Raw genomic sequence first — 72,089 nt, 5'->3', positions numbered from 1 at the left:
GACAAATACTTAGCAGACATGATCATCTAATACTGTCAAATGTAGGTTGAAAGGGAATGGGTAATTCATATTTATACACAACAGGGAACATTGCTTCATTGTAAGGGCTTAGCCTAAATGACCAAACTAAGTATCTCAGCATGACTGAAAATATGACTTATCCATAATGAGGGCAGATGTTGGACCATTCTTCTCCTAGAAATCTCCTCTCTACTAACAAACATATATTAGAACTGTATAGACCTACTAAAAGAGCCAGGCACTGCCTCTACTTCCATGCCATAGGTAAATTCTGGAATGTCCTACCTCCAGATATCACTACTCTTGAATCCTTTATGACCTTCAGATTTAGACTGAAAGGCCACTACCTGAACTCCCATATCAGTCTTTGTTCCAAAACTGACTACTACACTTATCTGTCTCCCTACCCCTACCCCCTTCTCCTCCCTCTTCATATATGTCCCTTAACTATCATTAGGCTACTGTTCTATAGTCTATCCTTCCAGAACTACAATCTAGCTTTGTCCTATCCTTCATTGTGTCCACTTTCTTCTTACACAACCCTCATCATTCATCTCTCCCTCATGTTGTATAACCTTTTTTCACATTAACCTCCCCATCATATCTTTCACAACAACCTTCTCTCACATTAACCTCCCCATCATATCTTTCACTACAACCTTCTCTCATATGTCAAAAACTTGCCTATTAACTCTATCTCCCTTACGTCTTCACTATTTCTAGTATCTTTTCCTCTCCCTCATATCTTATACTTACCTCTATCTCTTCTACTTCATAGTCAGTAAACTCTAGTCTACAACTTATCTGCCTGCAATTTTATGTCAAAAACTAAACAGACTTTTTCTGACAGATGCTGTATTTTGTACCATATACTCTAATTTTACATATGTTAAACCACCTTAGACCTAATATATGTTATGTATCAGCAATATTGTAACAATTACTGTATATAAAATTGCTTGTATCCTTCTGGATATGTATGTTAATGTATTTTATAATTTTTAACATTGTATAATCTCTGAATGCCTAGACTTGTACTACTGGAGCTTTTCTCCCTGGGCTTCTGCTGAAACTGGGTTCCTGACCCAGTTGGACTTTCCCAGTTACCAAATATCAATAAATAGATAAATAAATAATTTATACGTGCCACAACAAAAATTAGAAACATTACAGTATTGCAGAGATAAAGGCAATACTTGGTCATCTATTAAAAGCAACCATCCCCTTAACTCTGCAGTAGCATAACCTCAGAGTTTGTACCTTTAATAACAGAGCAGTGTTGGGAGGTGCACTCCACACACCAGGGGCTCAAGACTGTGTAGCGTCCTGCAAAAATAAAAGTATTTCTGCAATCCAAATATGCCCCAATGTGAAGGACTGTGTGCCAACACTCCAGAACACTAAACATATGAACTATGGGATAGTGCTACTGCAGATCTCCAGATTAGGTGAATATTTGCATTTGCTGTCAAACAGATATAATGTTTCTACATTATGATGTCCAGTATCAGCTACAGTCTCAACTATGACCTTAGCAGTGCATATTGATTTTTATAAAATGTCATTATTTTAAAAATAAGAATCTTACTATTTAAAAATAATTGCATTGAATAATACAGACTTCATTCTTGCATGATCTGTGTGCTCTGATGAGGTTCAGCCAGAATTTTCTAGTGAGGCACAGTTCAGGTACATGTCCATGTATGATATTGCATTTAAAGTACATTGAAGTACATCAAATTCAACTCTTAGAAGGTTCTGTCAAGTGAGTTTATTATTTAATTACAAAAAATGTTGCCCACTTTTTGATGATGAGAATAAATAAACAGATGGTGCCTATTTATTCAAGAATGTTCAGGATTCACACTGGTCTTTCTTTCAGTGCAGTTACTGAATTTATTTTTGGGATATCAGACTTGACTCCCCCACATGGAATGCAGTACACTTAAATGGGATGTAAAACCTACCCATTGCATGATATGAATTCTTCATTCCTTGAAAGATAATTAACTGGGAATATAAATTATAACAACTGTGAGTGCCATTTATTTTATTTTAACCATGCCAGTGATAAGCACAATGTGGCTAATACACATAGACTCTATAAACATATAAACATGGGAAGGATATGTGTGTGTGCATGTGTGTGTGTGTGTGCGTGCGTGCGTGCGTGTGTGTGTGTGTGTGTGTGTGTGTGTGTGTGTGTGTGTGTGTGTGTGTGTGTGTGTGTGTGCGTGTGTGTGTGTCTGTATGTGTGTGTATAATCCCAGTGATGGAGGCCGATATTGCCCACTTTAGGCATTATTATTTCAGTTTTTGAAAAAAAAATGAAGGCTGGAACAACCATTTATAGTTGTCTTAGCAGTAGTGAACACTCCATCATCATTGTATAGATTGTATAGATGTCTATTGTACTCATCTGTGCTTATCACAGTAAAGTAAGCAAGAGGGCCCAATTCTACAGGTACAGGACCTTCTTACCCTTAGAAAATGTATTTCCCTATAATTCCAGCAACACAGAGTGTAGCCAAATACCAGCATCTGTTTGTCTTTTTACTGAGTTTTTAATGCATCGTTTTATCATTTTTAAATGCCTGATTTTTATTTGTTTGTTAGTTTGTTTCCTGCTCTGTTTGAGGAAAAATTACCCTTCTCAGTTTTGTGAATTATGTCTGGGGCAGATTATGTTGTGCAGTAGTTGTAGATTATGTTCTTTTTTCTATTTTATTTTGTTCTCCTTATTAATTAATATAATCCCAAAAACTGCAAATCATAATGAAACACAGCTAAAACCATATGAATTTACTAATTTCATAAAAGAGTAACTGCACTCAGATCTGCAGTAGCACTATCCCATATTTAAATGTTGGTGTGCCTTGTCCGACTATATTTTTTCTGTTTAAAATGTCTTTAATAAAAACATGTCTTTAAAACCTTTAAAATGTAGCTCATAAAAAATATAAAAAATGGTTAAATGAAAAATGCAGATATTTATAGTTTTGTGTGCATGTGTGTGTGTGCATGTGCGTGCGTGTGTGTGTGCGTGCATGTGCGTGCGTGTGCGTGCATGTGCGTGCATGTGTGCGTGCATGTGCTTGCGTGCGTGTGTGTGCGTGCGTGTGTGTGTGTGTGTGTGTGTGTGTGTGTGTGTGTGTGTGTGTGTGTGTGTATTTAGGAAATTTGAATGCTTTATGATGGAAAAAGAAAATGTATCTCCCCCCTTTTATTCCTTTTACTGTTTTCCTGCAGTAAATCATCCAAGCATTTAATGTGTTCCTTCTTATTGTGAAACTTTGACTGGACTTCATAGACAAGTCGCAGGAAATGCAGCATGCACTTGTAACAGAATTGACAGTGTGCAGGCTGGTGCAGGCTTGTAGAGATTCATAGCCCCATGTTAAGCACCAGTGCAGTGTGTCTAAATACATAACTGAAACTATATGCAAATGAGTTCAAATGACATGTGAATGAAGTGAGATAGAAAAATAAGGCCCTAATGATATTAAAATGCATGCAAGGTGAAAGCAGAACTCATATTCATCCAGAGAAAATTGCACAGTTGTGTGCACCTGAATATAGCCAGCAGAAATAGTTGGCTTACAGTCACAAAGGTTTGTGAACAAGAAGGACTACTATTTTATGAACTGCTGGGTTGTATGTGTGATGCAAATGGGATCATAACCTATGTGCTACACAGCATGCAGGCAATCGTGATGTGCATGGGTTCATAATCAATGCACCCACACAGCACCAAGGCAGTTGTTATGTGCATGGGATCATAACCAATGTTCCCACACAGCATCCATGCATTTGTGACATGCAAGGGATCATAACCAATGTACTTGCACATCACCAAAGGGGATCATAACCAATGTGCTGACGTGCATGGGTTCATAATCAATGCACCCACACAGCACCAAGGCAGTTGTTATGTGCATGGGATCATAACCAATGTGCCCACACAGCATCCATGCATTTGTGACATGCAAGGGATCATAACCAATGTACTTGCATATCACCAAAGGGGATCATAACCAATGTGCCGACATGGCATCCAGGCAGTTGTGATGTGCAAAGGATCATAACCAATGTACCCACACATCACCCAAGCAGTTGTAATCTGCATGAGATTATAACCAAAATCCCTGCACAGCACCCAGGCAGTTGTGACATGTATATGATCATAAACAAGGTTCCTGAACCTTTGCATGATTTACATATCAAACACATATCTCTGCTATATCATTGCTTTCTGCATACTGAAAATCCTTAGAGGCATCTAGCTGGTAAGTGCATGTACTGTGGCTAATGTTAAAGTATGCTGTTACATCTCTACTGTGTTATTATGTGTTAAATTATACAACATATATACATATGGTAAACAAAGGTTGGTCCACACAAAACTAAATAACTAAAAAGTAAATGGAATAATGACCACCAAGGCTAAAAAAATCTTGTTTTTATTAGTTGGTAAGTGCTTTTGTGCTATGCACTTCTTCAGACCATTCTACTAACAATAAAATCAGCATCTTAAATAGACCTCTTAATCAATACAATTATTGCATTTAATTAAACAATCAAAATCCATAGCAACTTTTATTAACTAATAACATAAGTTATGTAACTTCAAAGCAGGTTTCAAGGGAACACTATCATTAAGACCAAAAGCCTTTATCAGCTTGCAAAGTGACAATCCATTTTAGTTCATTCTTTTTTTGTGTTATATATCACACTACCTCCCCTGATATTCCTGTATGTCAGTTGCAGTACCATAAACTCAAATGCATGACCAATATGAGTTTGTATATGTTTGTCTAATGCATTGCTACTCACATTCCTTATTATGTCCCCTAAATGTTCAAAAAATCCTTTCTTTTAAACTCCTGTTAGTCCTTCCAATGTAAAAACTGGAACACTTGTTACAAGTTGCTAAATAAACAAGGTTCCTGCTTTTGCAATCTGTATACAATCTCATATCATACTTAATTTTAGTACTGGGCTGTATATGTTTTTTTTAATTTGAAATGATACTGCAAGCTTTATAGTTCTGACACAGGTAAGTCCCTGCTCTGTTGGAAATTAATTGCTGTCTTAGATCCCTACTACTTTTTACATAACAAAGAAGTTGCTTCAATGATGGTTTATTTTTAAAAATAAATGTAGGTTTTGGCCTTCTGGGAAACCAAGAATATTTTGGAGAATGTAACCATTAAGGACAGTATTGTTTATTATAGAAGATTTGTAGACTATTTATTTTTATTATGGCAAGGGAATGAAGAATAATTAAATAGTTTTGTAGACAGATTAAATAATATCACAGATTTTTTTTAAATTTACTGTTAAATATTCACATAAAAATCCACTACCAAACATTAGCGGACCGGAGTTCCGCTGTGGCGACCCCTAGCCGGGATAAGCCGAAAGACACAACATTCACATTTTATTATAGAATTTCTTGACATGCAGATCTATAAGAACAACAAGGGTATTTTTGATATGCAAGTATATAGAAAAATCTTGTTGGGAAACTAATAAACTACACCGCACAAGGATGCATCCTAATTTTATATATAGTAACGTATTAAAATGCCAGTTTCTGAGAACATCTTAATTGCGTACAAACTCTACAGAATTAGAAGGATCTTTTAATTTGTTTAGTACAGAATTTAAAGTTAGGGATTATAAATGTGAAGACATTAATAAGGCTATCCAACTAATGAAAATTTTAAGAGACACTGCTGGAAAACTATATTTCTTGTATGGAGAACAACATTTTAAATGTAAAGAACAAATTTTTAACAAAGTTAGGATTAACCTTACATACTCAAGTAATATAAATTCTGTTTCTAATATAAAAAGAAACTGGCCAATTTTATTAACAGATGATGGAGTTAAGCATTTAGTAGGAGAAAACCTACATTTATTTTTAAAAATAAACCACACACACACACACACACACACACACACACTTAAATACTTTCACTCTACATCTAATACAGCTCAGAGAAATACAAAAAGTAAAAATCTGTGTTGCCTTTTCTCTGAGATGGTGTGATCTCAGTATAAAGTTTTTGGTTATACTAAAGAAAAATTATTTAGTAATTCTTTAATCATATAATATCAAAAGTTAGATTTGGGGCTAATAGTGCAAGGTTTGGCTAAACTGGTTCACAATCATCACAATAAACATTATCACTTAAGCAAATGCAGAAAATGCATGCTTTAATTTTGTTTAAATAAATTCTAAGGTATTATATTTACAGACAGTAAAGAGATGTGTCTCTAAAGAAATATGTTAGCCTATGGGCATTTAGAGACAACTGCCACTAGGAATGTTTGGGGTTATTGGGGTTATTAAAGAGTAGCAGAGGATCATTGGGAAAACTGTGCAGATGTTTGTAAAGCATGAAAGATGAACAAATTGGTTCTCAGAGAGAGAGTAGCTGATGCATGTAATAGATTTCTAAATTATATTAAAGCAGGCACTAGTTAAGATATTTTTAAGAAATAAATTGCCGGTAATTATTATGCAGATGACTGTTTTTGATATATACTAACAGGTTAAAAGGGCATTACTGCCCATGCCTGAAATATTTATATGTATATATATATATATTGCAGTACCTATTAGCAATACTTTTCAAGTAAATGTCTGTTGATAACAAATGTGTTACTTATGCTATAGTGCATGTGCTATAAAAGGGGACTCACTGCATTATGTTACAGAAAGTTTAATTGAAATATATATCTAAATAACGAAAAAATTTAATTTAATTTTTATCTTTGTGAAGGATACATCTGTTGTAGAGAAACATTTACTCATACTAATAACTTATTTCAAGAAACTTTTTTCTTGATAATTGCATTCACGAGGAAAACATAAACATAGTGTTTGAGGAACTCATATTCACTAACATGAGTTTAGCTAATACGTAGCGGAACTGCTATTGTCATCTATAAAGTTCTCTTCCTTGATTTCTTCCCTCTGCATACCTTCTAGTCCCTGTTATCACTTTCCTCTAAAAACTGAAGAATTTGGCACTACCACACTGCCACATTATACAAACCCCAGTCTGCTTCCAGACTTGCTCCAGCTGCTTGAATTATAATGCTTTCAGACAGCAGAAACTTAACATTGTTCTGCTTAGAAAGCCCATCTCAGATACCTGTGCTAGTTCAGTGCCAATGCTTCCAGCTGCACCACTAATTCTACATATTTCACACACCTATTTTTCTAACTTTTACTCTTTCTCTTCACTTTTAAAATGTCATTATATAGATACTCACCACCCACTAAAATATTTACAAATGCTATATATCTGTTTTGTATGCTGTCTGTAAATGTTATAAACAAACTTAAATATTCTTCTACGTGTCTTTTGCTTTTGGTCTGGCTCATGGTTGTAAATGGTGCTTGGACCTGCTCACCAACCCTGTTAAAAATAATAAATCAATAAACAAAATTAAATAAATTAAAATAAAAAGCACATTTGTGGGTTCTGCATATTACTGATACTGTCCAGACATGTGTTTTCTAGATAAAAGCAAAATAAATTACATTCATACCTACTGGTTAATGTAGCCATGGAGCAGTGCAATTTAACATTTATCAGATCTTTGTTTAACGTGGAAAAGGTGTAAAATGAAATTTGTTCCTAATTTCTGTGGAATTTTCAGTTGCTCTCAATGATTGATTGATTGATTGATTTATATTTATTTGTTTGTTTATTTTCATTTGTTTGTTGTTTATCTATTTGCCAGGTACTAGGACTCATTTATAGCCATAACCAGTTATTATAACATTTTCAGAAAAGATTGAATCAAATGAAGGAAGAGAAGAGACAGCACAATTTTATTACATGCAAGTGAAACTACAACTGTCATTATACTCAAAAATGTAATTCTCTAACTTAGGTAAAGCTAGTGGAGTAGTGATGCACGTACACTGGGCCCTTTAGTTATTCTGTGCAACAGCTAAGTGCATTTCCAGCAGACATTCTAAAAGTTGTATAGCAATGATAAGAGTGTTTAAAATATTGACCTTACTGATAATGGAACAATCCAGATTCTAAGTCCAGAGACAGAGAAAACATTATGTCTGCATTTAAGAGCATCATCTGGCATCCAGAATATAAAACCAGTAGAGCTTGAGGAGCTTTACATTTTCTCCAAGATTTTTAGATGCTAGAAATGTATTCAGTGAAGGGCAGTGTCCCTCGTGAAGCAGTTTAAATATTAGTCTGCCACTAATATAAACTGATCTTAAAGTAATGAGTAGCTAACCTGCCTTTTCTGGTGGCTTGCAGTGGTGTTCCTGCTTTGGTAAATAATAACAAATAATGTTTCCTCCCACTTTCCAAAGACATGCAGTAGGTGGATTGGACACTCTAAATTGACCACAGGGGTGAGTGTGCATGTGAGCACGTAGACTGATACAACTACTGTAGCAGTGCCTGCCACCCGGAAGTGTAAACCTTGGCTCTAGATGATTGTCACTGTTGAAGTGACACCCCAACCCCATGTGCAAAAATGGGAAAAGGCTCTGGGGATGGATGGATGGATGGATGGATGGATGGATGGATGGATGGATGGAATGTGAATTAATACCATGGATTTCCCCTAGTTACTTGTGTATGTGCATTACTGAGTCTATGGCAGGATATTGTAAACTGCTAGCGTTTAATCTTCTGCAATGTCATATTTGTGTTTTTGTAAATGCTGGAGTTTGGTCAACCTACCATTCACGGTAGTTCAAAAAATATCACTGATTCAGTAAGAGTGGCATCTAGTGGTACAAGTGGCCATGTGCCAGTGCCACCACAGATCATTGTATTGGACCTTATAGTTCATGAGCAGGCCTCTTTCTCCTTAAAGCAGCAGTGTCCTATAGACAGCCCTACTTATATCGACCTATATGAATTCATGGCCTTGATTACTAGCTCAGGTGACCATGTCATCAGCAAATATGATGATTGTTATGACATTACATGTAAATGAAATGAAATGTATGAATAAAGTAAAAACTTAGAGAACCACTGACTGACTCTTGGAGCACTCCAGTTTTAGAGGGTAAAGACTTACAGATGAATTGTGAAAGAGCAGATAGCAACTAACTACAAACCGAGTGGATAACAGAAACCATGAAACCATATAGCTTCAATTCACTGAAGACCCTACTATGGACAACAGAATCAAAGATAATGACAACTAGCTGATTAAAGACCATTACTTTGTATCCCTTGTTTGTAAAAGAGGACAATGTAGAAGGAGTACAAAACGCTGAATGAAATTTAATGCTGGTATTCAGAGTTAAGACCAAAAGTTTCCATGGGTCCTTTATGTGTGTATGCTGAAAAGGACCATTTTTAGGGATTCTGGAAATTGGTAAAAGGAGGAAAACATGCCTGTATAATTCAAATTGACCTTTATCCTCTTTTTTGGTAATTATAAGATTATTGTCAGCTTCCAAAGTTTGTGTAAAGTGTCAGACATTAAGAAAGTATTACTTGCATTAAATAAATGGCAATGAAGGTGTCACAGACTATAGTAAAATATGGATATAGCCATCTGAGACTGGTCTCCCATCTGCCATGTGTATATATGGGAGTGCTACAGAATCCTGAAAGCCCAAAATCCTGAGACCAAAATCTCGAAAGTTCAAAATACTGAAAACTCAAAATACTGAAAACACACAGGCTACCAACACTTCTATATTCCAGCACAAGTACATACATAAACAAATAAAACTCAAACCATATTACTCTTCTCCAAATATAAGCAGAGGGGCAACCCCCCCCCCACACCCCCTGCTGCTTAAATATTTCAACTCCAAGATTGCACTTAGTGTAGTGAAGTGCAATCTCGGAAGTGATATATTTAAATAGCGGGGAGAAGGTGCAGCCCCCCCCCCCCACATGGGGGATGCAGGGGGGGTTGCCCCCCCTGCATATAGTTAAAGGGTAATAGGTTTATGTATGTACTTGTGCTAGAATATAGTAAGTGTTGGTATCCTGTGTGTTTTCAGTATTTTGAACTTTCGAGATTTTGGTCTCAGGATTTTGGTCTTCGGGATTTTGGGCTTTCAGGATTGTATAGCACTCCCATATATATATATATATACCTTTTGGTCACTTATGCACATCTGATAGTTGCAATGATTGTAAATTCATTGGGAAAAAGCAAACATCTTTTTATTTGATTTTTATTTTTTTATTTTTGTTAGAGAAATACAAATACTACTTCTGAGAGACAGCTATCATTTCCCTGTTTTACTTAAGTTCTGTGACACTTTGTGCCTTGGGCTTGGCAAAAAAAAAAAAATTCTTGAAAGAACAGTCTGGGATTACCCAACAAACTCCCAATTCGTGTAAAACAGGGATGCTCAATGACCCTATTTAAGTGCAACTTAGATAACTGGATGGGAGACCGTAAATTTATTCTGGGGGTGTCACCTATGTCCATCTTGGATAAGCACAGTCGGTGCTGATCATAGACTCTCACTACAAATATAGACCATACAACTTAGTCAATAAGGGAACATAGCTAGGCTTATAAAGGCCATAGGACCAATAGCCTAGTAATTTCCTATCACTACAAATATAGACCATACAACTTAGTCAATAAGGGAACATAGCTAGGCTTATAAAGGCCATAGGACCAATAGCCTAGTAATTTCCTATGAACCTGACATGTGACTATTTTTGCTTAAGGAATTGGTTTGTACTTAGCACTGTTTGTATTTTCCAAGCATTTCAAGCCATCAAATTGTTTTTGCATGCATCTATTTTTTTAATCAATGTTATACTTTTCCACAGATTATTTCTGAGCTGCATATGTTTTTTAAGGTCAGGAGTTAGTGTGACAGTTGCCATCTTTCCTGGTTTTAGTGTGATAGTATTTCTCTAACAGAGGTAGTAGCATGTTTAGCAGAGTTTCGTGAGCTATATTCTTTTGAGACAAAATGTTGAACCAGTCTATAACTGACAGCTAAATAAGAAACGATGAGACATAGGATTGTTTCAGAACTCTGAAGGAAAACAGATATTCCGCATATCCCTCGTCTTGGCTAGCAAAGTAGTTATTTTATTTTATTTTATCCTTTGTTGACCAGGTTAGTCTTACTGGTCTAGTGGCATGTGACTTCTTTTCAGGGGAAATTTTACCAGTGCTTTGGAGACATACCTCCAACCTCTTAGAACAAGAAATCTGGACAAAGCCTAAAATAAAGGGGGATAAATCTCCAAAAATAGGAACAGAGTTTAAATATTGCTTTTATAAACTTAGAAAGTTGTTAAATTGACAGGATTTGTGTTAGCATGCATTTTCTGTAGGATATGAAGTCTGAAACTCAAATGTATGTCATTATTTAGTGACTTCAATCCTCAGTGATTTCCCAGAAAACCACAACTTTTATGAGGAACAAACCAAAAATATGATGCAAAAATATGGACAGTTATGGGGTATGATAAGTGCTGTGGGACCTTTTACATTCACCTGAGCTACCATCACCTCAAGCCGAGGTCCTTGGTTTAACATCTCAACTGAAGGACAACAAACTCAGGAGTACAGCACCCACCCCCCATGTTGCACTGCATTCTCAACAATCCAGCTATTTGTTTATTTGATGTGGGAATAAAACCCACACAAACTTCTGCATTAAATGCAAGTGTGCTACCTGTTATAATAAAGTAACAATCGTTAACGTTTGCTGGTTCAACAAATGAAACATTGGACTTTTGTGGATAATTGATATGGCATCTACTCAATAATTTCTGAGTATTAGTGCATTAGGTCTAGTTACACTTGATATGTTTTAGGTGAGCTGTGAATTACATTAGACGTTAAGTATATTTATCTTCAGAATTGACTGTCATGTTGTGTCAAAATCCCACTGTTGCAAGCACATTTTTTTTATGTAGGAAGGACAGCAAAGAGATGTTTGAGACTAGGGTAGTTTGGGGTACATACTGCACAATTACAACAATTAGCTTAATAATGTTAGATGCAATGCATTCACATACGGGCTAATTCAGATGACTAGCTGCAGAAATAGAAGGAGTAGGATATACTGATTATGATTATTCTGAGCACCAAAACCTTGTAAATATTGATATATATCTTCTCTGCATTTCTCCGCTAATATCATTTTTAGAAGTAGCAGAATCACAGTTGCAATACTTGCATGTCTGATAGGGCGTTACCCATGTCAGACAAGTTAGCAGTTATAATATTTCAGACATTTTCACATTGCTAGGTGCAAGTGTGTGTGGTTGTGGGAGGGGTGCATATACACGAGTGTGAGGGACCTGCAACTGCAAATCTTGCATTTCAACGGAAATAGTAGTGCCACATCTTCAGATGCCTAAATTGGATTTTTTTATAGAAATGAGAGATTTTGCAGGACAAATCATAACCACAGCCAGAAGTAAGGATCGGACTTCGCTTTTTTGTCAAAATAAAAGATGATACATGTAGAATATGGGTTGTTTCTGTTGTTTCATATAATACTAAGGTGTTTCACGTACTGTTTCATGCAGCTGTTAGAAGAAACTTAGGGAATATTTTTTTCCTAAAAATCTCTGTACCGTTATTTTTAATTCCCACCCCCCAGGAGGCAGCTGCACAAATAGGCACTGTTCTGAAGGCGGCAACCTTAAAGGAGAGCTCCACCCAAAAATCAAGTTTTTCTTTCCAAAAAGTGTTAATCCAATATTAAACACTTCACATGCAGAAAAAAAGACTATTAATTATGTTTGCCTTTCATTTGTCTCGTCTTCAGAATAATTACATTAGGTCACTTATCCCAACTACAAAGTCATTAAGAAAACAATACCTCTTAAACAATGACATTAAATGTGCCTTATCAGTTATAGACTGCCAGCTTAGATATTTTTTAACTTTCTTAGTATTTGATTTTGCATGTCTTTTTTCTACACTATTTCTGTAAAAAATGCACGTTTCTTCTGCTGTTTTGTCAAAGCATTTTTGCATCCTATAGTTGTTTTGTTGAGACAAGACGTGAGTTGAGGAAAGATTAACATCAAAAACTTTAATTCTAGCTACAGCATTTAAACTTGTGAATGCAACACAAACCGTCTTAGCCCAAACAACACCTATTAATCACAAGGGTCAGACTTCTAACACTTGAACACTGAACAACAGTTACTTTGAAAAGAGCAATTAGCTCAGTAACGTTTTCAAGTCTATCGCAGCAATGAGATGGCCACTAATGAAAACAAAAGGAAGCATATTAATTAAAAATGCGGATTGATGCTGACATTGAAAAGCTGGCAGTCACAGCAATGTTGTAAACTAGTGAGATAAAACCTCCCTCCTCATAAAGATTTATTTCTGTCCCGCTTAACATGACATCAGGAAGGTGAAGGCATTGACTGTAAAACAAATTCATGCTACCAGTGGCAACCTCCTTCAGATCATTTTGGAGTATAACAAATTTGAAAATAATAGATTCATAGATTCATACTAGGCTAACTACCCTTGTGGGCCACTTTAAGCCTAGCCAATTGTCCAATGTGAGAATCAAACCCTGCACCTTGTGTTTGTAAGGTAAACACCTTAACCATTACTTTGATACAGAGATATTAGTAAAGCAGAATTTCAAGATTTGCAAAAACGTGTTTTTTTGTTTTTTTTTTTAAATGTTGCGGCGCGGTTCTCCTTCAAACAAATGGCTCAGATCAACTACTTAGTGGTTATGATATTTTGGATGTGTGTGTGTGTGTGTGTGTGTGTGTGTGTGTGTGTGTGTGCGCGCGCGTGTGTCATCCATTTAAACATTTTTAAATCTTTGTATTATTTGCACCTTAAGAATATGTTCATTGAAGATACAGTTGTAAATAACTGTCGGTGAAAACTGCGGAACAATGGTTCCCCCTCCTGTTGAATTTCTCTTTGTCACTTTTTCACCTCCAGGTAATGCTTATTGAAAGCCTGTGTCCTGCGATACGCTGGCAACCGTGCCTACAATGGGTTTTAATACCGTGAAGCATAAACATTTTAATTTCTGCTGTGACTAGCCGGGCACCGTTAACGAGTCGGTAAACATGAACTTGACAAAAAATGTAAAATAAGCTCCCTTCCACGACATATACATTTACAATACACGAGTAAAGGAGTTATCTGCCAAAAGAAAGGAACCACTGACAGCGCACACTTCACCGCACCATCTGTTGTATGGTAAACAGTGATCGGACGGGATTGTTCTTTGTCCAGTAGGTTATCAGAAAATTGATGGATGGAATCTGGTTTTGTTATTTCTGTCCAGTTTAGTTTACTCCCTCCCCACAGGTTGCTTACTTAATGTACTAGTCTTCCTGATGGTGAAGTTAGCCCCATACACACGCATTTTTGTGTCACTATTTAAGACAGAGGCAAAACGCTACAGTAATATATCATATTGAAAAATTTATTGACTGTGCCTGAAAGGAGTCTGGAAAATATCAGTTCTGTTACTTGGTTGCCCAGAAAATTATTTGAGGTCAGGTTATTATACTTTTCATTTTAAACTCTAGTATGTAGGCCAACTAGGCGGCCGCCTAGGGTGCCGCTCTAGCAGGGGCGCTTTTTCAGTATTTATTTAATGTAGGTAGACCAGGATGGGGGCACTGGGTGGTGTGGTGGGGGGCACTGTGGAGCCCTTTTGCCTAGGGCACCAGTTGACCTAAGGCCGCTCCGAGACAATACCAAACTTGGAATTGATTTCCACTTAAATAATCATGATCGTGCATTTTTTTCTTTGCATCAGCATTTTTACCTTTCTGTAATGTTTGTATACAAACAGTGACAGCGGGCTTCGTCAGTTACCTTATCCCCATTTTTTAAACTAGATCCCGCCCATTTGTTAGTCCAATCAGCTCCCCTCTGAATCTGATGCAATATCTCTAGTACAAGTACACTGCACACAGACCATTGAAACAGAATCACAATTGAGTACCATCGGTGTCGGATCGGGGAGCATTTGTTTACATAACAAATCATTTATTATCTGTATTTATTTTTGATAGCTATACTTATATATAAATATATATATATTGTTGAAGCCTTGCCGTTTTATTTTTGTAGGCTGCTTATTTATCAAATAATATTACTATTTAAGTATTCTGTGCTGCTTCCGTCTTTTGGGTTTATAACCTGAAATTAGCATTTGAGAAAGCCGGTTTGAAATTTGGATTCTTAAGAAAAGGCACTATTCGTCATAAAACGAAGGTAATGTTTAAATAAAATTAAATGTGTTACATTGAAAGAACTGAATGTTGGACATTTGGTGTTAAGTTTATCGTATCATATGTCTGATAAACTGATGTATTGCTGGACATTAATTGTTTTGCTGTTGCCGGAAGGATTCCGGCATATTTTCGTGATGTGTTGGACCTGAAAGTGTGGATTTGCCAGATAGGATGCTAGTATCTTATAGGTGACCCATGGTGTGAACAACTTACAGGCATAAAACATGACTGAAAAAAATATTCTAAATGAACCGTTGTCTCGGTCGTTTTATTTTGGAACTTTGGGATTTATTGACAGCAGTTTTACGCTGTACTTATTTTATAATCGTGGACTGTCTGGCTGTGTGTTGTATTTCATCTTAATTGTAACAGAGGAACCAATATTAGACTCCGGAAATGAAGTCTGCTTGCTGCTAAAGCGACGGCTGATGCAACCTTGAGGACGACTTACAGCAGACAGTATACATTCCATGCTTCCGACATTGAGGCACACCTGTCAACTGAGATACTCTATGGGATTTGTACATTTGGTCTACAATCTTTCATCAGTAATATTAACACAATTCCTAATTTTCTCTCTCTCTCTCCCTCTATATATATATTATATACACTCACATTCATTCAGAAGCAGGTGAAGAGGCGCAGCCCTTCCAAAGCTTTAATTAACACAATGAATGCAGAGACACAACACAGATTAGCAAACATTGTATTCTAAGTGATTTGACTAGTCCACGTTTTTGTCTATGATACCGTTTAGAAAATGTGTATAGTGGGCTATTACATATTTTACTGAAACAATAGATTTGGTGTCAAGCAGTCCACGTTAAAGTGACGTTTGTCTGTGCTGTACATACCCGCCTTTGTGTGTGCCCGTGTGCGTTTATATCATAACGGTGGAAATGACACTCGCTGACATACCATGCTCCACTTCAAAGAATAAGAAATCTGGACAAAGCCTAAAATAGTGGAGGACAAATGGCCAAAAATAGAGGCAGATGTTAAATATTGTTGTTACACACTTGGAAGGTTGCTAGGATAGCAGCATTTGTGTTAGCATGCATTTTCTAAATCTAAAGGATATTAATTACTTCAATCCTTAGCGATTTGGCAGAAAATCACAAATTGTTGAAGAACAGACCAAAAAACGAGACAAAATCTGAACTGTTGAGGTATGGTCATTGATTGAGATCACAAATAAATTCGTCGTCATGGTTAAAACTGGTAAGGCATGTCTGTATGTTGATATGTGTTAGTCTGTTTTAATCCTTGCTGCTGAATTGTATTTATTTTTGTTAACCGAGTGGCCTGCTTCGGGGACCATTTTCAGACATTCGGGCCCTTACGGCAGCAAAGGGTACGCATAGATTATCGGCTGCAAGTGATTTTAGCATCAAAGACAACGCCAGAAACAGTCGATGACTAAGTAATAATCCTCACAGGCTCTTAAATGTTATGTTAATGTCAACAGCTGATAACAAAAGTTATATTAGCATTTATGGGGAAAGTGTTTTAACTTTTAATTTTTGTAGCCACCTTTTCAAATGCCGTGGGACATTTTTGGTACAAAAGTCAGATTTTGCAGGTCAAACCATACCCGCGGCCAGTACAAAGGACAGAACTTCATTTTTTTTGCCTACATAAAAGCTTATTCTTGTCACATTTTTGTTGGTTATTCTGTTTCTTATAACATTTACGTGTTTCAGATACAGAATAACTGTTTTATCCAACTATTACATAAAATATAGGAAATATTTTTATCCTAAAATCTCAGCACATTTGCCACTACATTTTTTTGCAGGGCACAACAGCCCAAAGAGGGAGTGTCCCTCACAAAGTGGGACAGGTTGTAACCCTACCTGCAGATCTCTTGGCTTTATAATTTTGAGGTAAGAGCACATTCACCCAGACTTCCACTGATGAAATACCGCCCAGCGAATGTCCAAACCGTTAATAGATTACCTGAAAATGAAACATGTCTAAGTTTGATGTACTGTTTGTAAATAGAAGTCGGCTGCTGGAAAAAAAGGCACCAAATTACATTTAGCCCAGTCTGAAAGTAGACATAGTAGCTTAGCTAGGTAATTCCTTTATTCATTTAAACCTTGATACGTTCACTGCTGCCTATTGGGGTAGGGCAACAAAGCGGCCAAGAGCTGTGGAAAAGTACTGAGCTCCTCCTTTCCTCGTGAAAAATGCGCACATGGCCAGTGCGTCATTGTTGGTAAATGTTCCCATCCCCCACACCCACTGTCCTGTTCTGCTGGTACTTTTCCATTTATCTCGCTGCTCTTGGGTTGTCAGGGTGACAGCTGACTCTGCTTGGGCGGACACGTGACCTGCCCGCTTGCTGCAGTGATGGTGCCGCAGAACCGCGCCAATCCGCTTTCTTCGTGCCAATTGCAGTGTTTTGCCTTCATCTTTGTGGCTCAGTTAACGCATTGTTAGTTTTTTTGTTTTGACTTAAGCTGTAATTATTTTTTACATTTATAAGAAATACCGTGCCTGTCAACAGTCCCTGATTTTGAGTCAAAATTTAGCTCTGCCCCCCTTAATCCCCTTAAAATCTTGTGAATTTTTGAGACTTATGAACTTCTTTTATTGCAAAAAATGTTTAATGGTTTACTTTCATTCGCCTTTTCTGTTAACGTCTGAAATTAATAGTACTACTATTTTAAAGTTGTCCCTGATTTTTTTCTGACATTTTCCTTGATCCTGTTGAGATTTGGCCCTGATTGGTTGCGAGCTATGTAGATGTTACATAAAGCAAATGTTACATGAAGACAACTGTCAATTAGATACAGTTAGTGAAACATTTCTCTGGTTTTGTGCTTGATGTTTTAGTGTCTAAGGACTGCACAGTTTGCGTCAAGAGGGATTCTAGGACAGATCCGAACCTACTTTACTTAAATCGGGAATTAAAAGGATCATGACCAAAACAGAAATGAGCAGACTTAATGTTACCCCAGATGATGACACCGCAAGCAATAATAGCAACGAGTATACGGATTTTAACAGAAAGGCGCCTATTAACAGGTGAGGGGAGTCGTGGAGCAACCATTTTTTAGGAACAGTACTGTGTGGACATAATATTGCCCCAGTGCCCAACTCGTGTTTGTTGTAACATGAACGTAGTTATGAAATTGTAGCTGGTGTATTCTTGCTTCTTTTGCTTATCCTTTGTTGTTTCATGTTTACTTTTAATTTGCCCTTTACAGCCCCTATGGAGGCATGGATCCAGAAATTCAAAATTTCTTACCGGACCACATGTTGGCAAAGAAAAAATATGAAACTGACTATGTAAGTGTGCAGACCACTCTGTGGAGTAGTATTTCATGGAGCATTGTTTTCTGCTATCACATCATTTCAATGATAATATTAATATATGCTTTTTATTTCCGTGCAGCAGTCTGAAGGGAATACGTCATTTGGAATGTCTGCGTTTAACCTGAGTAATGCTATTATGGGTAGTGGTATCCTTGGACTATCCTTTGCCATGGCCAATACTGGAATTATTACTTTTGTGTAAGTATAACATTCTCACAGCAAATAAGTCTGGTAATGGTAAATACTATAACTCAGCAATAACCCAGTAGTCAAACAGAATTTAATTTTGCATACATGCATTTGGAAATATTTTCATTTAGGCAGTCTCTAATGTTTATTGGAGTACAGTTCTAAAGTTACTTTATAAGAGAATTGAAGAGGTGGGACAAAGTCGTGCTGAGGTGAGGGCGGGCAATTGTGAAGTGCAGCATCCTGTCAAAAAATGGTGTGCCTGCATTTCTTTGTCATTATCAGACTGTAGTATGAGTTTGGTGCCTACAGCCATTCAGAACGTTGTCTCCCTGTTACAAAAGTGAGCATCTAGGGGAAATAATACCACACACACTGAGCTACAATGGAATGACAACAGTTGTCTGCAGTATTTTTGTGTCATATGCAAGTAAGCCCTCTCATCATTCAGGTATGAATTTCTAAGGAACTTCTACAAGTGGTTTCTGTTTGCTGCTTTGCAAGATTGTTGCTAGTTTTATTTTCTGATGTAGCAGTCTGCTGCGGACACCTGCTTTTCTTTTTCTTTTGCCATCACATTATTAGGTGTTCCTGTATAGAGGGGCATAGGTTAATCAACCTTGCACTTGCAGTTGTGCTCTTAACTTGTCCATTTTATATTATATGCAGTTAACAGCTGTAGTTCTTTGTTTTGTCTTGGGGTAGCAAGACCAGACAGTAACATTTTTGGGTTTTACACGGTTTTCAGAAAATTTCTCACAGTGTACACTTGGAGTTGGGGGGTGCTGCAGACCATAAATGCGTGTCTACCCTATTTTTTGACAAAGGACCATTCTGAGCTGGTTTGTGATGCTTTGATTACTGATGTTTGCAGATGACATTGTGATATGTAGTGAGAGTAGGGACCAGGTTGAGGAGACCCTGGAGAGGTGGAGATATGCTTTAGAGAGGAGAGGAATGAAGGTCAGCAGGGCTAAAACAGAATATATGTGTGTAAATGTGAGGGAGGGTAGAGGAATGGTGAGGATGCAGGGAGTAGAGTTGGTAAAGGTGGATGAGTTTAAGTACTTGGGATCAACAGTTGAGAGTAATGGTGAGTGTGGAAGAGAGGTGAAAAACAGAGTACAGGCAGGGTGGAATAGGTGGAGAAGAGTGTCAGGAGTGATTTGTGACAGGCGGGTACCAGTAAGAGTGAAAGGGAATGTCAGCAAGAGGGTAGTGAGACCAACTATGTTATATGGGTTGGAGACGGTGGCATTGACAAAAAGGCAGGAGTCAGAGCTGGATGTGGCAGAGTTGAAGATGTTAAGATTTGCACTGGGTGTGACTAGGATGGACAGGGTTAGGAATCAGTATATCAGCGGGTCAGCTCAGGTTGGACAGTTTGGAGACAAAGCAAGAGAGGCGAGATTGCGTTGGTTTGGACATGTGCTGAGGAGGGATGCTGGGTATATTGGGAAAAGAATGCTAAGGATGGAGCTGCCAGGTAAGAGGAAAAGAGGAATGCCTAAGAGAAGGTTTATGGATGTGGTGAAAGAGGACATGCAGGCGGTCGGTGTGAAAGAGCATGACGCAGAGAACATGAAGAAATGGAAACAGAAGATCCGCTGTTGCGACCCCTAACGGGAACAGCCAAAAGAAGATGATGATGATTAGGTGGACAGACTCAAAACATGTTTCTGTAACCGATGTAGGAAGACATCAGTGCAAGGGTGGTGCTTTATTTTGTCGAGTACACAAAACTTAATAGCATAATTTGTAATGGTACTTTTTACTTTAGTCAGGGGAAGGAGGCGTAGACATTGCAGCTCATTTTCACCTGTGATGAGAATATGTTTAATGTAGCTCAGGTAAGGCAGCGTTAGGGTGGTAGTAATAATAAGTGTAATTGAATTTTTGGCTGTCTAGACAGTGTTCATATCAGAATCTTATTCTACTTCTGATCTGATCATTACCTAGTATGGGGCTTAGAAGATTAGTTTTTGTTTTAAGTGCTTGAAACTTATATATGTGGTAATTCAACTATTAAGCTTTTTATTCAAAAAGTGCTGACGAAAGTAGTTAAATAGTCAACGCTGTTGTCTGTCAGATAAACATGGCTTATCGAGGAGCAGAGGTTATTTATTTTTTTGTAGTAAAACTAGTATATTAACTTTCACTGAAATCTGCATATAGTAAAATATGTATACTTAAACGGTAAACAAAATGGCACACCAGGAATCTGCATACTAAACCTCCCATTGCACTAAGCACTGTAGAAAGAACATTTAGTAAACTTGCATCATTAGAATGTTTTTCTTCTCCTGGTCTCAGGTAATATGCATTGGCAGGACCGGATTAGGGAAAAAGCACTTCTAAACTACTTAACTTTTACTATTCAGTGTAGTTTTCTTTTATAACCCACAGCTAGGTCTTAAAAAGGTCCATTAGGACGAGTACACTACCTGATAAGTATATAAAATGCTGCTATATTTGCATGTGCTTTGTTCCACTTTGTTGTGTATTGCAGACAGCTGTTAACATTGGATTGTTCTGCCGCAGGACAGGGCCAGAAAGGGTCAAAGGAGCCCACTTAACACGTTAGCAGATAACAGATAAACAAATACATCAAATAATTTATTTTTTGTGAACAGAAGATGTCTCATTTTACAAAACATTGGTAAGCATGACAGGTGGAAATCAGCTGTTCAGAGCAGCCATTTAGTCAGAATTTTGCATTTTGTACTCATAGAGCCCCCCCCGAATCTAAAAAATAATTGCACATTTCTGTCTGGATGCTGCCCTTACGAGTTACATATGAGTTTCATTTGCTTCCTTACATAAAACCATTTGGAAATGTTTTTCAAATGAGTAGGTTTGTTTCTAACAAGCTCTGTGCATGTCTTTGCTGTAAAGGTTGAACAGGTCTCCTCATCTTTTGGTCTTTGTAATCCATTCATTTTTCTGACACAAACTCAGGAAAATGAAGACCAGAGCACTGCTTGCATACAGATTTGTGTTTGCACAAGGGAATGCTTAAGTACTAGAAGGCTGCATGCATGCTTCTTTGTAGTTGTATAGTTGGGTTGTATAGTCTTTCATTCAGCTTTCTAAGCTGTGTTTTTATACAATGTTATTTTTATTTTCTGTACTACTTTGTGTTCCTGGTCTTAAAAGACCCAAATACCTACCCATGAATTATAAATAAGTTAATTACCATGTTCTTTTCTATATAATATTCTTAGAAAAGAATTAGAGTAACTTGGCCGGTTTTATATTATATTTCTGCTAGTTTTTATGTTTATTTGTGCTTGTTTCTTTACGCTTTGATTGCCGTGATGTCCAGCTGGGCTGTAGTCCATGTTCTGTGGAGGTTTGGGGGTGGAGGAGCCCCAGTACAAAAATCCAAATTAGTTTAAAAAATCATAATGCACAGTTAGTTGTACTTATAGCATAAGCTGTTGTCCCCTCTGAACCATTGAAGTTTGAAATAAAAAGCCAGTTCCAAAGATGTCAAGTCTGAAAGATCAAACATTTTGTAAAAATAAACAAGCACACAATATTTCATAGTATTTAACTTTTAGTTTGTGTACCTATAATGGTGTGCACTAGGCTCTGACATTTCTTTACAGTCATGGTTCACACACTGTGATGAAAAGAAAACCAGAGAAACTGACTGGCTAGCTTTCAAAACTCAACCAAACACAGAAACCTAATATTTGTGTTCAGTTTGCTGCCTTAATGCATTCTCCTTGCATAGGTTGTACATATCCCCACCTTCTCCTTCTGTTATAGTGTAGTATAAGTTTTTGAGGCCATGTTACCGCTCACTCAGCTTGTCTTATTCCCAGTTATCAGATACTGCATTTTGACTAATCAGGAAGTTAGCACTTTAGTCTTGATGAATGCATAACTGTGTTAGCAAAGATTATTTGTGTTTCATCAGAAGCTTATCCTGTAACAAAAACAACTGATGAAAGGTAACATAGTGTGTTCTTTGTGTGAAACCTTTAGTATCCCATTTGTATTTCAGAAATGCATATCTGATTGTAATTTATTTTACCATGTAAAAGTCTGAGAGCAAATAAACAAATGGGTCTTAATGAAAGATTTTCTTTTGGCCTTGTTTCTAAATATTTAGTGGTAGATTTATTAAGCATTGTGCTAATTTTTTCTTGAATAAACGTATTAAACTGCGTGATTATAAAATGAAGCTTTTTGTGGTTCTTGTTACAGCTGTCTGCCATTAGCCATGTGTAGAGCCCCTCCTTGAACTTCCTTACCGTCTGAAGCCTCTGGCTTAACTATTAGAAACCAAGACTTTGCAAGCTGTAAAATATTTGATTAAGCCACCAGGGAAGTGTGGAGAGTGGAAATCAGGGCATCTCAGTAGGTAATTATTCTTATAGCTGCAGGGACCTTGGGGGGGGGTCCTAGCCAATGTCCACTGCAGTACCTAGTGTGCTTCATGCATGCACGCACTCCTGGTTTTGAGTCCTTGGTCTCCTTGGAAGGGGATCCACTATAAAAACCCATCTGACAAGATGCTGAGAAAACGCATGTCCAAACACAAATGCATAGTACCTCCCAACTGTAAGCATTTTTAGCCCCCTCCCCTGCACCCCACCCCCGGACGTAAAGCAACTCTACAATTGCCCAAACACTAATAAGGGAGTACCCTCTCAAAACAATATAGCCACTGCTGGTGCGCTCAGCTGTAGGAGTGATTTATTACAGAAAATAGAATTGTTTTTTATTGCTAAAATTGAATGTGGCCTACCTGTACTCACAGTGCAAACTGGGGCTAGTACTTGCATTCTAAATGCAAAATATTTAGATTACCTTGCCCACAGGCAACCATACACATCACAGCAAACTTCTAAGATGATTCAACTGGTCCCAGTACAAAGTAAAGCCACCTTGCTGCTTAGGTCAGTGTTCTTCAAGATAATTATACCCAGTCACTGTTCATCCTTAATAGCAAGACTGCCTATCAGAGATCAATCCTACTGTCTTAGAAAGACACCACTACTTCAGTCAGACCCAGGTTCAAATTAGCCATTGGGGGAAGAACATTTACAGGACCTGGTTCATCTATCTGGAACAGTCTTCCTCCTTGAAACTGCTAGTACTTAGACTTATCTGCTTGTAATAGTAAAGATGTGATCACTCTGCTCTTGAGCAGATGGAATTCACTGTAGATAGCTAAAAGGTAATCCGCAAGGCAGTGGGAGATCCCTACCCCCCCCCCCACCCCCACCCCCCCACCCCGCCAGCAGAGGCAGGTGGCCTGCAGTGCCCTATATCGCTCAAGTAAATATCTCCAAAGTTATTGCATCCTGAATATCTTAAATTGCTTGTGTTATTGTCTTCAAGTAGCTAGAGGATTCTGCAAGGAAGGTTTGTGACTACTGTTCAGTCAAACTCAGTGTGTTTACATATTGGATGCTGTGGTGTGTGTGTGTGTGCACGCGCGTGTATGCATTAAGTTCTCATTTGTAACATATATTTTGAAGTAGTCCTTGTGCTTGAGCACATTTTTTTTTCTAAAGATTCAGTTTCATTTTGTACACATACATCTGTGTAGTAAACACACACTGCTTATAGCATTACAAAATGTAGACATGTATCTTCGAAACGTGTAAAATTATTTTGTTTCTTTTTCAGAGTGCTGTTAATCGCAGTTGCACTGTTTTCTTTGTATTCAATCCACCTGTTATTGAAAACAGCTAATGAAGTGGGTAAGGATGCAACTAGCTTCATTATTCCTTAGAAAATAAAGAGGTTTTTAAAAATACATTATTAATTTACTGTCTTTTTCAGGTTCTGTGCAATATGAACATTTGGGCTATAAAGCATATGGCTGGATTGGGAAACTTGCAGCCTCAGGATCAATAACAATGCAGAACATTGGTGGTAAGACTTTTTATTCTGTACAGAGTTTACTCATTTTAACTGGGCCACAAATGGAGAGCCTTCATCAAAGTTAATTACAATATGTTCCATAATCACTTTAAGTCCCGCAGTGGTGTAGGAATGAAAGCACTTAGTTTTGTTTTTTTTGTAATAAAATTGGAAGAAAGTCAATTTTGGGAAGCCTTTATATTTTTTTCCTTGGTTTGCCCGCAATTAACTGTGAAGATTCAACATTTAGAACTTTTTTTTTTTTTTTTTGGCTGTGCTCACTGTATATCAGGTCAAAGGCATTCAGTTTGTAGTCTGGTTTTTGTGTTTTAGTCTTACTTATTTTACCAGGTGCTTTGTCACATTTTGTCCTGTACTGCCTGACAGCCATCACTCACTAAGCCATTTGGCCCATTAATTTCTCCTTCCACCATGGGTAAAAGCCAGCTGAACAGAACCCTCATTTAGACAACTGTCAAGGGGTTTCTTACTTTCACCCTTAACAGTAGAGAGCATGCATAAGTAGACATAACTAACTTATGCAAAAAGCAGCTAAGTATAATACTACATCATCTGGCTGAGTTAGGAACTTTGTAGAGTGAAGGTTGTAATTAATTGAGTTATGTTTATGGCATACATAACACCTGGACAAATGTTTTGATAGTGCACAGAGAACATTTATAAAATATGCAAATTGTAATACATTTATATATATATGTGTGTGTGTGTGTGTGTGTATATATGTATATATATATATGATATATATATATATATATATATATATATATATATATATGTATACTGGAGATATGTTAGAGATGTCATTGTTATAAATGCATGTTGAGTGAGACTGTCTGCCTATCTAAGTAGGTTTTGATGCACATATACACTCGCACAGTGGAATTGTTTCAGATGTTATAAAGCTTGCTGTCATTTTTATAAACCTCATGGTTAAAAATACATAAGAATAAGAATAATTAGATGTACTTTGAGGACTACAAAAAAGCTGTCCGAAAGTTTTATTTTTTGGTTTCTTTAAACAGAATATTCCCTCAGATGCTACTTATAAAATGAGCTGAGTTTTGAAACTGTTGAATACTGGTCCACATAACATGATCGATACATACTCTTTGAGTTCCATTTAGCAGCGGCGAAAGTGTAGAATGATTAAAAAAAAATTGCAGTTTTAATGTTTTTTTGTTTGTTTTGTTTTTGTTTTTTTTTCTAGCAATGTCAAGCTATCTTTACATTGTGAAATATGAACTTCCTCTGGTTATCCACGGTTTTGTAGGAGGTGAAAACAGTGGGTATGTGTTATTCCTATTATAAATTAAGGTAGATATAGAACAGAAGAGTGGATAGTGCTTCGCTGTAGTTTTTTTTTGTATTTATATTGTACTAGTACAATAAAGTATTGGCAAACACTAGTCATTGAGTAGTTCATAGTATGTCTGACAAATTTTCTGTTTTGAAAGGGGTGCCCTCTTTCTTTTATGTGTGGCTGATGAATTAGTAAAATGGTCTTATTTTTTTGTACAGTGGTAGCTGTTCATCGTGAGTTTATGAATAGTTTTCTCATAATGAGCAGTAGCTCCATGATGTAAAACATCACTAAATATAAAATTACAATCTTGTAAAATCAAATTAGAAGAGTGTCAGTGGCTATTTGAAGGGTTCCATAGTTAATACGGGACCTTGTTGGACCTAGCCTTTATTACTAAATCCACTAGTCTCCATTTTGAGCCCTGTCCTTTCCTCCTAAATTCCATTTTCCTTTTTCCTGTACCTTTTAAGAACATTAAGTTGTTATTGCTGTCCACGTGATAAGCGCTATATCTGTGCATTCTTTTCAATAGTTTTGCTGAGGCTAATAATAAACCTGGTATCACCATGGTTGTGTATTAGCTGGTAAGGGGGAAACTGGTTGTCTGACACAGTGGATCTGATTTTGGCACACTGGCAGTAGAATACTGTAAGGGCTTGTTTGGATGCTGTGTGAGTTGGATCAGCTTGCATCTTTGGGTTTAGCACTTCATATCTCCATTTACTTCTTTTTGCTTAGGGTGAGCAGAGCTTGAAATTCTTCCCTTTACATCTGAAATGTTGGTAGACTTTGTTTTGATAGCTAATGTGCTTTAGTACTTTCCCCCTTGTCATTTGGGGTTGCATCAGCATCTCAGCAAACTGTACTTTAAGCTGCAAAGCTGCTGAAACTTTTTCCACTTCTTGCTGTTACTTTCTGGGACTAGGCTTGGCATCAGCCTACCACCAAGGGTTAGCCCGAGCTCCACAGATGGCTTCTTATTTGACAGCCATAATTCTGCTTTCAGACCTTTTATAACCTCTTGACATCAACTGCTTCATCTACCTACTGGCAGTGGGCACATTGTCAACTCGCCCTCCCATCCAGGCACCTCTGAGGAGGAGCTTAAGTCACCATAGGCATAGTTGTTAACAGATGGCCTGCCACATGTAAAGTCTGTATATTTTTTTAACCACCCAAGGGGTTTGTTGTACAGTCAGACACACCAGCCCCAGGCTAGTTTCACTGGTTAGTCTATCAAGCCACTGTGGGTCATACCATTGTTACACAGTCAGGTGCCATGGTTTGCTTCAGAAAGTGCATATTTGCATCCGCCATACTGCCAGAGAGGAAGCTGAACAGTTCCATTAATTTGGTCTGTTCAGAAGAAACGTACATAGCAAGACTTCCAAACTGTTAAACTGACTACTGGAGGGCATACTGAGGAATTCTATTAAGGCCCATATAGCTGCCACATTCACGGTGAACTCCTACATGTTATCCATCACCTGCAAGTCTGTGGTTGGAAGCAGGCCAGCAGACAGTGGCACAGTTATCAGCATGCATGCATGGTTGCTTATTACTCCTGTCACCATGGGCATAAGGTGGCTTTTGTTGCTCTGTTTTGCAAAGGCATCTGCTGCTGCTGTTTTGCCAAGAAATAGGTGTGCATGTAGAGGCTAGTGAAAAAGGGCTAGATTTTTCTGTAGCTGGTGCTGTCTTCTAAGTTGTCCAACCGGTCCTTTTAAAGGACACAGAAGAGCTACTTGAGACAGTGGTTTTGTTGCCCCATTAGAGTAACAGTGTCAACTGCAAGCAGGCCATTAAAATTCTGAGAGAGACATTTGGAAAAATTCCTTGATTAACTGTATGATACAGATGTAGGAGTTCCTCTTTTCATGAAATATGCAAACATTTTTGACTGTGGCCTGACCATTCCCCCGAAAGGATAGGTTCAGAAGAAGATTCACCTGTCAGAAGAGCAAGTTTTTTTCCTTCACCAGGGCCTTTGAATATCCTCACTTTTTTCTAGTGTGCAGATTGACTTGAGGCACATTTTATATCACACTATTTTCAATTTCTGTCACAAGCCAAACATTCATTATGCTTTGCCTCCGGGGTATTTTTCTTGTTGTATCCAAAGGATATCACTGTTCTCTTCGGACCTTCAGGATGTCTTCTTCCATGTATTTGTGCGCTTCTTATGTACAAATTCACCAGATTTCCATTTTTCTTTTTCTTTTTTGCAACCCTAGCTTGTTAGCTGTTAGTTGAATCCTAAAAGAACTGTTAGTTGAATCCTAAAAGAACAGCTCCTCTGTAACATCACACTTGGTGAAAGAGCTGTTTGGAACTCCAGAATCCACCCTTATTCAGTGTTCCTTGCTGATCATTATAGAATTCTGGAAGGACTTTATCTTGGCAAATGCCCTTTATACCCTTACTGCAGATGTAAGCATACCCAGTCATGAGGCTTCTACATTTCTTGTCTGCTTCCATTCCAGTGGTCCCCTATGCATTTCTCTGTCAACAGAAGCAGTAGACAATGTTCAGTCCCATTGATTTCAAGTATCAGAAGTTTCTGAATGGCCTTGTCATTCCCATGCAAGCTTCTTGCAAAGCCATCCTTTTACTGCTTCCTTTCCAGCAGCCTTCTCTGAAGGTGACAGGGCACACCTCTCAGATCCCATTCAAACTTCTGGAGGTGGTCCTTGTTGGATTCACAGAAACACAAACATTTTGGAAGTGTAGACAGTCAAACTGGGTATCAGCAGCAGATTACAGTACCACAGAGGGGTCATGGTTTCATTCACTGGAGTCTTTGTGAATCACTAGTAAACAGAGAGGAATGGGCTCCTATTCCTTCTGCGGGAGATTGGTATGTTTCTTTGGAAATGGGCTGTAGATCTTGGATTCCTTCTTTCAGCTATCTACTTTTAGGACACAGTTCTTTGGTAGAGTGCTTCAGCAGAGACATTTTTAAATCCTCACAAATTTTCTCTTATAGTCAAGTTGGGCAGTAAGATTTTTTTCTTTATAGGGACTTCCAGTGATGGGTCTATTTCTTTCCCCATGAATGCCAATGCCATTAGTCTTACAGCTCTCCTCTGATCCCCAAGTAACCAGGATTCTTAGGTCGGCAAATCAAAAGCATTTTCGAAAGGTATTTTTTCAGCTTAAGTCTTTATTACAGTCTCCATTACTTTTCTGTAACTTCACTTTTGTTTTGGAAAATCTTGACTGTCTTCCCTTGAGCCAGCATGTTTAGTTAATTTCAGATTTCTGTCTTGGAGGGGCAGTTTTCCTGATAGCCATTACTTCAGCTTGGTGCATTCCAGAAATTAGTTCAACTTCTTTACTTATCAGATAACAAGCATAAGGTTTTCTTATGCATTGACTTCTTATTCTTTCCTAAAATTGCTTACAGTTAAAATTGTACCCAGTGTTTTCTAATTCCAGTGTTTTGCCTCACTCACTCTTAAAAATGAAGAAGAATTCAATTCTGCTTATACTGGATGTTCAAAGGCAACGTAATTATTACACTCATAGAACTGCCACTATTTGTAAACTGCAGCATTTCTTTCCTTTGGCTAGAGAGGGCCCTTAGTTGCTGAGTTTTTTGTGCTGTCATAGTTTTGGGATATGACTTTTGTGTTCAGTCCAGTACCCTGTTTTAGCTTTCATTATAGAAGTATTAGGAAAAGAGACAAGTGTTTCTGTCATTAGCACATAAGAATAATTTGAATTTTATCAATGTGCTCTCTTATTTATTTATTTTTTCACAATGAAAACATTTCTTTTCTTTTAGTGTTTCATTAAGATATGTTCATAATTGCATTTTTTCCCCACTTGCAGGCAGTGGTACCTGAATGGAGATTACCTAGTGGTCATCGTTTCATTAGTGATCATTCTGCCATTGTCACTACTAAAAACTCTGGGTAAGGAAACATTGTTAATTGAGACTTACATATATTGTTTCAGTTACTGTTATAAATTGAGGAATGTTTGTGGCAGGAATTAGGAAATTTTGGAAAATGCTGATTTTTGTTGTTTTAAAAAATCCACCAGATATTCAATATTTCCCAGTTTTACATTTGTCTGCTTTAACTAAGTCGTGCATTTGTTTTCTTTGTAGGATATCTTGGGTACACTAGTGGATTTTCCTTACTTTGTATGGTCTTTTTCCTAATTGTTGTAAGTATACATTTATTCTCACATTAAACTTTTTAAACCGTGCCTGCCTTAACAGTGTCTGGGCTTTCTTTCCCGCACTGCTGGTGTTTTGAATTTTCTTGTGAGAAATCTTTATGCTGCAGTTATATGAACTTTGTTGACATTCATTGTGAGACTGTTTCTATTTAAATGTGTTTTCTAAGTAGATATGTCTGATTATCACCTCTGTGAATCGTTAAAGCCATTTGACAGCTGCTGCTGCTTCTGTCCGTGCTGTAGTGTGTAATACAGTAGGATGGTTGGATGTGTTGTAGTGATGATAGGTGTGTCAGTTATGGCCTAATGCTCACAATGTGAATCAGCTGCTAGAGTCCTTGAGTTTAACAGTGTTTGCTCCTAATCTATACACTGGATCCCAGAGTGACTCGGATCCATAATTAGCGCTGCATTACCATAACAGTTATCCAGTCCAATGGGAAATAGCAGTTAATACTTGCCTGTGGTAGCGCACTGTTGGCACAGTATGGTGAAGATATTACATGAGCGAATATAGTGTAGCAAAAGGTTCTTGCCTGCTTCTCAGCCAACCTGCCTTCAGCCGACAGCCCGATCCCTGGAGGAAGCAGGCAGAGAGGGTTGGGAGTGAAAGGATTATGCAAGCTTGCCCATCCATCTTGGGATGACTTGAGTCGGTGTTGCTCCATAACCTCCATCTGTGGAATGGCAGAAGGGCAGTCTGTTGTGCCAGGGGGCACAACAAAGTGACACGACTGTACTGAAATACTGACCTGTCCCAGAGTCAGTATATCATCTTCTACAGAAGAAAGCATGGGACCTGTGGGAAGGGAATTTCTTAGAGCCCCACAGGGTAATGACAGCACTCTATAGCTTCTCAAGAAAAGCTGTTTTTACAAAATTATAGAAAGAGATTTCTGTGCCATCTGAAACCCCCTGCATCTGATGTTGTCCATTTTCATGCCTTCCTGAACTAATGGGGCCGTTTTACTAGCTTGTGGCCACCAACGAACTCTCAGGCTCCTTCCCTATCCCTAGCGTACCACCCCTAACATCCTTCCAATCTCATTTGCCGCTTAAGGTTTTAGACATGGTCGCCTTCAGCTCTCGAGTCTTTAGTGGGAGATAAGTTAATTTTTCATATCTCCATCTTAAATTCTTCTACGAACAGCTGTTTATTTAATCTTTAATCTTTGTTTTTCTTCTTGAGGCATTTCTGTCATTATTTTTCTTATATTTTAGCTGTAAAATTTTTCTACCATCGTGGTAAACCTATCTCCTTCCCTTTGCCTTCTTTACACACTGTAAATTCCATAATTACCATTGTTGGTATTTTCTATTTCTACTGCAAGTTCTCTTTTGTAGTTCTTAAATACCATCGCTGATATTTTGTTTTTATATTCCCTTTCTGTTACCCCCCCCCCCAAAAAAAAAAAGTTTACTTTAATTCTAATTACAGAGATGGCTAAGAAGGGTCCACCAAGTTTTAAAAAAAATGTGATAAGTAGGGACATAAGTTGCCTTTGCTGGGTGCCCTCTCTCTTTCTGTCTATTGTTTGGGACCAGAACACCTGCAGTGGGACTGTAGTATTTGTCGTGGGTTCAGCCGCCAAGCTTTAGCTGATAGGGAAAAAATAATCTCCCTTTTCTGAAGCCATTACTGGGGTTCAGTCCCCCAAACATAAATCTAAAGACCCATCAAAAGGTCTAGATCTTCAGATTCTCCAGCCTGTACTTCTGAACCAAGGAAAAAGAAAGCCTGGATCGAAAGCTACTTCCAATTCAACCATCATCAGATCCAGCCACACATGTTTTGAATCCTACATCCTCAGATTCGACCAAACACATTTCAGATCCTACATCTTCGGATCCGAAGGCTTTACCAAGAACTTCATATTCATCAAGTCTACAGCCAGTTCCTTCCAGGGTGCCCTCTCTCTTTTTATGGAGGCGATCAAAATCGCTGTCCCTGGTATCCTCTCATTCCTCCAGGAGTGTCACGGAAGCGAATGTGGAGAGGATGATGAGGACATTTTTCACTGAGCAAATTCAGAAGGGAGTTCTCACTTTTCCTATCCCTGTGGGTCAGAAAATCCATCTATATACCACTCCACTGATAACAGTTCCTTCTATAATTCAGCCTGTAGTTTTAGACCCCTCAGATCCTAGCCTTCTGGTTCGGATCCCAAGAGACCACCAACTTTCGGATTTAACTGTTGCGCTGAGTGCACCGGATGACTCTCAGAACCAAAGCTTCCCTGTCAGATCCAAGAGGATGGGCTCGACTTCAAGGTTTTTGGAGCCATCTCTTCCTCTCAGAGCTTTGGCACTGGATAACTTGGCTCTGACTTCCGCCTCAGGTGGATTACTCTTGTGGCAGAGGAGGTGATGGGCCAGAAACTCGCCATTTTGGCTGTGTTGGTTTCCTTCTCCCCAAAGCTGTCTGCCTTTGAGGTGGTGAAGAGAATATTCTCTGCTCCAGCAGGTCATATATATCCTTCCCCCTCGGATCCACACTCTACTTCCCAGATGACTTTGCACCGTGATCCTCAACATTCTAGTGTGCAGGGACAGCAAGGCCAAAGCTTCCAGTCTACCCAGCAGGGTATTTTGATCTCTTCTGATATTTCTGCAGACCATCCCAAAGTGCAAGAGGAGGCACTTAGGAATCAGTCACTGAGGAAACTGATTTCGATGAAGGGGAGGGACCCCCAAAATCACCACAGTATGACGTCTCATTTGGAGACTTTCTCGAGATCCTAAAAGAAAAGGGTGACTGGTCTTCCCAGAACCCTTCTCCTGAAGAATCAGTATATTTAGAAGCATTTGGTACTGGTCCATCTACCTCTTTGGTTGCTCCACAAGCCAATGAGCTTATTGATTTGATCTCCATGCGGGCGTGGATGGAACCTGATATGATTGAGCCAATCCCCAGGAGACCAGACAGGATTCTGGCTCCACCAGTAGGCCAGGAATATTGGGGTAAAAGGGTCCCAACAGATGCCATGGTTGTGGCGGCTACAAAAAGGATCTCGCTGAACAGAGTTCCTCTGTCCATCCTCCTGATAGAGAGTTAAGGGCGATAGACAGGTTTGGGAAGCATGTTTATGCTTCAATAATGTTTGCACTTAAATTGCTGAATTATTTAGCGCATTTCACTAGGCTACAAAGAGATGTGATTAAAGAATTATCCAAATCTCTTTCTGGAACTGAAACTGGTGTGACTCAATCTTCATTAGTTTGTCAGTTGGCTACCCTACAGGCTATATCCAGCTCATCCATGAGGCTTATCTCATACACTGCACAAGGCACCTCAGTGGCTGCGGGTTCAGGTATTTCCATCAGGAGGCATGCTTGGATAGACCTGTGTGATTTTGTGGAACCCTTCAAGTCATCGTTCGTGAACAGCACTTCTTTGTTTGGCCCCAACAGTAAAGGACAGGCTCTCCAGGTGTGAGAAAGATGGAAAGACAGTATCTGCAGTCGCGTGCGTTTTTCAGCCCCTCAAAGGACCTTTTCGAGAATCAAAGGGGAGGTCGAAAAATGTGGTTCAGAAAGTCTCAGGGTCCTTTGCAGGACACCCATGGAGTTAGTTCTGCCCAGAAGCAGAGGGGGGAGCGGTAATGGAAGATGATGCCTCCATGGCAAAGGAGGCCTGAAAAACTGGAGGTCTAGCGATTCCTTTTTCGGCAGACACTTTCAGTGCTCCTGAATGGAGGTCTGCTTGCCTACCTCTGGAGACAGTCGGGGGTCGCTTATCTCTGCACCAGACAGGCTGTCAAGTATTACAAAAAACAGTTGGGTGCAGAGAATTATTTCCAGAGGTTATATTTGTTTTATTTTATATTTGTTTACCGGGAAAGTCTGACTAGACGAGGTCCGGGGAGAAAAGCTCCGCAATTATAACAATAATACATGTTTTATACAGAATTTTAACAATAATACATGTTTTAAACAGAATTATAAGAACAAGCTAGCAGTGAAGAACACCAATAGATCTTTACATGTGGGAATTTATAGACAGACAAGACATAATAGATATTTACATGTAGGAATTTTTAGACAGACAAGACATATTAAAACAGCATTATTCACATTTTCAAGCTAGAAATATGAATACACGCAGAATATATGTCAGCAGTGATCATGGTTGATGAGCTACTGACTAGCGATAGCTTAACTGTTAGTACTGTAGAGCATTACAGTGAAGTAATTAGAATACATCATTGTCAATGGAGGGTGAGAGGTAGGAAGCATTTATTTTTATGCAATACATGAACATAACCAGGTAATTCAGTAGGTGTACTTTTAGGGTGTTTTGAAGTGTGGGGTAGAAGAGCATGCTGTTATTGAAGGGGGGGGGGTATTCCACTTTTTAACAACTGTGTGGGAGAATAGTGCTTTTCCTGCAGTATTATTAGCCCTAGAGATGATGAGAAGTAATTTGTCATTAGAGCGGAGGGGGCAAATTGCTGTGTATTGAGTTAGTAGTTGCCCTAGTGATGGGGTTTTATCAGGATATTTTAGAATGTTTTAAGTAATGACTAGCTGGTGGAAATTCTAATCATTGTAGGTCCCTTAAGAGCTATACAGTGGTGTGTTCTGAAGGAGGAGTTGTTAGCAAACTTGGCAATCTTATTATAGCATGAGTCAAGTTTATCCAGGTCTATTTTTCTGATATTGATAAGAGTAGGTGCTGCATACATTAGTGTGTACAATAGGTGAGTTTGTGCTAGGGTGATTATAGCTTGATCTGAGAGGAAGTTTTTGAGCCTATAGAGTGTACCCATTTTTTGTGAACCTTTTTGATAGTTTGGGATATATGGACATCAAAGTGAAGGTTTTGTTCAATTTCGATGCCCAGGAGTTTGGTGTCGGTTGAAGGGGAAATGGTGGTACCATTTCTGGAAGTGATAGTAAAGGAAAGAGGAGTGGTTTTTGATTTGTTGGGTGTAAATAACAATAATTTAGTCTTGTTGGGGTTCAGGATGAGTTGGGTGACAGTAATCTATTTTTCCACAGAGCAAAAAGGATTCTTGGGTGAGTTTTTCAAGAGAGGGGAGGGGCTGAGTAGATTAAAGTGGAATCATCTGCATACTGTGTAACTGAGGCCTGCTAGGTTGTGGTATGTAAGTTGTTGGTGAAAGTAGAAAAGAGAAGTGGGCGTAGTATTGAGCCTTGTGGTACACCTATGGAAGTTGGAAGTTGAGGGGAATGTATACCTTGCCATTAGACAGACTGCTGTCTGTCAGATAGATAATTCCTGAACCAGGCAATATTAGATGGGGCAAAGGATAGGGAGGCTAGAGCATCTAGTAGTGTGGTGTGTGAGACCATATTGAATGCCTTGGAGAGATCCAGAAATATGGCAGATGTGAAGTTATTATTCCTGTATTGGTTAACTATGTTAGTAAAGGAAAGAAGAGCAGTAGTTGTACTGTGATTATTACAGGGTAGGATATGGATTCAGCAGCCATTTTAGGAAGTTGGTAGGTAAATTTTCAGCTGTAAGGGTGGTAGGTTTAAGTTCCTGAAGGAGTTTCTTAATTGATGAGATAGGAGCAGGTGCGAGTTAGGGGGAATGTTGTTTGGATGTTTGGTTGGTGAATATGAATGGTTATTTTTCGATAATTGGTTAGATAAGGCTAGAATAGAGACAGTGAAATGGTGGTTAAATTGAGAGGCTATATCCATGCCATTATTGGCTGAGTTGGGAGTAGGAGTGGTAGTTTTGCCTGGTTTTAGTAAGGAGTTGATGGCTTGCCAAATTTTTTGTGGGTTTCTTAAGTGTTTTGTTTGGGCATTAAGGAAATAGTTCTGTTTGTCAAGTTTGGTTTGTCGTTTGGCTTGGTTCCTAAGTTGTTGGTAAGTTTGTTTGGATAGGGCAGTGTTTTCCCTCTTCCAGAGTTTCCAGGCCTTATCTCTGGACTTTAGTAGGGCTCTAGTGCCCCTACTTAGCCATGGTGCATAGTTAGCTTTTACTTTGACATTCCTAGTTGGGGCAATACTGTTGAGGACATTGGTAAAAGTACTGTTAAAGTAACTGACTGCCTGATCTAGTCCAAGGGTTAGTAGAGGTTCCCAGTTATATTGCTTTAGAAGTGAGTTAAGATCCTGAGGATTTAGGTTGTGGTCTTGTCGGATTTGCCTATGAACCGTGGGCTTGGGTAAGCTAGTGCATTTGCGCAATAGGAATGTAGGGAGGTGGTCACTAAGACTATCTGGTAGACAGCCTGTCTAGTAGTTTTGTTTGGAGCAGTTGACCAGTGTCCAATCGCGTATGGATTGCTTTTGTGATTTTTTTATCTATTCTGGTAAGTTCATGAATGAGTTGTGAGAACCCATAGAGATTTATGTGGTTAGTAGGGCAGTTGGAATTGCAGGATATCCAGTCAGTATTTAGGTCACCCAACAGAAGACTTTCTTGTGGTAGATTATCTCTAGAACATTGCAAGATTTCCTTAGTTATGGAAGTGTTGTTTCCTGGTGGGATGTAGCAGCAGACGATACTGATTTTTTTTTTTGTTTTGTTTATGCATAGAACTGAACCTAGTTTTTCAGCATTTTTGAATTTAGGTAGAGGGGTTTGCAGAGGTTGGAGATTTAGTGTATTTTTAAAGAGAATTGCTATTGCACCTCCTTTTATACCTGCTCTAACTAGTCTTAGTATATTATAGCCTGGTGGGAGGATTTCTTCATTTTGGATATTTGGTTTAAGCCATGTCTCAGTAATGGTCAGTATGTCAGGATTGTAGTGACCTATGAATGCATGCAGGTCAGGTAGTTTATTCGCTGTGCTTCTTGCATTGATGTTAAGAATTAATAGGTCTGTTGTTTGTTTGGATATACACGGGGTGTTGTGTGGACCTGGATTTGGGTGTATGTCACCGGAGGCAAGTAGTGTCTTTATGAGTGATAGTAGGTGTTTGAATGTGTATGTGACTTACGGATCTAGGTGATACTTTTATTGGTGTGTGGAACTTATTTATATATATATATATATATATATATATATATATATATATATATATAAAATATGGTGCTATCATTAAATAGTGTAGAATTTATAAAGAAGTCTGTGTGGGTTTTTGTAGGCATGGGAGTAAGTGTATGGAATGTAGAATTGTCTAGTGGTATATTAGTTTAGATGAATGTGATGCAGGCTAGTGCTGTGAGAACTAGTGAGATTGATACTAGAGTGATTTGCATGTTGTATGTAAGTGATGCTTGGGTGTTGGTAGTAAGCTGGTTAAGGAATAACGGAGAAGGTGGGGGTGTGGTTAGTAGGAAGAATGTATCAGATATAGGTGGTGAGTCAGGTAGGGGTGTGACTAAAGATGTTATTATGAGTTAGCTGATTGGTTTGGCTGTGGTCAGGTGATGAGAGGTTAAAAATAAATGTGGGTATAGTGGGGGCGGGTGGGAAAGTGAGGCGAACGGAGCAGGGCCCACACAGATCACGAGACTGCAGAGGTAATCAGTATGCCCTTTCCAGGGCAAGTAGTGACCGAGAGTAAATTTGTACAGTTTTAATATATAATATCAGAGCACCTTATGTATGTGGGTGCAGGTAAAATAGCTTTAACCTGTATTTTCAGAGTACTTTGTTTGTTTAGGTGCAGGACTAATGGGGAAGCCTAATGTGACACTATCAAGCTAAGGGGAGGAGGGAGGATATTCAGTGGGGGGATAGTAGTGAAACCTGATCTAGAGACCTACCTAGGAGGTAAGAGCTGGGGGGGGGGGAGTATCAGGAGTCTAAGTAATGAAGGTAAGCAGCGTTGTAGTTTAATGGCAGGGATGATGTCAGTTACTGTGTTCCACTATTTATTCACAATGAATGGAAAAAATAACTGCTTTGAAGGGACTTGGGTGACTTTAAAGTAGACAGTAATACTGGAGAATTTAAATAACTGTAGAGCACTGTTTTGCTTACAAGATAGGGTTGCCACCTTCCTTTGTGGCGAAAACCGGAGTAAAGCCTCACCCCTCGCGTCACCAGTAACCACGCCCACCCCCTCTCCCACCCACATTCCGCCCATTTTGTGACATCGCGATGACATCACTCAGTGGGAACGCCCTCTTTTTTCTTTCCTGCTGCCTGCTTTCGGCTGATTTACTATGCTTTTCTGTAAAAAAAAAAAAAAAAAGCATAGTAAATCAGCCGATTTACAAACTCTGATAGTCTGTTTCCTTTTTGAAACAGAATACTGGAGTTTGTACAGTGTTTTCCGGACTACCGGAGAATCAGTTTGATTTCTGGATAGTCCAGGAAAAAAAACAGAGGGGTGGCAACCCTATTACAAAATGAGCTGCTTATCTGGGCTAAGATTCAGCTGTTTAGTGGTGTTCTGCTGCCAGCTAGTGGCAGTTAATTTCAATGGCAGGGATTAGGAAAAGGAGAGGGGAGACCTTGTAAGTGTGCACGCTAAGCCAGTATAATAAAATTAAGTAAAAGCACTAAGAACTAGATGCAAAAAATAATTAACAGGGAATACACCTACATAAGAATATTGCAGAGAGTAAAAGTCCCAGTAGTGAGTCCCTTTGCCTTCAGCTGTTTGCAGAATAATTTTCAGAAATTCTTCACTTGGGGGGGGGGGCAGCTATGAGTGAAGTAGACCTAGAGATAAGACTATTTCAGACAGTAAAACTCCCAGTAGTGACTCCTTTTGCCCTCTGTTGTTTGCAGGATAATTATCAGGGTGGGGGGGGGGGGGCAGCCATGAGTGAAGTAGACCTAGAGCTGTATGAAATTCAATAAATACCAGTAGCCACAGTGGAAAATGCTAAATAGTTCACAGAGTTAGCATTGCCCTAGTAAATGCAATATATGTTGAAATTACATCATGGTGTTAGCAAGCATGGGAGGGTGTACAGGTAACATATGTCCCAATGATTGACCATAAGTTCTACAAAACAGTTACAGTAGTCTAATAAATGCACTCTACATGTGTGTAAATACATTCGGCACAATGCTTACATTCGTATCATATATAATTCTCTTTTCCCCTTCTTCTTCCATTACTCAGGAAAATTCCTGATGTTCCACCCAATCAGAGTAAAGCTGCAGCACTAGAAATTCAAAAGCTGCTAGAAAACAGAGTCATCCAAGAGGCCCCACCAGACCAGATAGGATCTGGAACTTACTCAAGATTCTTTTTAGTACCAAAGAAAACGGGGGACTGGAGACCAATTTTGGATCTTGGTGTTTTGAAAAAGTCGGTTCAACATAAAGTTGTAGATGGTCATGGTTCAGTCTATTCTGCCCTTTCTAGATAAGGATGGCTGGATGTGCTTTATAGATCTTCGATTTTCAGGATGCGAAGATCTATCACTTAAAGATGAACATACGATCCAGAAGGTACTTACACTTCCATATGAGAGCTGGCACTATCAGTTTAGAGCACTGCTCTTTGGCCTCACCACAGCCCCCAGGGTGTTCACCAAGTGCACGGCAGTGGTTGCAGCTCACTTAAGACTGCAAAAATTTCGGGTGTTTCCATATGTAGACGACTGGCTCATTACCGCCCCAACCAGGCATCGACTGATAGAAGCTCAGGATCAGATGTTACAGACCTGTTTGCTTCTTGAAATAACTATAAATTACAAGTCTCTTCTGCAACCACCCAGATATTAGAATTCATAGGAACAATTTTCAACACAGTGTCTATGGTAGTTACTCTTCCTCTGTCGAGAGTGCAAACAATAAGGACGCAGGTCAGGAAAATAATTTGCAGTGCCAGAATTTTAGCCCAATTGATCCTGCAAGCCCCTGGATCAATGTCAGAGGCAATCATTTTAGTCCCCTTAGCAAGATTCCACATGAGAAGTCTTCACTGGATGGTAGGAGCACAATGGTCAATGCTTTCTTAGCCCATGTCTGCAAAAGTAAGAATAACCCAGGCATGCAAACAATACCTTTCATGGTGGATGCAGTCAGAACAGCTGTTACAAGGTTGTCCTTTCATCCTGTTTCAGCCCAAAGCCATAGTGACCACGGATGCTTCCTAGATTGGGTTGGTGGGGGCACTTCATGGGGAAAACAGTCCAAGGCACTTGGTCCCTTGTAGAGGCCAACCTGCATATCAGTGTTCTGGAGATGAGAGCGGTGGTCTTAGCATTGCAGGCATTCCAGGACTCTGTTTTTCTTGGGTCATTTGCAGTCCGGACAGGCAACATGTCAGTAGTCTGGTACATCAACAAGCAAGGGGGAACCAGATCGTATCCCCTGTGTCAAGAAGCAGCAATCTCTAACTTTCTTGTGGGATTTCAAAATTCTTCCCTGGCTTCCTCTAAACTGTGTAAAGCAATTTTGAAAGGTACTCTTCTACTAAGATCCCTCTTTAAAGACCCCATGCCTCCATGGGATTTACATTTGGTACTGCAAGCTTTAATAGACTCTCCCTTTGAACCTGCAGATCAGTGTGATCTTAAATTTTTGACCTGGAAAACTGTCTTTTTTTTCAACAATTACATCTGCTAGAAGAATTTCAGAACTTCAAGAATAACTTTATTATAATTTAGAATCACAAATCATGTGTTGTACACAGTTTGTTGATGTACTGTGTGCATCTACAGAATTGTAAAACTGTCAATGATTTTTTTTTCTGCTATGAAAATTGTGATTTTTTTTTTCATATTTTCAGAATTTGAGAACGAAAAGGCAAATAAATAAAATAAGACATTCATGCACTTCCTGTGCTTCATTGTGATAGTATTTTTTGTGTGTTAATGTCTGCAATTCAACTTTAGAGTGATCGACTGTTAAGTGGCACTATTCAATATTATTGTGTAATTGCTTTCAGGTGATTTATAAGAAGTCTCAGATCCCATGTCCTTTGGAAGAGGATGCACTTAACCTAACATTGAACAACACTTTAGTCGAACTCACAGCTGCTTCATACCATGCACCAAATGAGACTAGTCCAATCTCTGAAGCATGCAAACCAAAGATGTTTGTTTTTAATTCTCAGGTGAGTTTATTTATGAAATCTAGGTAGGTGGACTAATTCAACATAGTCCTTTTCATATGCAACCCAGGCACAAGGAAGTTACAAAGTATGCTATCAGAATATGTTACACAGATTATGTAATTAGAATACATCTAAGTATATCATGCTTTGAATTAAGCTATTACAGATGTTAAGTTAATCTGCCTACATAAAATCATGCTGGTAATGTTATAAATTACCCAGCAAGCTTCTAAGACCACGTCTAGTTTAAGTAAACTGAATCCAGCTATTAAATAAACAAAGACTTGCAAGCTGGTCAGTTGAATGAGTTTGGTTCTTTTAAGTATTGTGTTTTTGCAAGCATTTCATTGGGATCACTCCTGAAAAGAGTGCAGTGCTAACATTAGATCATGCAGTTAAATTATCAAATTTAGTAGATTTAGTGTTTAAGCACTGGAAGTTAAGATAGCACTTTGACCAGGGGGTTATTTCAGTATTGTGTTTGCCTCTAAGCATTTCAGCAGGGTCATTCCTGAAATGCGTGGGTGTACTTCCATGGTCTTTTGATAGCTAGTTATACAATTTAATGAATTTGATATGTCATGTTTTTTCCAACTTCACTAAATAAACTTTGTTGGTGACATCAAGACAGAAGCTTCACAGATGTTTTGCTGTTGGAAGGTGTTCATTCTTTTCTTTAATGTGCAGTAAAAAAGGGGGGGAGTTGTGCACATAGCCAGTTTTCTGCCTGTGCTGTTCCATCATGTACTTGTTTCATAATCTGCTTTTAAAATAGTTTCCAGAATTTATTCAAAGGCTTAGGCCCTTTACATTTTAGTCTGTTTAATCAAATAATTAGTTTTAGCAAGCTTAAAAGGAAGTGTGTGTGTGTGTGTGTGTGTGTGTGTGTGTGTGTGTGTGTGTGTGTGTGTGTGTGTGTGTGTGTGTGTGTGTGTGTGTGTGTGTATACCAGATGATTAATAGCCTAGGACCATGGCTCATCATGTCAACTGAGATGCTAGGAGAAGTTCAGTTCCTCTTAAGTATGTTTGTTAGTATGTTTTCCAAGTATAAGTAAATACAGCTGGTTATGTGAGGCCTTCATGGGTTTCTTACTGGGCCAACTACATGTAGTTGTTGAAGTGCAGAGACTGTCACACTTATTAACATAGTCCCTGTTTTATTTGCATTTTTCTTTCAGACTGTATATGCTGTACCTATCCTGACATTTTCATTTGTGTGCCATCCCTCAGTGCTTCCAATCTATGAAGAACTTAAGGAGTAAGTAGAGCCATACATGCACATATGTTTGTATTGTTTGCATTTTTGTAACCCACTTACAAATCTTGGGAGTATATTTCTGCAGCAGGAGGATTATATTTAAAGAGATTATTCATCCTTTTTTTTTTTCCACTAAAGCACTTGGCCATTTCTGAACTGCTAGAATAGAGACTGCAAATGTAAGATAGTGGCATTGGGTGGGTGCTCAGTGGAGATCTGGTGACCTTGTAAGCTGTCATGACTGCAGTATGCTGTTTATACTGCATATAAGTAGAATAGAGAATGGATTGCAGAGTGACGTACCCCTTTTTTCGCTAATTTCCAAATTTTAGTCTTTCGTGAGGCTTGAGGTTAAAGTATTTGTACAGGTTTAATTCCACGTTCTGAAATGGGATCGCTAACTGATTAGGTAGTGCATTTTTTCCAAAATTTCTAGTCCTCCTTATGGGGTCTACAGGAATTAAGTGTTTTATGCTTTGGCCTTGTATCTCCTTGCACGTTTTACATTGTTGCACTACTTTGTTTCATGAGCATCATTTTTCTGTGAATGTTTTAATTAATAGGCCAGAGCAGAAATTCCATTGTTATGTAATTTTATTTCATGGTTCTTGTACAGAAGTAAGCATAACTAGCTAACAACTGACAGTCAATACAACATTTCTGCCCTCGTGCCTCATCAAGAACTGAGTAATGTAGAAGTCTGTATTTTTATCAAGCACCTTGCATAAGTTCCACAATGACACTCTAAGAATATCCCAGTGCTCTGGTTCTTACTCCTTCTGTTAGGATGTCACTGTGCTGTATGCAGCTGTATCATTCTGAGAAACCAGTTACAAGATACTACATTTAGTGTACCTGATATGACTGGGATACCAAAACAGCTTTTTGTATCTAGTGCCTGAGAATCTCTTTCATTTTCTGTAATGAATACTTTTCTGTTCTTGTTTAGAATTTAATCTACTTTGTGTTTACCTGTAACATTTTAAAACAGACCGGGTTTTGTCATACCCTCTTTTTTATGCAGATTCTACTCTGTATCCTTTTCTAGTTTTTCATGAGAACTTAGTATCTCGCCCCATTTCCCTTTCTTATAAACTAGGACTTGCACACAGACTTTTGTAGTTTGGAAAAGGAAAGCTACATGAAAGCTGTCTTCCATTTTCTTGACTACTTTCCCCATGGATCTTGTCTTGATGTGTTGTAGGACTGCTTGTATGATGGGAAACTGCTGCTTGTTATCAGCAGTTGTATGGATCATACTGATAGCTGCTGTAAGCCACTAATAATTAAAATCTGTAAAACTATATTGCTTACAAACTCAATGTAGCATGTTTACAGTCAGTCTGAAGAAGTCCACTTTGAGGGCAAAAATGCTTACTGTGATATTTTGCGTTTATGTATTGTTTTACTAAAGTGGAGTCATGGTTTTCATAATGTTTTTGTGAATGTTTACTGCCACCTCAACAAAATTTAATTGATTTAGTAAATTTATTCCTTTTTTTACAGTCGTAATCGCAAAAGAATGCAGAATGTCGCCAACGTTTCTTTCTTCGCTATGTTTGTAATGTATCTTTTGGCTGCTTTGTTTGGATATCTGACTTTCTACGGTCAGTATTCTCTGTATTACATTTTTATTTCTTTTTAGATGTTTTTACTACTTTTTTTTTGTTTGTTTAGTCAGTTTTTCATGAAATGTTCTATTCATAACAAAGCATCATGATAACAATTTAAAAAGCAAGGTTATATTTCATAGTAACAAACATGACTAATATTGAAGTTACCAAAGCCTGAATTAAAACTAATTTGTTGCAGTTTTAGCTTATGTCTAATGCCTAATATAATGCCTAGGTTAAATCAGTAAGCCAATTTGGGTAGAGTTGGATAATTATTACTGTATCTATTTTTATACCAATATTATTTAATGGAGACAGCCAGTCTTCAAAGTCAGGAAGTACAGGTATTCCAGTCTCTTGTTATTGTTTTATGAGTTGTTGTTAAAATATTTCATAATAATGTTGTTGCTGAGAGTTAGGAATTTGTCTAAGAAATGGTGCAATAGAATTCACTTTGTAGTATCTAAATGTAAAATTGGGCAACATTGTTTTATTTTTTAAGTGACAGTTCTTTTAAACTTAGGCAAAATATGTTCCCATTCAGTTTTTAAGCTTTCATTACATCTTCTAAAATTTACTTCACTACATGAAAACATTTTAGAAATTTTGTATAGTGTTAAAAAAATATATATAAGCTGTTGCAAGTGTTTTGTTAGTATATATTTTTTTTTAATAAGAAAAAAAAGTAAATATATTGTTTGTTATGTAACTCATTTATATAAATGTTTTACTGCTTCTTTATTTACTACAACAGGGGTCTATGTTTAGTCATCGAATGACATGTTTCATCGAAAATGCTGTTCATCGAGCCATTTGAGTAAGATTGCATTACGATAGGGATAAGGAAATTTGCCCTTTCCCCACTGTAGTGTGATCTTGGAGTTGGTATATATAGTAGGCTTGCCACCCCTTCGTTTTTTTTCCGGACTATCAGGAAATCAAACTGATTCTCCGGTAGTCCGGAAAACACTGTACAAACTCCGGTATTCTGTTTCAAAAAGGAAACAGACTATCGGAGTTTGTAAATCGGCTGATTTACTATGCTTTTCTTACAGAAAAGCATAGCAAATCAGCCAAAAGCAGGCGGCGGGAGCAAAAAAAGAGGGCGTTCCCGTTGATCGGCTGATTTACTATGCTTTTCTTACAGAAAAGCATAGCAAATCAGCCAAAAGCTGGCGGCGGGAACGAAAAAAGAGGGCGTTCCCGTTGAGTGATGCTGTCGTGACATCACAAAATGGGCGGTATGTTGGCGGGAGAGGGGGTGGGGCGGGCGGGGTTACTGGTGACGCGAGGGGAGTGGCGTGGCTCCGGTTTTAGCCGTGAACGAAGGTGGCAACCCTAATATATAGTTAGTGGAGAATGGCCTCCCATATTAGTAGTTTCACTAAGTGGCATTTTCGATGTAATGCTGTTCGGTGATTTTTCCATTTGATGACTGAACACAGATCTGCAAAACATACATGGCAAAAAAAAAAAAAATTAGATCTTTAAAAGTTATGTTAACAAAATTGTAAAATACTGACTGAAGTATTTATATATCTTTTTGTGAGAATAAGCGTTGATGATAAAGCTAGCTCAAGACAGAAAAAGTAGGATGCTTTATTTTTTGATACTAATTAGGAATCTGGTGTGGGTGTTTGATCTGTGACACCACATAGTAATTGTAAGGTTCCACTAAGATCATGCATGCAATTTTATATTTGCTTAGTTTTAATTATGTGCAAAATGAGTGCGGCTGTACTAGTGGATGTTTGGTTTTGGTTTGGCTTACAAAATTTAGAAAATGGAAGAGGATTCACAACTGAAGTCATTAATCCTGTAATATTTGTGGGGCTTCTGCAAGTATTTTAGCAAATGGGATTACATAACATGTGGTAATGTTTAACCTGCATTTATCATCTGACAAAATAGAAATACCTTTGAGGATATAAAATCAATGTTTGATAAGGCACTGTGGCCAGTCCATAATAAGAAATGAGGATTTCTGGTTTTGGATTCTTTCTAATTCTAGTCTGACTTCAGAAAGTTGATGTCAGATACAGTAATAGAATTGAGCTTCTGTAAATGTTATATTTAATATAGGAGTCCAGGTTTAATATGAACAAATTATGAATGATAGTATGTATTTAATAAAGAATTTCATTTTATTTGGTTTCTGCATATCTATTTCCCACAGGGCTAACAGTCAGACAGGAATTGTTGGAATAGTGAGAAGGACCCAGTTATTGCTTTAATTTATTTTGATGTGTAAATATTTAGTGGCACCATGGGATAGTGTTCCAGTTGTTTCTTAGCAACCTGAGTTTTTTAGTGGTTTGGGCATGGAAGGAGCCAATAGGGAAAGAGTGTTGGAGATGGAGATTCGTGCTCATCAGACAGTTGATTAATACTTGTCAAAAGCTAGGAGAATTAGCAACTTAAAACCCTGGCAACATCTTAACCTACCAGTCAGTGCTGGTAGTTTAGCCAGAGAAAGTGTAAGGAAGCATGTGCCTGTTCTCCTTAAACTCTAGGCTGTCTATACTGGCCAGGCATTGGGGGGGGGGGTAGTTAGGAGCCACACTGTCAGGAGAAAGGTCTCGCCTTCGTCCTGTCTTGCACCTGTGACTGATCTCAAAGTAGATACACTGAAGGGTAAACCCTATATGGAGCAAGGACCACCATTTATGAGGTGCTAGGATATACTGGACAGGTAGGGTAAAATGGTTGATAGGCCAGTGGGGGGCGTGATGATTAAACCGAAACTTGGAGAGAAATGCAAAGCGAAATGTTTGCTGTGTCATTTAAGTTTTTGTCCTCTCGGTAATCTGTATGCATATTTAACACAGTGGCACCAACCCAGACTGATCAGGAGGGAGTTATGCAGAACTTAGTGCTGGTATCATCACACAGATTTTAAAGGGTTTCTGGGCAAAATGCTAGACTCCTGGTAAGAATTTTGAGTGAAAATGTCAGTTAACCTTTTTCCTGATTTTCATTTTAAAACTGGTATCATTCTGAAGTATTTAGTTGTTTAATGTTTTCAGTTGTGACCTTCTTGATTGCAATCACATAATGAAATGTTGCATGGAAAACATTTTCTTTTAGACCCATTAATAACTTGTGTGCAATTTGTTGTTTCTCCAGGTAAAGTTGAGGATGAGTTGCTTCATACCTACAAAAAAGTTCTAGATTTCGATCTCATTCTCATTATTGTTCGTTTGGCTGTCCTTGTCGCTGTCACCTTGACTGTGCCGATTGTGCTCTTTCCAGTAAGTTATCATCACATTTTAGTATATAATAGTTATTCTTCATAGTTTAATATTTTACTTTTTTCTAAAGTTCCGGCTTCTATTTTATCTTGTGCTGGCTTTATGTGTTTTGAAGTTACCTTGTGTAGTTCTTTAAATGTGTAAGTTGCCTGGTGTACATAAGGAATCACCTACCTAACAGTACGGTCAGCTACGTGTGTTACATGTGTTACTGGATCACACATTTTGAACTGGAAACTTGATGTGGGAATAGTTGTGAGCATTTAAAGCCATTCAAACAGCACTTCTGCAAATCAGTTTTAATTTTGTAGCTTAACGTGTTTTATTCTTTTTCCAGATTCGTAATTCTGTTCAGCAGATGTTTTTTGCTAAATATGATTTCAACTGGTATCGTCACGCATTCATAACATTAGCTTTGCTTGGATTCACCAATCTGTTGGTTATTTTTGTGCCAACAATCAGAGATATTTTTGGATTTATTGGTAAGTGCAGACATTTGAGCACAATAGTTGATATGTTTAAGAAGTACTGAAACTGCTCTGATCACTAAAAAAAAAAGAAAAACTTCACTCCATATTTCAGTGAAACTTTGATGTGTAAGATTGCATCAAAAAATTCAGTCCATATTTGACTAAAAACCTTTATATTTAAGATTGTATGAATCAGTAGCTGCAATTCATAGAAAATCTTGTATTCTTAGGTTACAGTGATTCCAAGTTCCTAAACCTTCAGTATTGAAGTTCCACCTTTCTTGAAATTATGGTTGTACAACATGCTAGGGTACTAAATTGTCACTGTTGCCATAGTAGTATGCCATCTCAGTGTACTGAAAATTACTTTGCAGTTTATTTTCATTAACGTGTCACAGATTTGCTGTTGCTGCAGATAGCTTGAGGGCTCTGTAGACCTGGATTACATGGTGTCTGTTGATAATCTCAATAATTCAGTTGTACTCTCAGAGGGCATAAAATGGTCACTAAATATTTTAATAAACAAGCAGGTAAACTGTTATGGCTGTCCATTGTCACTGATCACCACCAGAAGTTCCCATGAAAGGAGCTTGCTGGTCAGATCCTTGGCACAGAAGAATGAAGCACCGACTGCGTCACTGAAGAGCCAGATTTCATTAATGAACCCAGTCCTTGGTGAGCTGGTTGAGAGTGATGGGAAAGAGCGACATTTTGCCAGCTTGCCTGTCCCGGGGAGGGTGGAATGTTTTGTCAGCACTGCAACCACCTGAGAAGACATTTGGCTTCTGTCCTGCTATAAATATGTAAAATGGACTGGCATTTCATCAGCTGTCTTAGGTTGACATCTTTGGATGTTGGGTATAAATCCAAACTGCTCAAGGAGTACAGCTTGCCCTGGCCCAACTCTAAACCCAGCTGGCTGTGTGCTTCAACATAGCCAGAGGATGAGCAGGTATGTCAAAAAGGTGAAGAGGGGGTTGTTGCTTTGGTAGGGGAGGACGAGAGATACCTTACTAAAAGGATACAAGAACTAATCCACTTGTTCTACATGGAACAACTCAAAGCCCTGTCACTTCAGTCATTATCCCACAGGCTGTTAAGAGATGATTTGTGTCTGGCATACAATGCATCCTCCGACTCATTACTGATGGATTTACTACACTTCAGGAAGCCAAATGCATCAGAAACACTCAAGTGTCTAGGGATATAAATCTCTTCTTCAGCATCTGTAGAATTGTTTGGAGGGAGAAGTATATCTAGCTGAGGATACCGCTGCTGTGGAACAGAGTCCTCATCCACATAAAACAAGGTTCATATCTGTCTATATTCAAACGCAAGTTGGAGCTATGGTTACCCCAGGACTGCCCCCTGTGCTGCTAATGGACAGAGGCACCTCCTACATGCTCTATCCCATGCAAGGGTCCCCCCAAGTTATCTGTGGTATGATCCTAGTTACTCTCATTGGGGTAATGTATGTAATTATCGACTATGGGATGGATAAGGCCAGTCTATAACCAAATGGGGTAGGTTATTTTCATTTTTTATTTTAAGTACAAAAAGGGAAATTCGCTAGGCTTAAGATGGCCCATAAGGGCAGCTAGCTTAGTACTTACCAATGAACCTATAAATAAAATTAAGCAAAAAGGAGCATGTTATGTCTGATTTTATACGAGTTTTACTTTTTAAGTAGTTCAGACCATTTTTCAACTGTATTTTCAAATTCCAGAATTTTCATTAGAACTAGAGGCTAATTTATGAGAAGTTAGTGAACCTTCAGCATTTTTAAAATTCCCTGAAAGCTTTTGTGCTAGGAAAGATTCTTAACCCTCAGTTTCAGCTTCCAGTGTGGCTTTCCTGTCCTATTTCATCAATTAATTCCTTGGCTATGTATTAAGGTATATCTAGACAGAAGAACTGGATATTTTGCTGAAAATACAGTTTTATACAGCAGGGTTGGTGTAGAAAGACAGCCAAAAAGGGAAGTCATTTCAGGTAAAGTTGGTAAGCAAGCAGAACAGGCTAGAAAAATATTGGAATGCTTGGAAGGCAGCATCACCAGCAGTTAACACGAAGTTGTTACACTTCATATGGGCATTTTGTAAAATTATATTTTGTTATGTTGAAGCCTCATTATTTTAAGGACCTGGGTGTGCATTTCAGACGATAGCAACCAGATTGGTAGAAGGACTTGCACACAGTGTTTCAGAACTTTTATCTAGTGTTTGGAGATCCATACTCCTCAAGAACAAAACCTGCATGCCATTAGACAGCTTGGCATCTGAAACCCTCCTAGGCTGTTAGCCCCACCTCTTTTAGCCATGATTCTCCACAAACTGTTTTCTTCTCCAGATCTCTTTTGCAAGCATTGAGCTAGAGAGAAACAGTCATAAGTGATGTCAGTCTAAGTATGTGTCATTTTGCAAGACAAAATTGTTAAGTTTAGTTTGGTATTACTCTCTGGCTTTGTTTCTTCAAATTAGACAGTTTTTCAAATCAGACTAATCTCTCTTTTATTTTCATTGGGCAATTTGATGACTCTTCACCACATGGGCCTCAACATTATTTTTAAATCATCTTGCCCTAACAGTTCTAATTCTGGTTTCTGTGCTGTTACTTAACACTTGTTAGAACATTTTTCTGTTTTATTTGATGTTAACATTTATATGATGGTTGACTGTTTTTCGACAGTTACTGATGATGGGGAGAAGAGGGTTCAAGAAATGTAAATGTAGGCACAACATTTTACCTCAAGTTCCATTCATCCACAACTCCTTTCTCCCGTTTTTGCTCATGGGGTCGGGGTATCACCTCAACAGTGACAATTGTCTAGAATCAAGGTTCATACTGGCAGGTGCCTAGCCCTGCTCTGTAGTTATTCTTCAGTACCACACACTCACACTTTGGCCAGTTTAGCATGTCCAGTCCGCCTACTGCTTATCTTTGGAATATGGGGGAACCAAAGTACCCAGAAGAAATGCACATGAACACAGGGAGGACATGCAGACTCATAGAATGCACTCCCATCAGAGTCGAAACCAGGATAGAAATGCGTGTAATTTGCCAAGGTGAAGAGCATCCTAGAGCTAACTTTACTCTGTTACTGTCATTTACACCTTTTTATCTTAAAGACAGAAAAGTGCATTGTTGTTCATGTAGGAACATGGCTCTGCAGTTCATTCTTGGTAGGATTGTGACTTTGAGCACCCCTTAATGGTCAAATATATCAACTTCCAGGACCAATCCCACAGCTGCTAACGATTGCTCAGTTTAGATCTAGGGTAAAGAAGGTGAAGCAGAACAATACTGAGATGCTAAGTATTAATTTTATAAAGAAGACAGAGCATCCTAGCCCTTCAGGGGCTGAGAGGAGAGTGAGTTTGATCAGGGCTGCTTTTCAGGACCACAAATTAAGTCAGTAGAATGAAGGTTAACAAAAAGAGTGGAACAAGGGCTGTCTGTTAGTTATTCACAGCTGGCCTTAGACAATGAATGAATGATGTTGTGTTCATTAAAAGATGGCAGTAGAACAGTGAAGGTTGAAAGCTAGTACAAACTTTAGCATTTTAACATAAAAAGCAAACTGTGTAAATGGTTGGCTTAATAGCACTGCTGTATATGTTTTTGTAAAATGTAAATAAAATACTTAAAATGTTCTGTTTCATTTTGTTACAGGGGCTTCTGCTGCTGCCATGTTGATATTTATTCTTCCGTCAGCATTTTATATTAAACTTGTAACAAAAGAACCAATGAAGTCTTTGCAGAAAATCGGGGTAAGTCACTGATTTTTCAAACTGTACACATTATGTTACGTTTCTTCAGAGGAATTTGTTATCTGTTCTGCTTCAAAAGCTGTGTCTCAGCACTGCAGTATTATTGTAATATTCTAGAACTGTAGTAACTAGTAGCACTGTCTTTTTATAAAATGAGCTGTAAAGAGCTAGACTTAACTATATAGTACAGACAATCAGAAAAGTAATTATTTTAAAAAGTTGATCTAGTGCAGGACAGAGGACTGTTTATTCCCTTAACTTTGAAGAGATATCTGTTCACTGTTTTATTTTGAAGGTTATGGATCTATGTTTGTCTGGGATCTTGTGTTTGTTTGATTACTTTACTTTTAAAATAACTGATGTGAAGTTGTTCAATCTCGCCGTTCATTCTTACACATGGGTTTGGAGCCTATCCATCGGCTCCGAGTCGGCCGCTTTCACAAGCTCAAGATCTTAGAGTAACTCAAGGCCAAGTCCCTATCCCATGATGCTCTCCGTCCTACCTCAGATCTAGTTTACCGATGCAACAGATCGGAGGTCATTGGCGAGCTCTGGCCAGTATAATTGATATTTTCATTGTTATTATCTTTATAGCGAGTTTTTGCAGTTTTGCAATTTTCTTGATAACCTGTTCATTAGGGCTAGTTAGCCTGGTAGTTAGTTCAAACCTTGTTGTGTTTTTCTGTTGAGATTTTCGTCCTGTAAGAGAAGCTGCTGTTAGGCCTTTGGCCTTTCCTTAGTTGTGTTAACTGAGTTCCCTATCCTTGATTCCAATCTTTAATTGGCGTTTATGTATATAGATCGTTTGTGGTAAAATTAGCTTTATACTATTAGAGTGTTAGTAGAGTTTTTGTAGAGTTTGCTGTGTGTGTGCTATAGTTTTACGGCATTTAGTGTGCTTAGATAATTGTGTTGGATTGTGCTGATTGGTGCATACTGTTGTTCTGGTTATTATGGCTGATCAGAAAAAAAGAAGAAGTCAGGCTTTAAAAAGTGCCCAGAATGTGGGCAGAAGATGTCTATCACTGACTCCTATGTCAATTGTGTTTATTGCTTGGGACCAGTTCATCTCCAGGAGGATTGCTCTATCTGCCATTCTTTTAGTAGCAGGGTTTTGCTGCAAAGAAGAAGAAAGCTGGTGGATAGACGCTTTCTGAAGCTGGATTTTCAGGAGTCCTTGGACAAGGCAGACCAGACTTCCAAGTCGTCAAAGTCATCCAAAGCTTCCTTGGAGCCCAAGTCTTCGGCTTCGAGCCTTGCTGTGAAGGTGCGGTCGCCGGCTCCTCTGTCTCTTTAAAGAGTCTGGGAGTCGACACTCTGGTCGGTTCCAGTGGTGGGGGAGAATCGAACTGATGCGTCCTCTCGGAGCATTGGCATGGATGTGCTCGGCTCCTTCCTCTGGGTCAGAGCCCACTGTCTCAGCACTGAGGAGGTTGCCGTCTTCTTCGGAACCAGCGGTTTCTTCGGGTCGGAACAATGGAGCCTTCAATGCTATGAGGAGGGTTATGTCTTCCAAGACACACACGTCATCAGGGTCCTCCTCCTCCCCTAAAGTGCCACTTTCTGCCTCTACATCACAGGTCCCCGTGAAGCATCGAGACCCAGATCCTCAGGTAAACCCATTGGGTGAGCCATGTTTTACTGAGACCTCACCAGAAGCCCCCACTGATGAGGTTTCCAAGAAGAAACTTTGCAAGAGGAGGCATTTAGACTCCCCGCAGGAGTCTCTTACATCAGACACCGACTTAGAGGAGTCAGAAGGGTCCCCACGGTTCCCCTCGGAGGATATCTCCTTTGCTGATATCCTTGAGGTCCTTAAGCAGAGGGGTGACTGGCAGTCCGTTAGCCCTACTGAGGATGAGTCGGTACTCCTAGAGACCTTTGGGTCTCAACCTTCCACCTTCTGGGTGACTCCTCCCTTCGATGAACTAATGGAATTGGTTGCTCGAAGGGCGTGGGAGTCTCTTGATACTATGGAACGTGTCCCTCGGAGGCCCAACAAGTTTATTCCGTTCCCCAAGATAAGATGTTCCTCACTAAGGGAGTGCAGGTTGATGCTAAGGGAGTGCAGGTTGATGCCATGGTGTTGGCGGCGGCCACCAAGAAAAAGATGTCTGAAACCTCTTCTACTGTCCTTCCTCCTAATAGAGCTTCCAGGATTATGGACAGGTACGGGAAACGCATCTTTAGTTCTGCGACCTGTGCAATGCGATCGCTCAACTACTTGACTCATTTTACCCATCTTCAAAGAAATCTCCTAAAAAAGCTCGGAGATACTCTGCAGGGTAGTACAGATGGAGCTGTCTCTGAGAAGGTGACAGCCCAGCTTAATGCCCTTAATTCCATAGTTAACTCGTCCATGCGGCTCATTTCCTATGCAGCCGATGGTTCTAGTCGGGCAGCGGGTTCAGCAATAGCTCTTCGAAGACATTCCTGGATGTACTTATGCTTCCTTTGCGGAAGCCTTCAAGTCTTCATTCGTTAACACCCCGTTCGATGGCTCATTGCTTTTCAGGCCCAAAGTCAAGGAGACTCTCACTAGGTGTGAGCAAGACAGAAAGACTCTATCTGCCGTAGGAGTCCATTTTTCCACCCCTACTAGACCATACCCCAAAGGGCAGAAAGGTGGGAAAATGTGGCTCCGGAAGTTCCAAGGAGCTTTCCAGAACACACGTAGTGAGAGGAGGGGGTTATAATGGAAGACACCGCCCTGGCGGCAGAGGGGGTCCGCAAAACCAGGGTGACAGAGATCATTTCTCTGGTAAGCCCTACCAGCGCTCCTGAAAGGAGTCCCGGCTGCCACTATAAGAGCTCAATTGGCTGCAATTTCAAATTTCCACCTCGGATCGGAAAGTTCTAACTTAATGTCTCACAGACTATGTAGGGCCTTCTTAAAGGGTACCATTCATCTCAGGCCACCTGTTAGACAACCCTTTTCTCTCTGGAATTTAAATTTTGTGCTGTCACGGATTATTCTCCCTCCCTTTGAGCCTGCATCATCCTGCCATTTAAAATTCCTCTCTTGGAAAACAATTTTCTTGGTAGCCATTGCCTCAGCGCGCAGTGTGTCCGAGCTTCAAGCTCTATCTGTCAAGCCCCCTTATTTGGTGTTTCATCCCGACAGGAGTGTCATTGAGGACTAATCCTTCCTTCCTTCCAAAGGTGTCTTCTGAGACTAACCTGAATCAAACTATCGAACTTCCAACCTTTTTCAATAACCATTCTAACAAGTTGGAGTATATGTTGCATAAACTTGATGTTCACAGACAATTGAGATTCTATTTGGACAGGACAAAGGAATTTTGGAAATCTGAACAACTCTTTGTTTCTCATGCTGACACTAAGAAAGGGCTACCAGTGTCTAAAATTACCCTTTCAAAATGGTTGACTGCATTAAATTTACATACTCCTCAGCGAACCAACCATTAGAGCATGGTGTGAAAGCGCATTCAACTAGGGCTGTTTCCACTTCTTCTGCTTATGCGGCTCGATTGACTTTGGACACTATATGTGCAGTTGCCACTTGGTCTAAGCCGCATACTTTTATCACTCATTACAAAGTGGACAGGGCCTCCAGGGACAGGGCTTCCTTTGGTTCCACTGTCCTCAGGAATATACTCCCGTGAGCCGCCCAGGGTTAGGGTGCTTTGGACGCTACCCATGTGTAAGAATGAACGGCGAGATTGAACAACTTCACATAAAGAAGTTATGTACTCTCCATAATGTTCCATATGAGTTGTTCATCTCGCCTTCATTCTTACATTTCCACCCGCCTTCCCCCTCTAGGTTCTCGAAGAACAAGTAGACTTGTGGTCTGGTGGGTCTTGTTATGCGACTTTTTACTCCTGCTGGAGTACCTGTTATGTGTTATATCTGTTACATGCTTGGATCAGCAAACTAGATCTGAGGCAGGACATAGAGCATCATGTGATAGGAACTTGGCCTCGAGCTACTCTTAAGATCTTGAGCTTGTGAAAGCGGCCGACTCATCGGCTCCGAACCCATGTGTAAGAATGAAGGCGAGATGGACAACTCACATGGAACGTTATGGTAAGTACATAACTTTTTTTTTTCAGCTTTCGATTATAAGTTATGTGGGTTTTGATCACTGTTACCTTGCCCCTAAAATAGCATTTTGATGATAATTGGCTATGTTAATATTCATTTTGACAGGTTCACATGTATAATGCTGTAAATGCCTTATTGGTGGTAGAGATTACAATAGTACTGCAGACATTTGGCTTCTTTACTGTTTTCCTATGCACTGTTTAATATCGTATGACATTGGATATGTAGTCAGATTTATTACATCATCTTGTGTACATTAAAATATACTATTTGACTGGTATATTTGCTGAATGTGAACTTTATGATTTGTGAAAAAAAATAATCAAGCATGTCTGAAGAGGTCTGTGTGTCTGTGTAGCAAACTAGCCTAAGAAATTATTATAGTTGGATCCCCCCCCCCCCCTGAGACAGTAAAAATTCCAAGAGAATATGCAGATTTGAAAAAGGCATCAATGTGTGTCCCGAGTGCTCCTGATATAGTTAGAGCTGTCCTGTGCTGAGCCGTTATAACCTCTTGTCTGCAGTTCTGTGGGCATACAACAGTGAAAATGCATGCATTTTGCTGTTTCATGGGGGACTTTTTCTCCCACGTTAGAATAAGGCTCTGACACTGTAGACTGTTAGTTTGTACTTCAAGAGTATTCTGCCTCAGTTTTCAGCAATAAAATTCCTGAGGAAGTGACTGCAATGGCAAATTAGCAGTAGGCACAACTGGACATTACTAAATATGAAACAAGCAAGGAACTGATCCTGAGACAGCATAAAACTCAAGGACCCAACAAGTCCCAAGTGAGAGTGAGTGGTAGGATTGTCATGGTTTGAAGGATGCTGACTAATATGCATTCTAAGGGGTGGAGGTTACTAATCCAGTCTGCTATAGAGCTGTAATTGTGTCATGGGTGAGGTGTTCTTTATATAAACTTTTGCAAAATTTTCATCTTCCTGCACAAAAAGATTTGTCGGGAAGACTAAAATTATAAGCATGGGCCCACACCTTTTATCAGAGAAGGGGTTAGAAAGCTGGTTAAGTGGAAAGGAGCTCAGAGGATTGTAATGAACAATATGGTATGATTGAAGAGTCATGTGATCAGTGCTGGGCCTTGAACTCTTTTCTTTTCTACCTCTGAGCCGCATGGCCAGTCAGTTTGCAAACAACAACAGGGTGGAATGGTATTTTAGAATATGTGACAGGACTGTAGGAGAAATAAGTCACCTGACAGATGGCAGCTGAGATCAAACCTAAGAAATTAAGTACCTGGTACTAACTGCTGTGGGAAGACTTGCCTTGAGAGAGAGAGAGATGGGGGGACTGTAGACAGAATGAAAAACAAAGGACTTAAGAATATTAATAGTTATACCTAAGATGAAGTACATAGCTAGTGGTGATAGAGGAGTGACCTTGGTGACATGTCTAAGTACTGTGTAGTGGTCCAGACATTGTCTTGAGAACAGCATAAATCTGGTAGAAGTTTTACTTAGAAGAGTGACAAGATCATTTAGGTGTACCATTCACCAAAGAGCATGATGTCAAGCTGGCAGACTGAGGAGAGTCAGGCATCAGGACAAATGAGCAGAGACTGATTTACAGAATGGTTGGAAGGCTATGAAGCTGTTTCCATGAGTTGTGCTGGTAACTGTTTGAAACACCAGGACCCGCTAGAGTGAGTCTCGAAATACGGAGACAGAATGGGCTTGCATATATTTAGTCTGGGATGTCATTTCAGTGTGGAGCCATTGTTCATAGTAGCAACAGCAAAGGAGTCTGAGGCAATGGGAGAAATGCAAGGTAGGGGGGTAGCTCACTGAGATTAGCCTGAGCATTAGTTACATTTGCAGAAATGAATGTAGAAACAGAACAACAATTTAGCAATGTTATTACAGTATGCATTAAATACATTTGCATAATGGCTACGTTGACGCGTGCCAAAGTGCAAATGAAATGTCTTTTAGCACACTGAATTTGATTTTGTTTGCAAACAGCTACTGCCAGTAACTAAAATTTGTAATAAATGCCAGTCCAAAATTTACAAAAATGTTTGCTTATTTGATTTTTTCATGTTTTTTTTTTTTATCTGTAGGCAATACTTTTTCTGTCAGCTGGAATCATCGTCATGATTGGAAGCATGGGCCTTATTATTCTGGACTGGGTTCACAATTCCAAACCTTGATGTCTGTTAACCTTTATATCTGCTGAAGTTTCCAACAAACATAGAAATGCCATCCTCAGTTCATCTGTCACTGTGTGATGTAATTGTAGAAAATCCATTGTTGACCTGCTGGCGTAGAAGTTTCGTTCCTATGTTGTTGTCAGCTTGGTTTTGATTTTGACTATGTTCCCAGAATTTGAAGGGCCAGCCAGGACAGGTGAAACTGAGCAGCTGATGGCCTATTAGCCCATCTTGGGGTGTGGGTGGGGGTAAGATTCAGCAGGAGACTTCTGCCCCCTAACATTACCATTCAGAAAGGTTCTGTGTTTATAGACCTGTAGGAAACACTAGGACAGAGGCAGGGCATCTGGGAGACATGCCTATGGAGGTGTGTATGTAACCTTTGCTCAGTGTCATTAAAGGCCCTGCCTCCCTGAATCCCTTAGGGAACTGAAATAAAAAAATGCTCCATTCATGGCTTATAGCTGCAGCGTCTCTACCCTCTAGTTGATAGCTTCCTACAGAAGCTGAAGGGGTTATTGAGACCTGAGGTAGTATGCCATGTGACACGAGGGAGCATCCCAAAAAGAAAGCTAGAATATTCACAAATAATATTGTAATGTAAATTATGTTCATGAGCTGAAGTCTTAGATATTGGCCAGTCATGTTGAGATATTTTATTTAGATGTACAATAGATTGTACCTCATATTTAGTAAATCGGAGTAGAAAAGAATTGTCAGTAATCTTGCTGCAAATTATTGACATCTGTTGCTACCCAATGGAGTAAAAATTGGAGTTATCACTGTTTTCATTTTGATTAACTTGAAAGAAGGTTTTACACCAGTACTTTACTTGCTGAGAAGGACATTGTAAATTACAAAGCACTTTCAGTATTTTAAGCAAGTATGTTTACAGTTGGTGTATGTGGATGAGCTTTGCCGAGTAATCTAGCACAAAAGTTTGTTTTCCCACCAAAAACCTCTTCATGAGCAGTAGTGAACAAGTTAGAGTACACAGCACAGAGAATGTACATGACCACAAAATGGGAAGGGCAAGGTGAGGTGTCATACACAATTTTGTGCCACATACATCCATAGGATGGACTGAGATGACTTATAGAGGTTTGGAGAGTTGCTGTTTGTTCAAGACTTTACTGTGTTATGAAATCTGTTATGTTAAATGCTACAAATCTTTAGTATGTGGCTGTTTTTAACTTCTGAGCCTTAAGTTATTTTCCAGCAAATATTTTTATAGTGCAACACTGAAATCTGTACAGTTTATATCTATACTTTGGCCAGTTTTCTTTGTATCAGTGTTTGAGTTTGTCATGGTGTATAAGTTGCACTTAATTTATATATGAAACATTATGTAACTGACTCACTCTGTGGGAGAAAATCACACATACTTATTTGATGAGCAGTGATAACTATGGTGCTCTGTATGATGAAATTGTTTATCTGTCTATTAAAGTGTATAAATAGATAGATACCAAGGAATCTTGCACCACATAGTGTGCTGTAGCAGACAAATGATTTTTAATGTTGTTTGCAAACACAGTCATTTTATTAAAAAAACAGTCTTTGCTACAGTCACATCAGCCTGCTGAGGACTGCCTAGCTCATTTTTCTGATATACGTCTGTTTATCTAGGAGACACCATTGTCACCACTGTCTCCAGTAAGATGGTGATGCAGCCATTGTGGACAACCAAAAAAATTGTTGCTAGCCCTTACACAGTGCTAAAGATAATAGGTGCACATTTCTGAAACCTGCAAAACAAGATCCTTTTTGAAGATGGTACCATTTTTTTATGTATTTATTTTTGAAGATGGGTACAGTCAGTGATTTTCCCATCCAGACTTGGTAAAGCCTTCAAGAGGGGATAAAAGGGAGGGAGTGATCACTTCAAGTTAGTATTCTGTGAATTCCTAAGTATTGTGTGGTTCTTAACTAGGGTGCATCTGAGAGGGTATCCTTTGAATGTGGATCTTTATATTGGTTCCGTGTGCCTCCTCAGTTGTCCTTTATCTACCCAACCTTTGTGTGCTTTGGTTCCACTGTGGTTCTTGCTCGCCACAGCTTTTTCCTCTCAAAATGATACCTGTACAGTACACCTAAAATGTACTAGGTGTCTTTAATGTTACATTTCATGCCCCAGCTTGCTAAAAAAACAAATAATTCCACCATTGGCTGCTCATCTTTCTTACTTAGCTAATCTTAATGTTCCACTGAGTTGCCTTTGTAAACTTCAAGCACCCATCCTCTGCACAACAGTCTGAATTGTATTTAATGAGGATTTTAATTCCATTTCATGATGTCAGGGAACATGGATGGTCTGAAACTTCTAAAACTGAATGCAGTTAAGTTACATGTATGTGGCCTATGGTTTTATTTTTTTCATAAATATTGGATAGCTTTTTCCTAACTTACCTGCTTTATTAAAAGTATCAGTTAGGACCTGTGGCACATAATGGCTGGGATTTCATGGCCCATATGCCAGTCAGACTGCTGTGTATATCAATTTTCCTGGTTGATTTTTACATTTTACTAAAGCAATCTTTTAAAATGACTTTTGGCTGCAAGTAATATAAGCATTGTGAGTTCCCCATAAAGAGACTTAGAACTATTTCAGTCTTAGAGTAACTGCACAAGTGCATGAGCCCTGGAACAAAGCTTTCATTATCAAGTCATTTAAACTTCAGGTAGTTATATTCAACCAAAAGTCACTGCAAAAAGTTGCTTTCAATAAATTGCAGTAGCTTATTGTTACTGCAACTTGTACATTTCAGACAGTTACAGAAACTTGATTATTTTTACTTTTCCATGTTGATGTATGTACATCTCATCAGTCTTCCAAATGCATATAATGTGCTGCTTGTTATATGTTATTTATGGAACCACAACTGATCACTCTTCTCAGTATTTATGATGTGTGTATATGTATATATATATAATGTACGTAGATGTAGCTGTATATGGTATAAATATGTAAATATGCTTTTTCTCATTTGTTTTACATGTGCTTAGAAACAGGCTTTAAGGAGTTGTTTTTTTAGGTAGCTCTGACAATCCCCTTCTTTTCTTTCACAAGGATTGCCATCTCATACTCCAGATAAAGTACAGACTAAAATATTTGTGTGTGTGTGTGTGTGTGTGTGTACATATATATCTGTCATCAGATATTGAGTGCTTCAAAAAGGGAATCCAGGGGGGGAAAATTATCTGTTTATGTTTTGCCTGGGGAAGTCCTCCCTTCTGCTAGTTATATATACCAAGTCCCGAGATTGCACAACAGCGGGGAACGACCCTGCTGTAACACAATCTCGCAAGCAAAGTAGCAGGCAGGCTTTAAATCAAAGCAAAAATAGCATTCTCTCTCTTACAGACTCCATCTATATCTATACCTTAATCTGTACCTGTCTGTCTGTACACATGCACACACACACACACACACACACATGTATATGGATTTATGTGTATATATGTCATATGTATGACATAGATACAATTTTCTTTCTGTTATTTTTCTGAAAACTGAGTTTTTTATTTACATTATGCATTAGTATTGTTTTACTTGTATTCTCAAACTTTTTCTATTAAAAGTGTCCAGTCAGGTGACCTTGTTGTTCTCATTTTTTTTACCCAATATTTTCTGGGTTCCTATCAGGTAACGGAAGACGCATAATATCGAATGCGTCTTGGTCGAACTTGAAACAATGAAAACGCAAAATAACGAAGCGGCTTTTAAACAAATTCTTTCCCAGGGGAAGAATTTGCTTGGCCGCTACCGTTACTTTGCTGTTTTTAGCACTGTAGTACGATCACTGCATTGGTATATTTAAGTAGGGGAGGGTGTGAGGGTGAAGCCCCCACTTTATGTATTATTTCAGTTTTTTTTTTTTTTGGAACAGCGATTTTGAGCTTTCGAGATTGTAAGCTTTCGCTTACATGGGTTTGATTATTCAGTGTTTGCTTTTTTAAGCGTTCGATGATATAGACCCTATTTTCTGCTTCATATACATTTCCAGTTACAGCTGTAGTTCAGGCTTTACAATAATTTAAATCAGGATATTCTGATCTTGCAGTCCCCTGATTGAGAGTTAAATAAAGTGACTCCTAGTGCCTGTTTCTCACTAATCATGTTTAACAAGATGCTTGAATTTTGGTAGTAAATCAACATGTAAAAATCTGAGCTGTAAAATGTTTCTACTCTGCAACCCAACAGTTGCAGTGTAATATAGTGTTTGTATATATACACTTGTGAATATATAGATATGTATAAGTACATGTATGTTTGTGTTTATAATTGTACTGAAATATGTGTGTGTGTTATGCACACAGACATACCAAGAAAGAAAAGGAGGGATGCTTATTTTATAGAAGTGTTATCACATGAATAAGGGATCTAACCTGAGCTATGGTGGTCCCATTTCCATTTCTGGAGGTGGGAGTATAACACAGTTGTCAATAGTTGACATGTAAAAGCAGAATCCAGTTGTCCCATTGCCCTTCACTAGATTAAAATGTTGTCTTTTCATAAAAAAAAATAACACTGAACTGTTTATTTACTGTAATAGATAGGATAGTTTGGAAGAAACATTTTCTGGATATGAAAACACATGCTGTATGAATATGTACTTGACTTCTAAATGGTAGCAGGAAGGCTTTCTGCCAGTGTGTGCAGCATCACTGTTTCACTTTTCTTTATGTACGTATGTATATATACAAGCATACATGTGTCTTGCATTTTATGTATACTTGTAGCTGAGCCTCACTGGCACAGTACCTCTTTTTGTTTCAGTGAAACACCTTGTATATATTTATCTTATAAACTTTAATAAATGATTAACTGAGACTGTTTGGTGTTTGTCATACTTTGTTGTGTTCTATAGAATCTGATAAATACTATCTAAATATGATGTGCAGCTGATGTATTCATAAATGCTTGAGTGCTGTTGGTTCCTTAAATATGTCAGTTGAGGAATGTGTGTCTGAAATTCTCCTGATGTGTTATCTGAAAAGAGGGGATGTTATGTAGTCCAATCTCGCCTACATTCTTACCCGTGGGTTCGGAGCCGAATATCGGCTCTGACTCGGCCAAACTTTTCTAGCTCGAAGTCTTCTATTGGCTGGGCTAGGCAGGCATCCCATGCTGCAGTGCTCCATATCTCCAGATCTCGTTTGCCACTCGTGTAGCTCGGACGTGGTCTCGCTCTTGGCTGTGGCTAAGTACCCTTTTTTCTTGTTATTCTGAGAAAACTACTTATAAACAAAAAGCTATTTTCATAGCTATTGTCTTTTGGTGTGTTTTTGGTTTTCGGTAGTGTGTTTGTGGTTTGTGGTATCCCGCTAACTGTTCTTTCGGGCTAGGCCCATTTCAGTTAGAGGACCTAGTTCTCTTGTCCTGTGTTGTTCGCGCTAAATCCGTTTAAGTTAGAGGTTTTAGTGTCGAGTTCCCCTCGGTATTCGTGGTCAATAAAACCATTTTAGTTAGAGTTTTTTTGGCCTGTTTTGTCTCAGTGCATGTTCCTTCTAGGGTTGTGTGTGTGCTGTGCTGTTTACAAAACTTGTTCCCGCGTTTTGTGGTGCTTGCATGTCTGTGTCCTTTCTTGTCAGACAGTGACTTGTGCTGTGTTGGTTTCTTGTGATTACTTGTTGAAAGATGTCTAAGGATTCCAAGGAACACAAACCTTCGGGTTTTAAAAAGTGCTCTAAGTGTGGTTACAAGATGTCCATCACCGATGGACATTCTGTCTGTGTTTATTGCCTGGGAGCCATCCATCTGCAGCTTCTGCCATGCTTTTAGTCCCAGAGGGCTCCAAGAAAGAAAGAATAAGCTGATTTTAAAGGGACTTTTGAAACCCTCGTTCGAAGAGGCCATGGATTCTTCTCCCAGTTCTAAATCTAAGTAAAAAAAGAGATCTCCGGCTCCTTCAGTCTCCTCGGAGCCACCGGAGAAAGTCGCTAAAATTGCTTCGACCACCTCGGCTCCACTGTCCTCGGGGCCGCAGGAAGTGTCAGTGTTGATGGAACCGGCGTTGGCTCCAATTATATTGGAACCTCTTTGGAGCCGATCGCCCAGCCTTAAACCAGTTTCACCTGAGAGGAGATCTCGATCTCCCTCCCTGTCCTCCAAATCCTCCAGGACTCTTTCAGATGTGGCTGTTGATAGGGTGGTGCAGAGGCTCCTCCAGTCACCCGGTTTTGGCAAAATTGTTTTCGGCTCCGTCCCAGTCGGCTCCGGAGCCTGTCCCGACACCTTCTTCGATCATTCCTCCTCCGAGCGCATCTCAGTCTTCGGAGCCAGAGTGTTCCGCTCCGTATGATGTTCCTAGGTCGGTTCCGATGGCCCCTCCGGGCCTATCGGTACAGACGTCGGCTCCAACCCCGTTGGCTCCGTCCACGGGGCTCGGGACTCAGCATTCTTCGGACAGGCCCGAGGGGGACATCTCGGGACATATTTCGGTTCCGAGTCTCCCGTTCGGTGCCTTGGCTCGAGGAACTCCGACTCCTGTCATAGTCTCGGAGGCTGGCCGGTCCTCAGACTCGGGGGGACCTGCCTTTGAGGCCATGCGGACTGCGCTGGCCAGATCGTCAGCTACATCAGGTGGGTCGATCATTCTGTCCCCCACCACTCCGGTGAGAGCCTCTGATCGCCGCCTATCCGTAGACAGCGGAGCACCAAGGCCTAGGGATACCTTTCTGAGGGCCCTTCAGAGTTCGTGCCTGAGGAGCCCCCCAGAAAGAAAACGTGCAAGAGGAAGCACATAGACTCCCAGGATGAGTCTCTCACCTCGGATACTGACCTCGAGGAATCGGAGGGGTCCCCCAAGTCATCCTCCGATGATGTTTCCTTCTCCGACATCCTGGAGATCTTGAAACAAAGAGGTGACTGGCCATCCAAAGCCCCCTCCAAGGAGGAGTCGGTCTTCCTTAAAACCTTTGGTGCTCAGCCTTCCGCCACCTGGGTGTCCCCATCCTTCGAGCTCCTGGGTTTAATTTGTCGGAGGGTGTGGGAAAACCCTGATTCTTTGGAACTTGTACCCAGGTGTCCAAATAAGTTTCTTTCTGCTCCCCCGGGTAAGGAGTTTTTGTCCAAAGGAGTCCCTGTGGATGCCATGGTGGTGGCGGTGGCCACTCAGAAGGAAGTAGCAGAGACTTCTTCCTCCGTCCATCCTCCTAACAAGGAGTCGAGGACCAGTACGGGAAGCGTACCCTCTAGTCAGCAACCTTTACCTTACGGTCACTGAACTATCTGTCTCATTTTACTCGGCTCCAGAGAGATCTCAAGGAGTTGGGAGATACTCTTGCGGGTAACGTTTCTGAGGAAGTGGCCCAGATAGTTAACGCCCAGGTGTCTACCCTCAATTCCATCATCAACTCCTCCATGCGGCTCATTTCTTATGCAGCCGATGGAGCTAGTAGGGCAGCAAGTTCAGGAGTCGCCCTTAGAAGGCAAGCCTGGATGTGCCTTTGTCATTTCGCGGAGGCCTTCAAGTCTTCTTTCACTGACGCCCCCTTTGATGGTTCTTTGTTCGGAACCAAAGTGAAAGACACCCTCACCAGGTGCGAACAAGAGGGAAAGACCCTGTCTGCTGTAGGGGTCCATTTTTCCCTTCCCTCTAGACCTTACCCCAAGGCCCAGCGGGGTGGGAAGATGTGGTTCAAAAAATCACAGAGGTTTTTTTCCTGCCGCACAAGGTGAGTCCCCCTCCAGAGGCAGAGGAGGGGGAGGTTATTCAGGGAGACGCCGCCCTAGAGGCAGAGGGGGGCCCCGCAATTCGGGAGACCACGATTCCTTTTGCGGCTCTCCCTACTCTCATCCATGAGGGAATGCCCGGCTGTGCTTCTCCGGAGCCAGTCAGGGGTCGAATATCGTTATACCTGGAAGCCTGGAAAAGCATCACCCAGGACCGATGGGTATTACGAATAATTTCCGGAGGTTATGTCATTCCCTTTACGTCAGACCCCCCTTCAGTCAGAAAAATCCCGGACGTTCCACCCAGTCAAAGGGATCAAGCAGCCTCAGAGGTTTCAAAGCTGCTAGGAAAGGGAGCCATCCAGCATGTCCCCTCAGACCAAGTCAGATTAGGGACTTACTCAAGATTCTTTTTGGTGCCAAAAAGAACAGGGGACCTGAGACCCATATTAGATCTCAGCCAACTGAACAACTATGTACACAAGTCCAAGTTCCATATGGTCACACTACAATTGATTCTCCCATTGTTGGGAGAAGAGGTATGGATGTGCTCCATCGACCTCAAGGATGCTTACTACCATGTCAAAATGGATAGGGCATCCAGGAGTCACCTACGCTTCCTGCTGGAAGCCAGTCATTTCCAGTTTCGAGCCCTGTCCTTTGGTCTCACCACAGCCCCCAGGGTGTTCACCAAGTGTATGGAGGTGGTGAGTGCTCACGTGAGACGTCAAGGATTCCAAGTGTTTCCGTATCTGGACGACTGGCTCCTTACCGCCCCCACCAGGCATCTACTAATCCAAACCAGGGATGCTACCATCACTCTCTGTCAACAGTTGGGCATAACACTAAATTGGGAAAAATCTGCCTTGTTGCCCTCACAGCGTGTCACTTTTATAGGCGCAGAATTAGACACCGTTTGAATGCGAGCGTTTTTACCGCAGGAAAGGATAAGAGTCTTACAGCAACAGGTGTACGCCCTGATGCCCCTGAGGAAAGCAAAGGCAAGATGGGTTCTTCAACTCCTGGGGACCATGGCAGCAACAATTATGTTGGTCCCGCTAGCGAGATTGCACATGAGACTTCTTCAATGGCTCCTCTTTGCTCAATGGTCTCTCCAAAAACTTCCACTTTCTCACCCTATTTTGTTCACGGACCGATGCAAACAGGATCTCAGTTGGTGGCTTTGCACCAACAATCTGGACAGGGGAAAACCCTTCGTTCCACCCATCCCAGTTGCCACATTGACCACGGACGCCTCCCAGATGGGGTGGGGGGGGCATTATCTCAGCAGGACAGTCCAAGGCATGTGGCAAGATCACGAGATACATCTGCATATCAACATCCTAGAGATGAGAGCAGTGCTTCTTGCGTTGCAGGCACTTCAGAGCTTTCTACCTCTAGAGACGATTGCAGTACACTAGGACAACATGTCAGTGGTGTGGTATCTGAACAAGCAGGGGGGAACCAGATCTTACCCCCTGTGCAGAGAGGCCATGCGAGTGTGGCAGTGGGCAGTATCTTCCCAATGGTTTCTGGTGGCAACGCACATTCCGGGGAAGTCCAACGTGATAGTGGACAGGCTAAGCAGAGCTATTCTGATGCCTTATGAGTGGTCCCTGAATCGTCTAGTGGCAGACCGAATCTTCAGCAGATGGGGTCAGCGTTGCTGCGACCTTTTTGCCAGCCCCCTCAATGCAAAATGCAGCAGCTACTTCATGCTGATCCCCCCACAGGGGGAGTCACCCAGGGGCGCGCTAGTTCACGATTGGCCCTCCGGTCTGCTTTATGCTTTCTCTCCGTTTCCCTTGCTATCAAAAGTGATTCAGAAAGCGCAATCCTTGGGAAGCAGAATGATTCTGGTTGCCCTACACTGGCCTTGTCAAGTCTGGTTTCCCTTTCTTCAACCCTACGTTGTGGACACTCCTTGGAGTCTGGACCCACAACCAGATTTACTGACACACATGTCGGGACACTTCCACCCCTCTCTGACGACCCTCCTGTTGACAGCCTGGCTACTCCACTTCCATCATTAGTTAGACTTCATCACTTTTCACCAGAGGTGGTTCACATTTTATCTTCCTCTCATAAGCCCTCTACTAGGAAGATTTATTCTAGCAAGTGGAGGAGGTTTTCTATTTGGGCGCATACCCAAGTAATTAATCCTTACACAGCCCTGATTGCTTCAGTCTTGGAGTTTTTGTCTATGCTTTTCCATCAGGGTTCAGCGTCAGCTACCATAAAAGTTCAATTGGCAGTGAGTTCCAACTTTCATGTTGCGAATGAGCCTAGTTTGATGGCTCACAGACTCTGTAAGGCTTTCCTGAAGGGTACTCTATTACTCCGTCCTCCAGTCTCCGAACCTATCATGCCCTGGGATCTAAATTTTGTACTACAAGCCCTCACTTCACCACCTTTCAAGCCTGCAGCTACCTGTGATTTGAAATTCTTGACTTGGAAAATGGCCTTTTTAATAGCAATCACTTCAGCCAGGCGAGTTTCAGAAATCCAAGCCCTTTCTATCAAACCTCCATACTTGATCTTCCATAAAGACAGGGTTTCTCTTAGACCGAACCCTTCCTTTCTTCCTAAAGTGGCGTCCGTATCTAATCTTAATCAATCTATTGAGTTGCCTGTATTCTTTCCCCATTTTTCAAACAAGGCAGAATTTAAATTTCATCAATTGGATGTACACAGACAGTTATGTTTCTATCTGCACCAAGCAAAAGATATCCGAAAGTCTGATCAACTATTTGTCTCCTTTTCAGAAAACAAAATTGGGTCCCCTGTCTCCAAAATCACCCTATCCAAATGGATATCTAGTTGCATCTCTTTCGCTTACTCCGCAGGAGGAAGAGACCTGCCGTTTCCAGTGAAGGCTCACTCTACTCGGGCTGCTTCTACATCTACAGCCTATCAAGCCAGATTGTTGATGGATGATATTTGTGCGGCAGCTATTTGGGCTTCTCCTCACACATTTGTTACTCATTACAAATTGGACGTGGTATCTAGGGGCAGGTCGTCCTTTGGTTCCACAGTACTCAGGAGTATTTTCCTATGAGCCACCCAGGATGTAGGTGCTAGGGACGCTGTCCCACGGGTAAGAATGTAGGCGAGATTGGACTACATAACATCAAGATGTTATGTACTCACCATAACGTTCGATGTATGTAGTCCATCTCGCCTCACATTCTTACTTACCCTCCCACCTTCCCCCTTCCTGGAGGATCTGGAGGTTAGGTTTTTATTTACATAGTTCCCTTCACCTTAGCTTATTCTTCTTTCCCTGGATGTTGTGATGCATGGGGTAAGAATGAGTGTTCGCAGCAAACTAGATCTGGGGATATGGAGCAGTGCAGCATGGGATACCTGCTTAACCCAGCCAATAGAAGACTTCGAGCTAGAAAAGTTTGGCCGAGTCGGAGCCGATATTCAGCTCTGAACCCACTGGTAAGGATGTGAGGCAAGATGGACTACATACATCGAACGTTATGGTGAGTACATAACTTCTTGTTCTTAATGTGCTAGATTTTAATTTCTGAAGTATCACCAAGAAAAGCATACACTACTAAATTTTACATACAAACTCATTGTGTAAAATAGCAATTACTGATAAAATGTAGCTAAACAACATGGAGTGAAGTAAATAATTAATGTGAAGTTGTTCAATCTTGCTGTTCATTCTTCACTAATGGGTTCGGAGCCGATCCCTCGGCTCCGACACGGCCATTAGCAAAGCTCAAGGTTTACCAGTAGCTCGAAACCAAGCTCCTTATCCCATGATGCACTGCTGGAATTACCTCAGATCTAGTTTGCCGTGGCACAGATCTCAGGGGCTCCAGTTCGCTCGAGCCTTTTTTGACACAAAATCGCTATTTGCAAGTCTTTTATATATATATATATATATATATATATATATATATATATATATATATATATATATAGCTCCTGTAGTTGTCTCTTTAGACCTATCCCCTTGGTGCTTCATAGTTTTTGTAGCGGCCTCATGTTAGGCCTGAAAATTTTTCAGTGTGTGTGTTTCCTTATTTTACTATAGTGTTCATAGGTTATTAGTAGTGTTATCTAGATTTCTTCTAGGTTGTTTTAGACTGTTTAGTCTGTATTTTGCTAATATGTCTGAGGAAAAAGACAAGCACCCAAAGTCTGAATTCAAAAAATGTCCAGACTGTGGGCAAAAGATGTCTCTCACTGATGGGCATGTTCAGTGTGTGTATTGTTTGGGTGCGGTGCACATGCAGGAGTCCTGTAGCATTTGCCATTCCTTTTCTTCAAGGGTTCTTTTAGAGAGGAAAAGGAAGCTTGTGGATCGAGGTTTGCTGAAGCATCCTTTTACTGAAGCCTTGTCTGACCAGGATGGGGCCAGAAAGTCTTCTAAATCATCAAAATCATCTACTGATTCCAAGGCATCTAAAAAGTCTAAGAAAGTGGAGGATTCCGGGACTTCGTCTCCACAGCCATTGGAGCTGAGTGTCTTTTCTTTTCGGAGCCGGTCCACTGTCTTGGAGCCAGTCTCTGAGAGACCTGTATCTCTACTCCTACAATCGGCACCTTCGGTGCACTCCTCTAGATCTTCTGTCAGCCTCTCGGATTTGGATATGGACCGATTGGTGCAAAAGCTGTTACAGGCACCATGCCTTGCCAGATTGTCAGCTCCGACCCCAGCGTCGGAACCGAAGATCACCATCCTGGATTTGACTGCCCCTCCTCCGAGCCGTAACGGATCTCTGGAGCCGGAGGGGGCCGACCTGCTGTTCATGGAGCGTTTGGAGCCGAGACCTGCTCCGCTGTCATCGGTTCCATCTACTCTGACATCCTCGGCGCCGACTGGGGATTCAAGGGGCCGACACTCTCCTGTCGGTCCAGGGAGGATAGTCGCACTGACTTGTCAGTGCCGACTCTTCCTCTCGACGCCTCGGCTCGGATGAGCTTGGCTCTTACCTCCGGCTCGGAGCCCACGGCCTCGGTGCAGGAGGAGCTGGTGGTTCCTTTGGGTTCGTCGACTCCTTCTCATCGGAGCCATGATGCTTTCGAAGCCATGAGGAGAGCGTTGTCCGCAAAGACATCCTCGACACCAGGTCTGGCCTCTTCTTCCCCCAAAGCGTGCTTGTGTCCGCTTCTGCCTCCATCGTCTAGGCCAAGTGTAGAGACCCTGAGCCTTAGGTAGCCCCACAAGGCGCCTCTTGCTCTTCCGAGACCACCCCAGAGGCTCCCACTGAGGAGGTCCCCAAGAAGAGATTGTGCAAGAGGAGACACTTAGACTCCCCACAGGAGTCTTTGACATCTGACACTGACTTGGATGAGTCAGAAGGGTCCCCACGATCTCCCTCTGAGGATATCTCCTTTGCGGAGATACTCGAAATCCTTAAGCAGAGGAGTGATTGGCAGTCCAAAAGCCCTACTGAGGACGAGTCAGTTCTCTTGAAGGCTTTCGGATCTCAGCCTTCCACCTCTTGGGTGTCTCCGCCCTTCGATGAGCGCATGCAGCTGGTCTCTCGAAGGGTGTGGGAGTCACCGGAGTCCATAGAGCCTGTCCCTCGGACAAGTTAATTTCTACACCCGTAGATAAAGATTTTTTATCCAAGGGAGTCCTTATTGATGCCATGGTGGTGGCGGTGGCCACCAAGAAGGAATTGTCTGAGACTTCGACGATCCATCCTCCTAACAGAGAGTCCAGGATCATGGATCAGTATGGGAAACGCATGATGTTAGGTAGTCCAGTCTCATCTTCATTTTTACATATGGGTTCAGAGCCGATCCTCGGCTCCAACTCGGCTGATTTTCAAGCTCGAAGACTTCTGGTTGGTTCGTGGCTAAGCAGGTATCCCATGGTGCACCAGTGCAAACCCCAGATCTCGTTTGCCGCGTCGACGAGTTCGGATGTGCTTCTCTTGGCTCTGGCTAAGTCTTTTGCAAATTTTTCATTCATAAGTGTTTTTTTGCATATGCATTGTCGCCGCATAGCAAGACGTCCCGTTCGATTCTCAGCTAGAGTGTCTTCTGTGTGGAGGCATACGTGAATGGGGCGGGCCTTCGTTGAAAGTTGTGCGTCAGGGCTGGTAACCCGGTACGTAAAAATCCACTACCAATCATTAGCGGACCGGAGTTCCGCTGTGGCGAGCCCTAACTGGGAAAAGCCAAAAAACACAAACAAACTGTTATTTAGTGGTAATATATAGATAGGTCTTTACCTTAATTGTCCTGTGGTCTTGTTTGACCTTAGTTGTAGTATCCTGTGTACCAGTAGTTAGGCGCAGTTGCACTTTTTTTGCCTAGATCGTTAGTTTTGGCTGTTTCGCCGTTCTTAATCAGCAGGGGCTCCTGTTGATTAATTTACTGTTAACTGGTTGATTGTTAACTTGTGGTCTTTGGCGGGGATCCGCTAAAGTCTTATTTAGGATTGCAGTTGCAACGTTTTTCCTGTTTCTTGAATGTGTGTGTGTGGTGTTGTATACTTGGTCTGTTTGAGTTAGAAGACCCAGTCCTTTTACACAGGGCTAGGCCCATTTAATTTAGAGGGTCTAGTCCTTGTGTAACCCTGTTATTTCTAATTTTCTTTTAAAATATTTTCTGTGTGACTGAATCTCTGTCTGTTACTGTTAAAAAAAAAAACTTGGTCTGTTTTTTAGTTGAAAGACTTAGTTTTCCTCTTAGGCTCGTTTAACTT

General features: G+C 40.0%; 1 protein-coding gene across 2 annotated transcripts; it reads left to right on the top strand.

Moving 5' to 3' along the window:
• The first annotated feature begins 14,967 nt into the window (after positions 1-14,967).
• On the top strand, positions 14,968-62,563 carry SLC38A2 (solute carrier family 38 member 2). 2 transcript variants are annotated; one of them, XM_044062019.1, is made up of 16 exons: positions 14,968-15,246; positions 18,108-18,299; positions 18,482-18,563; positions 18,670-18,788; positions 24,426-24,499; positions 24,582-24,674; positions 25,891-25,969; positions 29,821-29,903; positions 30,101-30,159; positions 40,962-41,129; positions 42,310-42,389; positions 43,896-43,996; positions 47,129-47,253; positions 47,591-47,735; positions 51,396-51,493; positions 57,640-62,563. In XM_044062019.1, the coding sequence occupies exons 2-16, from the start codon at positions 18,193-18,195 to the stop codon at positions 57,727-57,729; spliced, it is 1,503 nt and encodes a 500-aa protein (XP_043917954.1). In that variant the 5' UTR covers positions 14,968-15,246; positions 18,108-18,192; the 3' UTR covers positions 57,730-62,563. The 2 variants fall into 2 exon arrangements, with proteins under 2 accessions (XP_043917954.1, XP_043917955.1); XM_044062020.1 differs by lacking the exon at positions 14,968-15,246 and adding an exon at positions 17,578-17,706.
• Positions 62,564-72,089: the final 9,526 nt, after the last annotated feature.

The sequence above is a fragment of the Protopterus annectens genome, chromosome 2.part1, assembly GCF_019279795.1.
Source record: "Protopterus annectens isolate FY-2018-M chromosome 2.part1, PAN1.0, whole genome shotgun sequence".
In the NCBI taxonomy this organism is placed as follows: domain Eukaryota; kingdom Metazoa; phylum Chordata; order Ceratodontiformes; family Protopteridae; genus Protopterus; species Protopterus annectens.
The sequence above is the reverse complement of the archived record's forward strand: the minus strand, read 5'-3'. Positions and strand labels throughout refer to the sequence as shown.

Bases quoted from the DNA above. Each gene is read 5' to 3' on its own strand.
- SLC38A2 (XM_044062019.1), top strand. From the start codon at position 18,193: ATGACCAAAACAGAAATGAGCAGACTTAATGTTACCCCAGATGATGAC. The intron at 18,300-18,481 runs GTGAGGGGAGTC...TGCCCTTTACAG, and splicing joins AGAAAGGCGCCTATTAACAG to CCCCTATGGAGGCATGGATC. The intron at 41,130-42,309 runs GTGAGTTTATTT...TTTTTCTTTCAG, and splicing joins TGTTTGTTTTTAATTCTCAG to ACTGTATATGCTGTACCTAT.